General features: G+C 42.7%; 1 protein-coding gene across 1 annotated transcript; it reads right to left on the bottom strand.

Moving 5' to 3' along the window:
- Positions 1-249: 249 nt before the first annotated feature.
- Positions 250-40,129, bottom strand: RASGEF1C (RasGEF domain family member 1C). Its single transcript, XM_056860938.1, has 13 exons — positions 39,938-40,129; positions 36,677-36,799; positions 33,847-33,984; positions 30,595-30,807; positions 29,441-29,515; positions 23,164-23,259; positions 21,246-21,348; positions 21,076-21,155; positions 18,069-18,164; positions 9,679-9,774; positions 4,703-4,826; positions 2,134-2,206; positions 250-441 (listed from the first exon to the last, which is right to left on the bottom strand). The coding sequence occupies exons 1-13, from the start codon at positions 40,115-40,117 to the stop codon at positions 417-419; spliced, it is 1,422 nt and encodes a 473-aa protein (XP_056716916.1). The 5' UTR covers positions 40,118-40,129; the 3' UTR covers positions 250-416.
- Between the last annotated feature and the right edge of the window lie 20,819 nt (positions 40,130-60,948).

Below are 60,948 nucleotides of genomic sequence, written 5' to 3'. Positions count from 1 at the left end.
AGAACGAACTCTTGACAGCTATCGGAGTGCTACTGTCCAATACACCCTGTTTCTGAGACACACACCCTGTACCTTTCCAATGGAGATTGTTTTTGTGTTTGCAGTATCACAGCTCCCGTCCTTTGCCCTTTCTTCAGAGACAAAGTTCTGCAGTGATTAGGACTTGGTTCTGGTCCAGCGGCCTTCCAGGCTTTTGCTGTTGAGAGTTGCTAGAAAACATTATTGTGCGTGCAGTTAAAAAAAAACACCTCATCTGTTAAGTCTGGTGGATTAATCCTCTTTAACCACATAGTCCAAAAACGCACCCAAAAATAAAGAATAAAATCTCCTAAATCCCAAACAGGCATCTTTGGAATCAGTAGTGCAAAGTAGTTTTGCTGATTTATTTTATCCTACTGAGTCGTATATCTTTATCTTCAAGTCTTTCCTAAGATAGTAGACCTGCAAAGAAGAAACATGGTAATAGTAAACAAGAGAGAGAAAGAGAGAGAAAACAAGTGTGGCATAGGGTTATTCGGAGTTAACCCTGGCAGCATTTCTCTGTTTTGCACTGAAGCTGACTATGCCTAATGCTCCAGGGCAGTAACAACAGCAAAGAAGAAACTCAGACAAAAGTTTTGAAAAGATGTAGCCTCACTTTTAGAAGTAAGCGAAGGGAAGATGACATGCTGGGAAAACTAGGCAACACAGGGGTTAGGATAAAAACATGCTCAATTGACTAAGTTTTCTATGAAATCAGGCACTTCTGTTATTTCTTCCCAACATACATTTGTTTGAATGATTCACACATCTTAGTGTCCTTCTGAAGCTGTAGAGACATGCAGCTTCCAGCTGTTGCCATGCATGCCTCTTAAAAACATGCATAGACAAAGTGGACATCATTAAAATTGGTTTTCACGTGCCATTATTACCTATATTTATACTTCCAGCATAGCTACTACTGTTTAAAAAGGGTAATTATCCATCCTTTATCATTACTTTAATTCTAGTATAAGTTCATTACCATTACAAGATGTTGGAATATGCAAGGCTGTCATATTAGCTGTGACAGGCAGACTTAGATGAAAGGGATCTAACTGTCAACCATAGGCTGATGCAATGGCCTGGAAAGCCCCTAGGAGGCCTGATTATACTGGCCAGATCCAGTTGAGGCCAGAGGCTGAGGTGTGGTGTTGCACCTGGAAAGTGACTATGCATGTACTGCTAATTGATGCCTGGAAATGGCATTGTATATAAGTGTAAGACTCTGTGAGTCTGGGTTGGGAGTTAAGGTGGAGAGTGTGTGTATATAGCACTGTAAATAAACAACTGCATTTCTATAAGCTCTAGTGATTCTGGTGGTCATTCCTGGACGTTGGCACAATCCGCCAGCTCTCGTGTCACTTTATACCAAAACATCCCACATGTGCCTTGAACAAAGTTCCTTACAAAAACCTAGATCCATATGGAGGGGGGGATGAACAAGTACCAACCCACCCTGCACTGCCTTGTACCTAGTCAACTAACAGTGCAATCCTAAAGTGAATTACTCCAGTCTAAGCCCATTGAAGTCAATGGGCTTAGACTGGAGTAACTCTCCATAGGATTGCACTGAGTCCCCTACTTTAGGTTTCCATGGGTTCTTTCATATGCTTGTGTAATGGTTCCCAAGCAACTCCAGTGACCCAACCAAGATACCAGTATACTCACTAGAATTAGTATGGTAATACAGTTAACTCAAGATTCCCTAATGTGTTAGAGAACTGATTCAAAGGGTCTCAACTGGCCCAACTGTGTACAGAATCATTAGTTTGCTTACAAGCAAACATACAACATACCCTATGTTACCACTACCTTGCATGTAATACATAGCTTGGTAAACACATCAAACTGTAGTAAGCCCTTCACTTTGCTACTTCTCCAACCCAATCATCTACTCCTGAAGAGATTTTTCTGGTTTAAAAATAGCTACTAAGTAACATTTGCATGGAATATACAATCTGGTCCTAAATCTTTCATATAACATTTAGTTAATTTTATGGGTGCTATTGGAGACAAATGATACTTTTTCAAAATGGTGCCCTTTCATCTATACCCAATCGTAGCAAACTTTCCATGTTGGAAACCTCTGACTCAACATAAACGAACTCATACCTCAACGTTTTCCACCTTTCTTTTTCAGTTTGGTTTTCTGGACTTTCGCTTTCATAGGAAGCCAGATACAAACCTAAAAAGGGAGAGGGGACAAGATTGGTTATGACACCCAGAGGGCACACTAAACAAACAACTAAAAAGAATAATGCTACAACTGAGTGCAAATTTACTTGGTAACAAGCCCTCCTGAACCCATAGAATGAGTTCTGAGTAAACATGCAAACATGCACAACTACTGTTTAAACTTGTTTCAAGATAGCATTTTATCAAGTGATGTTTTTGTGAAGTGAAGACTGAACTGGCAAATCTGCTTTCTTGGAATTAAGAATCCAATATTAGATTCTGTGGCGCTGGCACAAAGGAAGCAGCAAGCACTGATACTCTTATGTTTATGCTAAGGACAAACCGATCCTGTAACACTATATGTGCAGTGTGCAGATCAGCAGCATAGTGGAAGGGATATTTTGAGGGAAGACCGCAGAGGCAGATTGGGCTTGATGGCCTGTGACCCCTGGTGCTTTAGCCTAAGAGCTGAAGAGGCAATCCTGTTCCTGTTGTAATGGCAAAATTATTTCAGCAACAGGAAAGGAAGAGGTTTAACAGGGCAAGGGAGGAAGAGCTGGAAAGTCCACCAGCTTCGCCTCATGTAGGATATTTCTACAATTCAACCAGAAGCTTGCACCACAACAGCTGAGAAAGCCACTCCTACGCCATATTTCAGACCACATTTTCCCCCTTAAGAACTCACTATTTATTATTAGGCATAACAAGGTAGCCAAAACAAATGTTCTTAATCTGCCTCTTTTTTTTGGAGATTTCATATTGAATCAAAAAGCACATGAAGAAACAAGGGTATATATGCAGGAAGCAGGTTTCCAATTGCAAAGCTAATGTGGATACAGATGCCCACTGGAATATGTGCCTACATCCATATTTTAATGTTCTTTCAAGCTTCACTAAATTGGGTGGATGAACCTTTTTTTTTTTTAATGAAGATGTGTAGACCCCTTTGGGGCCATTAGTTGATTTGTGGGGTCTAGTGCCTGACTGAGACCCACTTGTGTATTGTCACAGGTGAAGAATGTTCATCGTGATGATCTACATGTGGTATACATGGCTTTTCCTAAGAAAGTAGTGAACTCATATATGAAAAAATCCCAAGCTGAAAAAAAAGATTTGGGATCACCTGGAGAGTAGGGAGAGATGGCTTCAATTACCTACTCATAGCTGGAAGACTTGCTGCCCAATCCTGAAGGGGGTGGCAGAATCATGGTGGCTGGGAGGCTTCCTGACCACCACAGAGGCGAAAAAAGGCTGTTTTACAAATAACAATGGAGAACGAGGGGGAAATCCCCCATTACCTCCAATTGGGCTGCACCCCCAAAAGAGGTGGTGTAGCCCCACTGCTGCGCAAGGGGGTGTTCCCGAGGTGAAAAGGCTGTGGAAACTGCCTAAAAACAGCTCCACCCCCGGGAATGCCCCACCCATGCTGGCCTGGCTGCAGGGGCTGGTGGTGCCTGGACGCCGGCATGTTTGTCCCTGTGCCGGCGTAGGTGCCACCTTATTCCATGATAGGGTGGCACCTATGACAGCGTGGGGTCACACTGGCTCCTAACGAGCTTCGCCCCCTCTTCAGGAATGGGCTCTAGCGCCCCTTTTCACATGGGCTTTTTAACCCACTGGCCTATTCCAGAAGACTGAGCAGTGCTAGAGTTACTCTGTCCGCATCCCCTTCTTGTAAGGCTCACTGTAATTGCTTTAATTTTTTTTTTTACTTTTTGACAGTTGTTCCTTATGGGGATCGAGAGTAATTTTCTTTGCTACAGCATCACTTCATGTGTGGCAAATGAAGACCCAGCTGTCTAATATGATTAATGAAGAAGTGGTTTAAAGGCTGATCTTTAAAAGCAAAAAGTTCAGAAACAAATCAAAAGTCAGCCAAGCTTATGGACACATGCAGGCGAAGCCAACAAATTCACCCCTTATCATTGACATGATGATAATGGGATGTGATTGAATTAACCCATTATGAAATGGCAGGGAGTTGAATGTTAGTTTGGATGGGAAGGAAGAGAGGCAGACAGAAATTAATCTGCAAACAGGAATGAAAAATTGCTCGATGAAAGGACTACTCAGAAAGCTTTCCACCTCCCTCCAAGCACATTTTAAAAGGTAAACATCCCTCTGTTGGGAGCTGGGCTCTGCTTTCTTTGCCTGCAGCCATCAAAAACTGCACTTGGGGAAAGACTGCCTTGTTCACTTTTAGGGAATAGAAGCTCAGCTCAGAACGCTTTCAGCTAGAGCATGACTGGCATTCATGACAGCATCTCATGGTATAGCTACAAAGCCTAATCCTTTGTGGGTACCAGAGAGATGATTTGCTACAAGCAAGATGACTGGTTGAAAAGTTATGGGAAAAGATAAAGGCCCAGAGAATCATTCTTACTGCTGTCTGCAGACAATAGATCTGTAGGAAGACAGATTCTGAAAATTACATTTTATCAAGTGTGATGTTATAATATTTACGTGTATCACTGTAGTCTGCTAAAAATAAACTGGAATTCCTTACCATCCTCAGTAAAGATGGGTGCTGTATGTAAATAGTGGATGATATTATCATCTTGTTCAAATGGACATTCTACTTGTTTCCATGTTATAAATTCTCCTACTTGTTTAGCCAGTTCCAGGAATTTCTGTAAAGAAATAATAATTGAAAAAAATATGGGTACAGAGACACTGTTTGTGTTTTGTTCCCCCCCCCCCCCCCGCCCGTCAAGTCACATCTGGCTTATGGAGAGCCTGTAGGGTTTTCAAGGCAAGAGCCGTTCAGAGGTGGTTTGCCATTGCCTGCCTCCATGTCACGACCCTGGTACTCCTTGGAAGTCTCCCATCCAAATACTAGCCTGGGCCAACCCTGCTTAGCTTCTGAGATCTGACAAGATCAGTATAGCCTGGAGCTATATCATTAAAATTATTACCAAGGCTCATATAACTGCTAAACAGTGAATGCATTTCATACCAATGAAAGTATAAGCTTACAACTGAGGGCACCTGGATTCAGATGCCTATTCTGCCATTAAGCTAACTGGGTAATAATAACAATGATAGTAATAAATGTTATTTATATCCCACCCTTCCCAGCAAGACAGGCTCAGAGCAGCTAACATCACAATATTAATACATCTCATAATATAAACAATATTACAACAATTTAAAACATTCTAAAATAACACTGAATAATAAATTCTCTATCTTGGACCAGCTGCTCACTCTCAGCCTAACCTACATTAAAACGAGGAGAAAGGACCATGCATGCTGCCCTAGGATTCTTCTTTATTTACTTCATTTATAGTCCACCTTTCTCACTGAGACTCAAGACACAGTACAAATCAATGCAACCCGTAGGATGAAACGTCTAATAACCAATGTAATAGGACTAGGATTATAGAAAACTGAAACAAAGCCTGAATTATTAGACATGATATGTTATTAGATGGAGAGGGAAAGTAGCATGGTATAGCCTGATCTTGTCAGATCTCGGAAGCTAAGCAAGGTTGGTAATTGGAAGGAAGACCACCAAGGAAGAGGAAGGCAATAGCAAACCACCTCTGTGTTTCACTTGCCTTGAAAGCCCCTGCTGGGGTCACCATAAGTCGGCTGTGACTTGACAGCACTTTACACACACACACATTATTAGATGTGATATGTTAAACCAGTGGTCCTCAATGTGGTGCCTGTGCAGTCCATGGTAACTGGCAGCTCCTTTCCTGGTGCCCAACAAATGTTTTTAGAAAGTGGGTGTGACTAAGTGGGGCTATTTAAGTTTTTGAAGTTTGGGGTATAATGCAAATAGTGGCTTTTTGAGGAGAAGGAGGAGGAGGAGGAGGAGGAAGGAGGAGGAGGAGGAGGAAGAAGAAGGAGAGTTGGTTTTTATATCCTGCTTTTCTAGGAGTCTCAAAGCGGTTTACAATCACCTTCCCTTCCCCTCCCCACAACAGACACCTTGTGAGGTAGGTGGGACTGAGAGAGTTCTGAGAGAACTGTGACTAACCCAAGTTCACTTAGCAGGCTTCATGTGGAGGAGTGGGGAATCAAAGCCGGTTCACCAGATGAGACTCCGCCACTCTTAACCACTAGGTCATGCTGGCTCCTTTGCCTGTGCAGACAGCAGAGTGTTATTCTAAAAACACAGTGGGATTTAATTCTGACTAAACATGATTGGGCTGTACAGCTAAAATACTGAATGTACCAAACTGGAACCTATATTGAAGCTGCCAGATATTCCCAATTTTAATGTATGTTTATAATTCAAGTGAAAGTTGATAATATTACAACATCACATTTTGTTCACTTTTCAAAAATCGTTTATGTTCCCATCTAAATCTGCCCAGAATCTCTCTCTTACTGTACACATGTACAAGAAGCTCTTACCAGCCCTTCAGCACCAACATTGTTACAAGTAATAGCACATGTGAAAATAGGCTGGGCTCATGAGAAAAGGACATTCAATAGAAGCCTTTTTTATTTTTGCATAAATATGTAAAATGAAGACAAATACTGCCAGATTAGGGTTTTTTTTAGCTTGCTTAGGATACATACTTTTGCATATATGCAAGAAAATATTTTAAAACAATATGTTAATTTTAAAAAGGCATCCTGTTAAAAGTGCTTCTGCCTGAAACGTTGAAGAGTTACTATCCCTGATATTTTGTGGTTGTCTCCAGCTCCCATGGCAGCCATTTGTGGCTGCGCCCTCCACTCTCTGTCAGAATCCCAAAGGTGCCTGCAGGCTGAAAAAGGTTGGGGGCCTCTGTGTTAAACAATACTGAAAAAGGGTATTACACAAGTATTAAAAATGCAGTGAGAGCAGGACAATATATACATCAAATAGATAAAACACACTATGCACATTGGTATAGTTCACAGTCCTATTCCTTTTATAAAACACCTTTTTGAACCATTTCATTATAATATAGACCTATCACCTTTATATAAAATGCCCTCCTGAAAGAAAAAACGGGATAAAAATCCAATAAACAAACATTTAATAGGAAGGGATATTTGTTCAGTACTGTTTTCCTCAAGCTTCTGTGACATGCGAAAAGAAAATGAAGACAGAATGGGTTTTGTCGAAGGCTTTCATGGTCAGAGTTCATTGGTTCTTGTAGGTTATCCGGGCTGTGTGACCATGGTCTTGGTATTTTCTTTCCTGACGTTTCGCCCGCAGCTGTGGCAGGCATCTTCAGAGGAGTAACAATGAAGGACAGTGTCTCACAGTGAGCAGTGAGACACTGTCCTTCATTGTTACTCCTCTGAAGATGCCTGCCACAGCTGCGGGCGAAACGTCAGGAAAGAAAATACCAAGACCACGGTCACACAGCCCGGATAACCTACAAGAACCAAAGAATGGGCTTTATTAGTTATAAAAAAAATCTGACTTGGATCCAAAAGTGTTTTTCTGCTAAAGTAATTTTCCCTTCCTCTCACAGAAGGAGGTCTTCCTTTCTGCAAAACAGCATCTCTGGATCAAGCCTAATGGCTTAGATTCAACCCCTGGACCTCAGACATCTGTGGTATACAGACTTTAATTTCATATGGGTGCTATTAAGCTTAGTAAGGTGTCTAACATATAAATACAGATGGGCTTTCAGATGGGCAGATGGGGGGGACCCCATATCTTGAGACCCCCTGATCCAATCTTTACAAAACTTGGGGGTTCTTGCAAGAAGGGTCCCCTCAAGCTACCCTGAAAGTTTGGGACCTCTATCTCAAAAAATGCCCCCCCCCCGGAGCCACGGAATGCCGCCAATGTACTTTAAGTGGCTTTATTCCTGTGGGCGATTTTTTTTTGGGGGGGGACCCCTTCCAGGCCCCATATCTCGGTACCCTCTGACCCAATCTTTACAAAACCTGGGGGTTCTGGCAAGAAGGGTCTCGGCAGTTGGGCCGAACCATTACCCTGGCCCGGGGGTCTGGCTGCCTCAGCAGTTGGGAGAAGGCCGTTGTGGTTGCCTCGGCAGTTGGGCTGTACCATTACCCTGGCCCGAGGGTCTGACTGAAAGGCAAGCCGACAAAAAAAATATGCACACACACCCCCCCACGGGGATCTCTCACACACGCAGACACTCTTTCTCTCCTCGGGCCGCACAGCGGCCGGGCTCACACCCGGGACCCTTTGACCCAATCTTTACAAAACTTGGGGGTTCTTGCAAGAAGGGTCCCCTCAAGCTACCATGAAAGTTTGGGACCTCTATCCCCCAAAATGCCCCCCCGGAGCCACGGAGAGCTCCGAATGTGCTTTAAATGGCTTTATTCGGCCCAATTTATTCCCAAACTCCGAATCTCATGCCGAATTGCACAGATCCGAATTGGGGGAGTTTGGACTTTGGCATTTCCTGAATTAAAATGGGCCGAATTTTGCTAAATCCGAATTTACCGAATTTTTTTTAACAGCCCTAGTCACCACTGCTCACCTAGTCATACTTACTCACCAGTGCCTGACTTGGAGCAGCAGTGAGAGGGAACAAGGGAGCCTCTGAGAATCCCCCTGGCTGCCACTTCCTTGTCCTTCCTCTCTGCTGCTAAAAGAAGCCAGATTCTGCCAAGGAAGATAAACAACGGTGATGGTGGTGCCAGCACTGTAGCTGTAACAGGGCTCTAGACATTTTAAAAGTTTAAAAATAGAATTAAAGAAAATGGCCCCATTGAAAACAGCGAGGCTGCGCCACCAAAAAAGGTGGTGCAACAACACTGTAGCACAAGGAGGTGCTCCTGAGGCAAAAGGGGTTAGGAAGCTGCCTAAAGGTAGCTCTGCCCACATGAACGCCCCAGGAAACCCCCACACACACACACACAAACACCAGTGCGGGCTTTCCCTTCCAGGAATTCCCTGCCGGTGTGGCTGCATTGGTGGTGGGGGCCGTGCCGGCTCCCTGGTGCATTCGCCCCCAGGATGGCGTAAGTGCTCGTTATCGTGGGATAAATGGGCATTTACGCCAGCACAGGGTCATGCTGGCTCCTAAAGAGCTTTGCTCTCCCCATCAGGCTTGCAACCTTAATCTCTGTAAAATTAATGTTATACCATCAAACTGTACCTTTAATTATTTCTGACACTGCCTTTTCTAGCTAACCAATGGGACAGATGGGACCATATTCAAATTAGAAACTCTGGCTGGGATCCAAAAGAACCCCATGCATGAATGGCACTTGCGCAAAAGAGGCTAGCCATTTTCTCCCCTGGCTGCATTCCTTTGTGCTTTGTTAAATCCTGCCTGCTCCAGCGAGTCCATGATCTTCAGGCACGGGCTTCAGAGGCAGGACGAGTGACCATAAATTTGCAGGTATTGTTCCACACAGGGTCTTGGGAGACTATAAAGTCTTTTCAACTGATATATTTTATGAAAAGGTAAGTTGGTATTTTTCTTTTGAGGCAATAGTGGCTCTTTTGGGGGGCTGCAGGCCTTGTTACCCCAACTGAAATGTATACACCAGAGCTCAACGGGAGCAATACTCTGTGAACTTGATGCTGATATTCACTTTGCTTACTTCAAAGTTGACATGTCCGTTTGGGAGGCGGTTAGCGCATCCTTCATTCAAAAAATAAATGTCTTTGATCAGTAGGCTGAAGAACGGGATCACAATCTGTGAAGGGAATGACATAACTATTATCTTTGCAGCTCTGTTCTTTCTGCATGAAAGAATAACCCATTCACAAGAAGAAAAGAGAGATTAACTTTCAGCACAATACTCTAATGAAGCAATACTAATTCTGGCAAGGCCTAGAAGAGACAGGATACAAATGATAACGTTAAAAACCCATAGAATAACTGCAGCACACTGAACAGATTTTTTCTGGCAAAATAATGAAGTAGATTCTGAAGTTTCTGTTGATTACCTATTAATATTTTAGTAGCATTCATTTTTAAGCAAAAATAAGATATTTTTGCATCAGAGGCATTTTATAAGTGAACTGATAAGCTTTCTACATACCACAGAAAGATATGAGAGAGCCAAAGAATACAATGATGTTGTGGGATGCTACAGACATGGCTAAGTGAACATTAACAATTAAACTCAAACAAGCAACATATGGCACAATCAGCTGTTGTGGCTTAACACGGCAAAGGCTTCAGCAAAGAGCAGAAATTCCAGTGAAGTGAATGAAAGAGGATGATTTACATTGCAGAGCCGGTATCTAGGCACAGGATGTTTTATCCAAAGCATGGTGTACACTCCACAGACATCCAGTGAATCAATACAAATTAACACTGAGGCTGCATCACGATAAATCATGGCTTTATTAAACTCTAATTTGCTAAAGAGTATTAGTTAGCTGTGACATCTTCATGCAGACTGCCTGACAAACTAGGGCTTATTAGTTGGCACCAAATTGGGATTTCAAACTAGGGTTTGTTCATCATGGTTCATACTAACTGCAGTTTGTGGTCATGTCTCACCATAATTCACAAACCACAGCATGTTAAGTAGTAGTGTTCTTGTTCTCATGGCTGGCAGACTAGAGCTGACAGTACAGGAAGGATGCCTTCTGAGAGGAAGAGAGGAGGTGAGAAACAGATGGACAGAATAGAATTTATTATTTGCATTTGGTAGAATAACTATTGCTTGTTGCATTTATCACTGTACTGATTAATCTACTTTTAGTGGCTCCCTGACCACATGGTAAATGTGGTCTGAGCTGAGAACTGGATATGTGATTAAACAATTACATAGCCACCAAGGTAAAAAGGTAAAGATTAATTTAGGAGAACTATAACATTCAATTCAGTAACCAATATGTATACATGTGGCTGTCTGTAATATTTTAAAATTTTTGTTCATGTAACTCTGGGTGTTGTGGGTTATACATTTTGTATCGTTTTAATCTGAACATTGTTAAGGTCTGTGACTAAAACATTAATAAAATTGCTTGCTTGAGTAATTGCCTCTGCACCTAACCTTCCATGCAGCTTCTGGAAAGAAAGCATGCTATTACTTCAACTGCGAGGAGAGAAAGATTGGGTATTTGGGTGGCATTTAAGAGTCAGCACCGAAAGGTACGAAGGATGTATGAATCTGGTGTCTCTGCATCTGGTAGGGTGGCAGCATTTTAAAATACGCACAGCAGGAGGTTCTGGAGATTGTACATGTCTGTCATTCCCTCCCTACTGTGCTGATTCAATACATTCTAGTGAGTTACTGTGTGGGGCTTGACTGCAGGCTCTAAGCATTACCTTCCTGTCAGGCTGCTCCTTTTCTTTTTCTTTCTTTATCCACAGCTGAGAAGGAAGTTTGTTTTTTTCTAGATAGGAGGGGAACTGGATTGTAAGATGCAAGGGAGTTGAGAGGCCACAGTACCAGCATATGGACACAACTTCCCTCCTTCTGAAAAGGAGCATACAAGACCAAACTGCCTTTGGGGAAGACTCCAGAAACAGCTACTACAAATGCTGGGCTGAGTGAAAGAAATGTTTTAAAAAGACCAAGGCACATATTCCACATGCTTTGCTTTTCCAGGAAGAAATCCACCACTTGCTTGCTCTGATTCATGCTGAACTTTTCTCAAACAACCTTCAAGCCATGCCTTTCCAGATGATTCTGTTTCTCTCACCACTTCTGTATGGTATCCCGCTTCCTTATTCAGTTATTCATCTCTCCCTGTATGGCTCCATGTTAGGTTCCTGTTTCAGCTTCTGGTTGAGCTGTAGTTCAAACAGATTTCTATGCTGGCTGCTATTACATAAAAGTCCCAAGAGTAGAACAGCTCTGGATTGCAGTCTGAATTTTGATGTGATGTACGAAGGGTCTGTTTCAGAATTAGTTGGCCTTGTAAAATATATTTATTGGTTTGGTAAAATACATTTATGGGTTTTAAATCACTGTGAAAAGATTGTAGTTCATGGAAGGAATATTCGCCAATTCCCCTTTCCCACTGCAGCCCCACCAGTCTCCAAAAATTGCTCCTAGAGGTCAGGCCAGAAAGGGCAATTTCTGCCAGTTCCCATTCCCCCCCCCCCCACACACAATGCAGCCTATGCCATCTCAGGGGTTATTGTGCCCTTTAGCAATAGCTTTTGAGGAGGACAGGGATTGCAATGAGAAGGAGGGATTGGCCAAGATTCCTTCTGCTAGGGTTGCCAGGTCCTCCCTGGCCACTGGCAGAGGGGTGGGTGTGGGTAGAGTTGCCAGCTCCAGATTGGGAAACTCCTGGAGATTTGGGAGGTGGAGCCTGGAGAGGGACAGAGGCCTCAGTGTGGTACAATGCCATCTAGGGTCCACCCTCCAAAACATCCATTTTCTCCAGGGGAATTGACCTCTGTAGTCTGGACATGACTGTATTTCAGGGAGATACCGAGGTCCCACCTAGTAACTGGCATCCCTACCTTCTGCAAAGCTTAATTAGTCAATGAGTAATTAAATTGTGGAATTCACTACCAGAGGATGTAATAACGGTGACAAGCATAGATGGCTTTAAAGGGGAATTAGACAGATTCATGGAGGACAGGTCTATCAGTGGCTACTACCCATAGTGACTAAAGGAAATGTCCACATTCAAAGGCAGTAAGCTAGGATGCCACATCAGGGGAAAGCCTTGACCTCTATGCCCTGTATGGTAGCCCTACAATTTCCATTGTGTGAATCTAGATGGACTTTTGGTATGACCCAGCATGGCTTTTCTAATTTTCTAGTCACTGTAGAATGTTAGAAGCCTTCTGGACATATACCGTATATACTCGCGTATAAGCCGTGTTTTTCAGCCCAAAAAAAGGGCTGAAAAAGCCGGCCTCGGCTTATACGCGGGTCAATACTGTGGGGTAGGGGAGGGGGGAGGAGGGAGCAGGGAGGGGGCAACTTACCGCCGCCGCCATCGCCGCCGCCACCGCTGCCGGGCCCATGCGGCTTCCCCTGGCCAGGAGCGCCCTGTGAGGGCCTCCTGCAGCCGCTGCAAGGCCGCGTGGCCGCCGCCGCGCAAGCCTGGCACCTCCCGCCCTGGAAGGGCCGGGGGAAGCCTGCTGCGGCAGCTGCAAGGCCGCGCGGCCGCCGCCGAGTGCGCCTGGCTCCCCCCTCCCTGGAAGGGCCGGGGGAAGCCTGCTGCTGGGCGCGCCTGGCTCCCCCCGCCCTGGAAGGGCCGGGGAAAGCCTGCTCCAGCCGCTGCAAGGCCGTGCGGCCGCCGCCGCGCGCGCCTGGCACCTCCCGCCCTGGAAGGGCCGGGGGAAGCCTGCTGCCGGGCGCGCCCGGCTCCCCCCGCCCTGGAAGCCTCCTGCGGGGGGCCCGCCGCCGCCACCACCGCCTTCGCCGGGAGCCCTGTCAGGTAAGCCTGCAGGGGGGGGAGGGGTTATAAGCCGACCCTCGGCTTATACGCGGGTGCCTAATTTCCCATTTTTGGGGAGAAATTAGGCACCTCGGCTTATACGCGGGTCGGCTTATACCTGGGTATATATGGTAATCCTATTGCCTGGAACATGCATTTTCAGGCCAAAAACCAAATACCTCAGAATTCTGCAAATGGCTTTGAATCACTTTCTCCATACTTTGGAATGCCTGTCTTTCCTCCAGACTGCACTAAGAAGACCGGATTTACTGATCTCGCAATGAAGCGTCTAGAGCTATTGCAGAATTTAACACTTCCAGCTTCTTTCTGCTACTCTGCCTAAATTTGTTAATTGCTGATTTGTAACCACTAATTTTGGCACTTACTATCTTCTTTAACCAAAATACCTTCAGTTGGACTAGACTAAATAAATACCTTTCTGAATAAATCACTAGAATCGGATTTGCTTTCCTTTCAAATAAATCATATTCATCAGAAGAAACCGATTGCTGTGACACTCCCCTCCTTCTAGGCTTTCTTTCTGGATCCCACTTTTAAAACTATTTAGAGTTTAGGACAGAGCAAAGACAGGGAAGCTTTGATCATTTAGGGTAGCCCAAAAATGCAACCCTCAAAGCAACTGAGGTCTATTCATCCCAATGTAACTTCACCTGCACTGTAGCTCACATGACCCATCAGTGGAAAGCCCCTGTTCACTATAAAAATCCTCCATCGAGCTGCCTTATGCAGATTCACCTGGATGGGGAGTTCTAGTCACTCCTACCAGACCTATCTTTTCTCTTAAGGCGATAATGAATATGTCACATGGGCATAACTTTCAAATATATCCTCTGGCCTCTCTATATGAACTGAATTGTGCCTTGTTAATTACACGCCAGAGTACAATAGCTTCGAGGAAAGGTAAGGCTCTGGGAAAGGGTGATAATAAAGTAATCATTTGGTTTAGCAACACATATTATCAAGTTATTTATGACAGCTGACCGCTAAGTAACCGGCTGAGAGTCCAACCACACGCACAAAACCAGGAAGGGATTTTGCTTTCCTGAAAATACACAACAGTGAAGAGGTATATGATAAAAGGATGATGTGGCTGCTCTTTCCTTGTCACCATCCCCCACCCCCCTCCATAAACTAAACATTAACATTAGAGAATATCCGGTATTTAAACTTTTACTATAGTTATTTCTAGTATGAACCTCAGCATCTTATCACCCTGCTGACCAGCAAATCTTACTGAGTAGATTACTATGGGTGCAGGTTCAGGATGTGTCAGGGTAGTTCTAGGTTTTGACAGGCAAAGCTACTATAAGCCACAATGGAATATTATTGCTTGCCTTTGTAGGGGAAACAAATGTCAGGTTACCAGATGGTGCCGTTTTGTCATCAGTACTGTTTGATATATACCTAAAGATACTGAGCAACATCATTCAAAGTTTTGGACTGCGGTATTGTTGAAATGCCAATTATTTTTCACGTACATCAAATCCAGGTTCAGGGCTTCAAACCCTGAATTGGTGCCTGGGGATTAAAAAGGACACTAACAGTGAAGACACAGATTATGACAGCTGGGAGCAAGTAGCAGGAGAGGAGCTTCCCTGCAATTTATGGAGCACACTCCATGAAATAGTAAGTTTACATGCTGGAGAAACTTGATACAGTCCTGGCCCTAGATACTGCTGCCATCAATTCCTAGGAGTATTTTCTATACCCAGATATACCCTTCTGGGCAATGACCTTATGATTATAACACATTGCTCATTAAATTTAAGGATTGGCCAATACCATGTGATAGATGTGAGGATGCCTTTCAACAGTCTTTAAAACATGGAGCCAGTGCAAATGTTGTTGCTTTCCTCCTCACAAGAGCAAACTATTGGAAGCATATGATATGCTCAGTTAACTGTACTGCCTGCCTGTTAGTCGGCAGGCACAATCTAAAATGACACAGAGCCTCTGCCCAGCACACTGTGGGGAATAACCACTCTCACATGAACATATAGGACTCTCCCCTCTCTCACTGTCTCTCCATGAGGGTCCCCTATCCAAGTCACATCCAAGTCACATCAGCACTGGCACTATAGCTAGGTATCTTCCTTCAAAAAGGAAGTACTTCAAATCATTTAGAAGGCATGCAAAAATAGGCAAGTATTTCATTCATGACTTTATTTCATTAGCCTTTGTGTTGTTTTTCTTATTGTTATAGATTGATTTGGGCTTCCTCTTGGGGGGGGGGGAGAATAGAAGGGAAGGCAAAGCAAGGCATAAATCCTAAAGAAAAAAACAATTAAAATAAATCTAGACATGGTGGATTTTTTTCTACCAGCCTCCAAAGAACATGGATTGCCCATATGCACTTACAGGCTGCCATTTCAGCTTTTCTGTATGGTCTGTGTTCTGCATTGCCCTAAATTAAATTCTCCACAGTTATTTTTTGATAACAGTCCATTGGAATGCATGACACATTAAACGTGTAGTCTACTGTGAGCAGTCACTGTGGCTGCTGGAATGTGCTGAAAATTTGCAAGTCAAATCAGATAGTCAATTAAGTCTTAAGATATTCATCTCCTTCACTTGCCTGGAAAAAAATCCACACCATGATGTAATATGCACTTACATTCAAATAGCTGGCAGTGGGGGAAATTGGGGTATATATGTCTTTCAGAATTTCACACCTAAATGCTGAGTTTTAGTTTAAAAATTATGTTTAAATCACTGTCCAATATAGAATGTGGATGAATAAACCCCATTCTTCTTTATTTAAGGCATTATTATAAATATATTTCAAAAGAACTTTGCTACATGACCCCAGTAGATAATATTTCCCTTTATACAGGCAATGGTTGCAATTAATTGAATTTTATCTGGTGTGAGTAAAATAAATTATCATATTGTTTATTTTTAGGAAGTGGTGAAATTCCTGGTGATGGGAATTACTCGTCGTAGTGGCAGTGAGATCTGAAAGCACCTGGCAATGATTAGACTCTAGGCTTGATGAATAAACACTTTCTCAAACAACAATTACGTTAAACAATTACATTCATAGAAAGTAGAAAGCAGTCTTCATCCCTTGTAAAATACATTTCCATCTAACTATTAGCCTTCAGTTGCCCTTGGTCATAAGGAGGTATTTCTCTATGTCTTTTATCCAGCAATGAATGAATTCCACAAGAAATGAGTTCAACCACAAAGCAGCAGACTTACATGTCTATACCTAAGGGACAAACTGCACAAGCATCTTAAAAGTATCTGCTTCTCATTCAGGCACAAAGGAGCTTCATATATCAATTTCTTTGCTCTTCTTTATTATATTATTCATCACCTCATCATATACCAGGAGCTCAGTGTTCAGGGGGAAATGATCGGTGAGGGTTTAATTTTTTTTCTTTACAGCTGAGGCAGCCAATGAACCAGATTTATATTCTGCCTCAGTGCAAAATCTTAATTTTGGAAGAACTGCACCACTTTTCCATGGACACAAGGTCTACATTTGTTCTGCTTCTTTCAATTGGCTTGAATCCAATGGAGGATTCCCGTGGACAGAGGGGGTTATTTTTGCTGATCTCCCCTTCCCAATGTAGATTTCCCTCATGCTTTCCTGAGGCAACTCCTATTCTGAAGGAGTACCATTCCAGCAGGTATTTTGGGATGCAGAAGTAGGGAGAAGGCATAGAAGTCATGTCACATCCCAATTCATCTTCCATTCTTGTCTTTAATAGGTAACTGAGAATCTTCTGTGCATATTAAAGGAAGGCTTTCACCAGAGTGGACTAGTGGGCCTAAAGAGCTGTTTTTTGGAGGTATCCCTTTTGTTTTCTGCCTAAGGATGCTGAGAGGTCCTAAAAGAATAGAACCAGCTAAAAATACTAATTAGCAGCTGGACATGGAAAGAGTTCCTTAAGCAGGCCTCAGTTGCTAATCTTCCAGCATTCTGGCCTATACAATATTGGCAACTCAGGTTTTCCTGCTTCCTGTAGAGGTTGTTCAATGGGTTTTCTCCTCCCCTTTCAAAAGCACAGTGAATCTCTGGGAAACACAGTATTCCAGAACTACCAAGTCACATAAACACATGAAGCTTTCTCGTTCTGGTTCAGATCACAGGTCTATCAAGATCAGTATTGGCTACTTTGACTGGCAGTGGCTCTCCAGGATCTCAGACAGAAGTCTTTCCATCACATATTACATACCATGGAATGAACCTGGGAGGTTTTGAGTGCAAAGCTGAAGCTTTTTCTCTCAGTCACTATCCTTCCCCCTAAAGTCCAATCCATTAACTCATTTTCATTCACATGAAATACTCACATGTGTGAAAATCAGGTCCAGCAGAACAGAGTTACAATTCCTGCCAATAACTAACAGGGTCTAATCTTCTCTTCTAAACTGCCCACCGTGGTGTCATAATTCCTTTCAGTAAACAGTAGTTCACACTCCATCCTGGATTCAGTCATTCATCCAGGGCAAGTAGCTTTTCTGTATACTGCTTTCTCATCCACAGAGTAGTAAATTAGAGTTATAATTGCCTCCCACAAAAGAGTAACATCTATGGTGCAATCAGAAAACTTCTGAAAAACACATACACTCATGATATTGCCACTACCATTCTACCCACCTTTTCTCTGTTGCTATGCGCTGTCAAGGACCGATGGGCAGCTCCACGCAAGGCAGTTCTGTAGTTATAGAAGTTACCAGTTGGGTCCATCTGATGCTAGAGGAATAGGAGCATGTGCAAGTTAATGGATCAGAAAGTTTCTGGATTTTCTTTGCAACATGTAGAATCTGCTCAAAAGGTAGCCTGACAAAAGGACACAAATAAATGGAGAGAACACAATTCTGCATCTCTTTTTGGGGTTTGCTGCTCTTTCATCCCTTCACCATCTCTCCTGTGGTTGATCATTCCATGATTCTTATTGGGGATAAAATCCTTTCGTACTTAAAATTTGCTTCTGAAGATACTGTCAGAATCATTTTTTATGGATCATCACCACATATTTTGTTGTTGTTGAGCATTGATTGATTCACATATGGCACGTGATATTTACCCAACAAATAGTGATTGACATGCCTTGTTTAATCTGATTTATTTCTACAATGCTCAGTGCAAGATAAATAGCATTACTTTACCCTGAATACCAAACATTTCTGTTCAAGTCGTTGCACTCTGAAGTGCAATAATAAACCAAAGTACCTCTGCTTAGGATTGCTCTGTTGTCTCATAACCTGACTTGCCTATGCATTTTCTCCTACCCCCACACTTATATGGTTGACTCACTACCTAATAGAAGCACAGTAGAGGTCAAAGAGCCCCCATAGAATCATCCAGACTTTTAAAATAATAGAATCATAGAGTTGGAAGGGACCACCAGTGTCATCTAGTCCAATCCCCTGCACAATGCAGGAAATTCACAACTACCTCCCCCCCCCCACACCCAGTGCCCCAAATCCATGCCCAGAAGATGGCAAAAAAAACCCCTCTAGGATCCCTTGGCAATCTGGCCTGAAGGAAAATTGCTTCCTGACTCCAAAGTGGCAATCGGCATTACCTTGGGCATGTAATAAAGGGCCACAAAAGCCAAACACTGACACAACTCTTCCTGCTTTCCCTCTCATGATCTGCCTAAGTTCACAGAATCAGTAATTGCAAAAAGAACACCTCTGTATTGGTACCAATGGTTAGGAAATTAGTACAGGAAAATGCTGACACTGACATAGCATAACAAAGTTGTAATGATGTGCTGCACACAACAAGTGAAAATATATACAAAAAATGACTGTGAAACTAAGTATGTACAATATAGTTTCTAATGTCCATATAAGGTATCAAGATATCATAACATCAAAAGTTGGCTTCTTGAAACTGAAGAGTAAGATGGGATACGATCATTTCGGAGTCTTCCTCAGTCCCACTTATATCATCAACAGTGTACACACTTGTTCAAATTCAGCTTATTAAGTTTTTCACAAGAAAGTTCCCCAAGGGGATAATGGCTGCAACCGCTACAATATTCCAATTGTTCAGTAATCTCAAATCAGGATGTCCATCCTTTACTGCAAGCGGTTGTTCAGCAATTTTCTCACAACATCAAATAACAAGTTGCCATGTTCCCAAACAGGATACAAACTGTAGTCAGTTGTTGTCCTTTAGGCTTAGCATACTGCACAAGAATAGAAGTCTAAAAACAAAACTATGTACACAAACTATGTTGGTGAGGACAATATATCCTTGTCTGGTCATTTTCCTTCAAACCTGTCTCAGCTACGATGAGCTTGGCCTGCTTACAGCCTTACCAAACCTCTTTACCACTAAACTTCCTGTTAAGTGAAACAGTACTGAGATCTGAAGCACCCACAGTGGTGTTACAGAGTAATTTGTTTATTTAGTTACTTCATTTATAGTCCACCTTTCCTGCTGAGACTCTGGTGGCTTAAAATGTGTTTTAAAGACAAATATAATTACATAAAAAATTCCAGTATGTGTGAGAGTGAAAACCTAACTGCATGACATACTTTTTAAAGGCATTTCTCCAAGTCACGTCAAAGGATGTGGAATGGGAGCTCTTTGTCCCCAGGCATATGCTGATGAGATTTTGATCAGGCCTATGGCAAGTAGGGGAAATGGGCTTAAGCCATGGGGAGTCCCTATTTTGCCCACTGCATGGGCTGTACATTAAACTTCCATCCTAATGGGGGGAAAAGACTCCTTGGTTTTGTTTTAAGTCAGGAAAATGGTGCTGAGGGGGCAGGGAGGCTTAAGCTTCCTAAACTCACATGCCATGGTCCCAATGTCAGTCTGGCTCTTGTACCCCTGGGAAGCATGGAACTCCCAAACCATATCTGCTGTCACAACCCAAAGATGTGCATCTAGGAAAAGCATTATGTTGTAGTTAGGTCATTTTGGTACCCATTATTTATAGCGCTAATCTCCTATAAAGGAAGATAAATGTATCATGCCCAGAATATACATGCACAGAGCAGCGGAGTGACAGCACACATATTTTCAGGAGTTAGCCCACTTGTTCAAGAGAAGCAAAGGTGTGTCCTGGCAACAGAAAAAAACAAGCAATGACAGTATTAGAACTGAGGCCCTGAGCATTGTTGCAAATTTAGTTCCTGAAAATGTCCTCAAAGACCCCTAAGAGGAAATGGATTGCCTGACAGGAATTATAACAGACAGCATCAACAATGAACCTTGCAGTTTTATTCCAAGCAAACACACACATTTTCCACCTTGTGGATGGATTACCACTGGATAGTTTGATCTGCTGTTTTCCTTAATGGCAGAACTTAGTCTTCCTGATTACCAAGCGCTGGCTTTTGGATGGCCACTGATCTTGATGAATGAATTGCTATTTCAGTCAAAACAGTGACAGAATCCAGCTCTTATTGCACTCTTAGCTCTGTTCTCCATGGCTTGGGCTAAATACACAGATGTTGAACTGTGTTAGGAATCAGTGTGCACTCCTTTGTGGGTCAGGTATTTTCTGTTTCTTGTGTATTTCCTCTCCCAGCATTTGGTAGGATATGCATGGTCCTTGTATTATTCAGCATCTTTATAGGAAAATGCAGTCTAACTAAATAAACAGAAATATGAGCAGCAAAAAATTCTCCATGTAATATACCTCAAGAATAAAAAACTTGGCTGTTTTGACTTTTGACCAGGTCTTCTTTAATCTGGAAACTGGACTCATGTTCATACCAGCTGGAGAGAAAGAAGAAGAAAGAGGGTAATCATTAAGGAATCAGCGAGACCCTTTCCACATCTGTGATTCCCTACAGAAATGGCACTTACATATGATGGCCATCAATGAATTAAAATTCCCTATATTAAAGCACTCTCGAGCAACGTCAATGAAGAACTCGATAACTTGTGCTCGTTGCTTCTTTTTTGCCGGCTGCAAACAGACAACAAACAAAAACAGAGATGAAAGACAAGTGTAAAAAAACATGTGCAATATGTCAAGGCCTCTCCAGTGGAGAGGCCCTATTCTACAGCTCAATCAGCTGATTTTAGAGAGCTACAAAATTCCATTGAAGCTGTTTGATTAATGATGCTCATGACCAGCAGCTTGCTAAAGCAATGCTCCCATTATAGAGAGTGACCAGAATCCATTATACCTTTAGAAATGTATTCAAGAACTGACCCAACACTGACGCATAAACCTGTACTCTTGAGACTATTTAGTCCATGGATACACTGTCCAACTAGCTGTCAATAAAATGCCAATCACTGTTACTTTTTCTGGGCTTCATGCCAATCACATCATCTTTTTCAGGGCTTGATCTTAAAAGAAAGAAAGTAAAAGCAGGCTGTAAATTGTTAGTGGATGTTCTTTTTTGCACTTGCTGTGTTTCTCATAATTCAGCTTTTATTTATGGTAACAAGTGCCTACTTGGACAGTTGTGAAATCTAATTTTAAATCACAGTGCTTGCATCGAGAAAGAGATTCAGTTAAAAAAAAGGGATACAGTTAAATTCTGAAACTGAGCTGTTATTCTTGTTTGAAACAACCTATCAGATCACATCACCTTCCCATCTACTCAGCAAACCATTTTAAACATTGGCCAGTTCCAGATGTTCTAAAAGAAGTCTTTAATAGCAGAAAACTTTGGCAAGAGCCAGGCTATGCTCCACTATCTCATCTAGGTCAGTTCAAACCAAGGACTGAAGTTTGGCAATACTGCTGTGGTTGCCTAGCAACCCCCACAATTACCACTTATTTTGGGGTGTTTTAACCTCCCAACATTTTTTTTTTTAGATTTCAGATTTTTCTGCAAACCTGGGGCTTTTCTTAGGTTTGTAGAAAGATGTGTCTTGTCTGTTTACGGCTCCAATCTCTGGATTCAAATATCCATAGATGGAGCAAGGCTGAGAATTAGATATATTGGTGACAAAATATATTGATCACCCAGACTTGTGGGGAATCACACTTCCCCCCTTTCACTTGCTAATCCGTCTACCTTTGGGCTCCTGTCCCTCGGCAGGGACCCACTAAATTCACAGGGGAAGGGGAATCTCTCCTGACTTCTCCTACCTGCTCTGCCTACCTGGCCACCTACTTCCCCACTGCTCTGTCCACATGCCCACCTGCCCCCGTTGTTCTGTCAGGAGAAGTGGGGAGGAGGATAGCAGTTATTAATTTCCCTCCTTCCCATGCCCACCTGCCACCTCTGCCAATCTGGTTCCCACTGTGGCAACAGCTCCTTGCCCTCCTCCTATGGCGGGCTACACAAGCACAGACATAACACCTCTATTTGGGGAGATTTAATCCCCCCTTCCATTTGAAAAATTGCAGAAAAGTCTAATGTGTGTCCCTGGACCTGTTCTCTGGGTCTATTGATCCACATGGGGCCAGGTTCACTATTAGATATATGACGTGTGTATTAAGTGTAGTGGTTAAGGTGTAGGACTGAGACCTGGGAAACCCAGGTTCAAATCCCCACTCTGCCATGGAAACTTGCTGGGTGACCTTGGGCCAGTCACACACTCTCACTCTTGACCCTGGCAAGTATTTGGATGGGAGACCTCCAAGGAATACCAGGGTCGTAAGAAGGCAATGGCGAACCACCTCTGAACCTCTCTTGCCTTGAAAACCCCACCAGGGGTCGCCATAAGTCAGCTGAGAGTTGACAGCAAAAAACACACAAACACCAGTGAATGCATCAACAGGGCACAAAAGGTCTCTCATGCCTGCACATCTTTCACTTACCATGCAAATTTCTGTTGCTACAAGATAGCACAGTCTATTGAACCACTTTACATAGGCCTCGAGGTTACTCGTCTTCTTCTGTTCACTGAAACAAGGCTGGAAAACAAAAATCTGAAGTGATACATAACTAAATCTGGCTCAGCTCTTAACACAAATTTATCAGAGCAACGGTCAACATTCTTTTGTCACCAATAGTATATAGTTGTTTGAACACACACACACACACCTGATGAGGCAGTACATGTCAGTGGTCAGAAGCTGCAGATGTGTTGGGTTTAACAGAGTGTGACACTTCCTACAAATCAAATCGGTGCATGATGAACAGGCCCATTTTGCCTCCTACAATTGCTCAGGAGGCAATTTATTCCAGTCCCCACTCACTAGGATATGGAGAGCCAGGATATTACAGTATGCAAAAATAACATCTGACAAGCACGCCTTCCCGTATAATATGCATTTAGTTTTCATGTTTGGTCTCCAGAAGTTCCCCACATTTCAGCAAATGCAATTGCACGTGGTGTTGCCTTGCATTAAAACAAAATCTCTGATCTGGTTAAGGCGAAAGAGGATCGCAGTAAGAGTAACTGAACAATGTTTGTCTAAAAACATTATTTCCTTCACATCCTCTTGTTTTGGGAAGAGTAAAAACTGCAGATCTCTTTATCTCTGACCTATTTCTGTATCATTGGTTGCTGTGAAACAAGTCAGGCAGATGGCAAATTCATCAGAAAAATGTCACTCTTGTGACATATGCTCCTTAGATGGTGGTTACTAGATTTCATGTGAGTGAGAACTCCCCCCCACACACACACCCAAGAATTAAGTTTAGTCTGCTGCCTACATTCTGAAGATTTTTTTTTTAAATCCCATCATCCAAATAGCTTTGAATTCTTAAATCCATTAGCATCCACAAGAGGGTATCAGGAGTTACTTTCTTTCATTAATGTCATAATTTCAAGTTAAGGGCTTGAGGATATCCTAAGGATAGGATGGATAAAAAGGGAAACTTGAAGAAGAGGTTTTTATATTGGGGAAAAAGGATAGGTCTGTCAGTGCTTAGTAGGCATGGTGACTACAGGGAACCTCCACATTCAGAAACAGTAATCCTCTGAATACCAGTGGCAGCATCTCTAATCCCTGCTGTGGGCCCTCCACAGTAAATGGCTAGTCACTGTGTGAGACAAGATGCTGGACTAGAGGGACCACTGGTCTGACCTAGCAGGGCTCTTGTGTTCTTATGACATATTGAACTATGGCAGTGACAACAAGGACAGGCAATAAAATTATTGCTACAGGGCAGGACAGGGATTTGGCTAGTTGCGTCAACAATAAGGAAACATTTCCTCCCTTACTCCCATAAAGCCTTTTATCCGGGAATCTGATTGTAAATTGGAAAATGTGAGTGTTCTTTTAGCAGGGGTGGATTTTAATATTACATTTTTATGTCATCAATCAAGGCAGTTTTATCTCATCAATCAAGATAAAAATACTAATTCTCTTATTGTTTATCTAGTGTATCTGTTTAATTACATTAATTTGTTTAATTAATATCTGTTTAATCAAATTTAATTCATTAAATTGAGAAGGAACCCACCCCCTCTCTATATAGATAGATATAGATATATATATGTAGTTCTTTTTTCATTTTGATCTTAGTGTGACATTGTTGTATGTAGTATGACCAAATTGGCCATATGAACAATATCATTAAAGTAAAGGTCCCTCCCAAAGCCTATTGAAAACATATATGTAAACATCTCTAGTCAAATATACAATTTAAGGGTGTTTGTGTATTAATATCCATAATCTAGTAACCTGTGCTGACCTTTCTATCCAATATTTCAGACTAGTGTGGTCTATCTATCTGTTTCATTTTTATCCCATCATTCTTCTAAGCAGTTCAAGGCACATTGTTCTATATAGGATTCAAAAAGTTTGAAAAAGCCAAAGCTACCAATCAGCAGCTTAATATGCACTTAGAAGTTCCTATATGGAGGTGGCATCTCTGTTCTCAGTGAGAATAAGAATGTTCTGTGACTACAATGCCAGGATTCCAAGGTGTGCATAGAAGGCTATGGATTTCACTCTAAAAGGCACAGAAATTATGATTTATTCAGAAGGAGAAGCTTTCAATGCCTCCCTGGTTGATTGAAATTCATTCTACTACCTTGCTTATTTAACAGGTATGTCAAACAGCAGCACCCTAATATCTAATATATGTAACTACTCATGAAATATTACTTCTGTGGAAAAAAAATTAATATTTTTCAGTTGGATTCTGCTCAGGCAACTTTTTACTCTCTGGTATTCACACACTGTGGTCTGTCAACTCCACCTCATATTTCCTTGCATTATCCTTAATTACTCCTTGTACTTTATTCTCCCTTTGCAGAGGCTTTCCTTTTTAAATCAAAGTAAATTTAATGCTGTATGGCACGCAAAGCCGTTGGGCATAGCACTCAACATGTCTTCTTTGTTCACCTTTGTTGGTTTATCCAGCTCAGCTGCACACAAGGCATTTTTTTTCCTCCTTAAATGGACTGCCATGACTTTTTTCATCATCTCATTCACCATTGTTTCAATTTCATTTAGTAGCTGATTCCAGTCCCCTCAAAGCACTGGCTTCAGAGCACATGCACAGTCAAGAGTAAGTGTCTGAATATGAAGCTAGTTTTGCATGTGCAGCAAGACAGGAACACAAGAACACTTTCAAGTGATCTCCCACATCCATTTCTGAGGAAAGATTCCCATTATGCCCTGTCTATAACTACAACAAACATTTGCGCAAATTTGGGATAATCAGCTGCATGAAAAAGTACTGCAGAATGCCCATAATCCCCAACATCTAAAATCTCATCATCAAAAGTGCCCAGTGTACCCACTGCCAACATCTCAACCCTTACCCTGTATTCCTAAAGCAGTCCTGTGTATGTGAGCTTCTCTCAGTAGCCAAACATTTCAGCTGTTTTTCAGGACATAAATGAGGTGTGGGATTACTTCCAAGCTTATGGTCTATTTTGATAGAAAGGGTAGTGGTGGTGGGGGGAACTGTATTGCAAATACAATATTTCAAGGTGGGTTTTTTTGTGAAAAACAAAAGAACAAGCCTGACAATTAAAACATCCTGAGCTACACGCAGCATGCCACCATGGACTGCAATGTGCCAGGCACTCAACAACTCCCATATTTTTGTGGGTGCCAGTTGTTATGGTAGAGAAGAAGAGGCTTGAAATGTGTAAATAAAGACAGAAGCCATGCATGAAGAAGCTCTTTAGTTCTTTAAACTATCTAGGCATTTTATGGAAAACAGTATCTTGTCCTGTTTCACTAGTTTATTTTATTTTATTTTAGTTTAGTTGTTTGGTTCACAAGGATTTCTGATATATTCAGTGTATGGCCTGTGTTCCAATTGTTGGATAAGCTGTCACAAACTATCAAAGATGTTGTACGGTATATATGGTCTCATCTGCCTGCCAAAGATTGCTTTGTTCTTTTCTGACCCAGTCAAGGGGGGGGGAGTTATCTGACAAACTACTTACAACCTCACCCAATTCTCTTCTCTGCACTTCAGTCTGCCTGACAAAGTAATGCAGCAAATCAAGAGAAAGGCTGTTAGCCTATTAGTGACCCAAAAAGGAAACCAAGCTGACGTTGAAATTGTGTTTGTGCTTGGGTTGCAGTATACACTTAATTATAAAGATGCAATCGTAGTCTGCTTTCATTTTAATTTAATGGTTTTTAAAAGATGTAGAGCTAGAGAGGCTTCTTTGCACTAGAATACCATTATACTTACAACAATACCTGTAACCTGTAACCTCTGAATTCCCAGCTTTCATTTAAAAAAAGTAAGTCTCTAGCCCAGTACATTGTGGAGATACACCTGTCCCCTTATATCTCTGCAAGGGAAGGAGCTAGAGACTTCTTTTAAAATGAAAGCTGGGAATTCACAAAACCTGTTAAAATGTTACATCGATATAACGATATTGTAGTGCCATTTTTTTTTAAAGAAAGCCCCTGCTCTACAGGGAAAGAAATGGTCACCATGAGGACAGGGACAGGAAAAATGGCTGCTATGTGGGAGGGACAAGAGCATTTGCCTTAAATCTGAATTTTCCCACTCATATAGCAGCCATCTAGGCTTTAGTGTTATCTTTCCCCCAAACTTCAGAGCAAAGCAAGTTTGAGAAAGATCACAGAGAAGCCAGGAAAAGCATGGGAGATGCGCAAACGCACCACAATGTTGTTGGGAAACAGGGGGGGGGGGAGGAAAGCTGCTTCCCAACAGCATTGAACCCCAGGCAGATAACCTGTGCACAAATGGCCCAGGTAATGTTTCACAAACAAGCGGACGAGGCAGGAAAGTACTCAGAGATTTAAAGCCATAGCACCAATATCCAGGTTGCAAAAGGGCAGACTACCAGTCTACAATTACAACAGGCCCATAGGGGAAAAAAAGTCCTAGCAGAGGCTTAATGTGTCAAAATAGGCAGCTGAAATTTCACGTGGCATGGAAGTAAATAACATTAAGCCTCTATTAAAGGGACAGGGCATTTTTTTCCCTTTAGGCAGTTGGCAACTGTAATCTACAAAGATAAACACAACAACTGCTTGGGGAGGGGGGAAAGTAGTTATCTTCCACAGCTCAAACAAATGAGGCAGCAACCAAGCGCCCAAATTCCACTCCAGCTATAGACTGAACCAGTATACCCCTTGTTTCTATTTTACATCTCACTAGAGACTGGTTAGCGAGTTTTGACAACGATGTTTAGCAGCTGGTTTTTTAGCTCTTGCTGAAGTAGAAAAGTTCAAGGAATTTTTACAAAAAGAAACACCAGTTTGGTCATACTGTGTCCCGGGTATTCAGAATAAGTAAATACAGTTTCCCAGCCACTTGAAACTATGGCATCAATTTGCATTAACAAGTCTCTTATCAAGCATTTCAAATCCAGTGCGCCAGCTTCACAGGTGCAACAGTTTAAGCAATATCTGTTTACTTTGAAAAATACTTTGTTTTGCTTGCACACTTTGATTGCTTTTACAAGCCAAGAGGTTTTTCAACACCAAAAACTTCTTTTGAAGAGTTATCTGTGCGCAGCCACTACATGAAGCAATAGTCTCTACCATACCCCCCTTTACAATCCCACAGATGCTAATGGGCACATCGTCCTTGATGTTATAACAAGACTGCAACATAGTCCAGCAGCTGCCTGAACTTCTCCAAGAAGGAGCCCAATATTCCTCCCACTGGAACAACAGCATGGAATATTAAAATATGCACTCTCTAGCTACCAGTCTAAGCTACATTTCTCTGTTCATTCCCATTCCTTGCAGATATATTATTTTGCACTAAAAAGCATACGGGGGCATCTGAAATCCAAAAAAAGAAAAGAAAAGAGGGGAAAGAGGTTATTATGGTGATATTACAGGTTGAGTATCTCTTATCCGAAATGCTTGGGACCAGAAGCATTTTGGATTTCAGATTTTTGAATATAAAAAAATACAGTGAGTAGTCATTACGCTGCACTCTCTTCCCCATCTCCTCCCTGGCTGGTGTTTCCTTCCTCTCCCCCCCCCTTTTCCTCCTTAAGGCCTCCCTGTTTCCCCAGGTGCTTCCAATGTTCCCGATTGTTTCCCTATTCGTCTATAACCCTTTAGCTGCACCTTTCCCGCACTCTTCCTTTCCCTGGCCAGCTGGGCATGCCTGTCAGGCAGCCAGCAACACTCTCTCTCCTCTCTTCCTGGCTGCCGCCTGCTCCAGCTGAGCTCTTCTCAGCCTCTGTAGGGGTCCCGTTGACTTGAGGGCCCACCTCCTCCAGCAGTCGGGAGAGCTCCTGGCCATGTCTCAGTACCAGGGCCTGGGCCTGCTCCCTGGAATTCCAATGGGCTGCTAGCTGCAGGCCCAGGGTTTAGCTGACCTCTGAGCCAGGCTATGCCAAGGTGGTGGAGGTGGTTCCCCATCCTTCTGCGGTAAGTCTTCTTGGGCCTGGGAGAGCTCTCTGTCGAGGTGGGGCCAGGGGCAGCCCAGCTCAAAAAGGGTTCAGATTTTGGATTATTCCGGTTTTTGGATAAAGGATACTCAACCTGTACCACCATCTCCTTGACATTCAACAAGTATACTGTAGCTTTATGTGGCTCTAAAACAGTTGCTTTGGTAAGCCTAAAACCAAATGCCATCAGTGGAACAATGTCTATTGTGTGGCACTGGCTTCCATACAGCCTGCCCTTAGAATGCTCTTCTAGAATATGTAACATAACAAGATAATAATTCAAGTCATACCTTTGTGCTTTCCAAAGGATCCTTATGGACAAATGCCTGAACAAATTCTTCAGGGCCAATGTGACTCAGTCTTTCCTTTAACAAGAGAAAAGTGAGGGAAAAAATGTATAACAAATCATCCTGATAATACAATTGTTCCAACATCATAAATCAGATTCAAAAACAGACCTTAAATGGTCTATGAAACCACTGGCAGATTGATTAGCTCCAACCAATGTTATCTCCATCACAGTTAATATTACAGAAACAGGGAAGACATTATTGAATCAGATTAGGACATCTAGTTACCAGGGTAAAAATAACCTATGATAGCCTGCAACTTCATGGAAACTTATTGAGAAGGGAGAATGGGCCACTGATAACAATATGGAATTATAAAAGTTGCCACACTAACTGTGATTAGAAAACAGCAATGAACCGTGTAACCGATTATTGCAAAACTGAAATGCTTCAGACCATGTTCAATTGATGAAATATTTACTTCACAGCAATGCCTATTAAGTAAAATAGGATCTCTGGTGGAATAACTAAGCTTTATGAAGACTGCTACTTACGTTTATATGTCCCAAAACAGAGACATGTCGGATGCATTATCATCAATTGACAGTCCAACTGATTAGTTTACTCATTAGTTCACTGTTTTTTGTAGTTAGCTTAAGCCCCTCCCTTTGTTACAGTTCTACTTTAAATTATTTTACATTGACAAAGTAAAATAACCCTAAATTTGTTACATTTAGAATTTATTACCCTAAGTTTTTTAGAAGATGAAATAGAAAAAGCAAAATGATTGGTTATGATGGGTAGAAGAAATGAACCCTTCAAAATTTCCTTGTACCGTTTTGTTATCTTTATTCTCTGGGCATTACACTTGTCAACTACCTGTAGAAAAAAAAAAGTCCTGTCCCTTTAACAAAGACTTAATCTGATGTTATTAACCAAGTGGTGTTACTTAGTCTGCATGTCATGGAAAGCTTCAGCTGCCCACTTCCAAACATTATGCCTCTGTTAAAGGGACAGGACATTTTAATCCAGGCCTGTTGGTTATATTTTGTTCACTGATGTTTGCAACATTTTAAAAAATGCTCAGTGGCAATTTCTGAGAAAAGGTGTTTTACATCATTACAACTGAATGCAAAGTCTTGTTTTCCACTTACCAGTTCCACGTGTGTCAGCTGCTGGGCCAAGGTGTACGGATCACTGCAGACACTTAACATTTCTCTTTGAATGGACGGAGGTTTACTTTTAAAAGCAACCACCTTGTCCGAGACAGCTGCATTGATCTTGACTATCCCTTCCTGACCGTGGTTTAAAGATGCGAGCTTCTGGTTCAGCGTTTGTAGAAGCTGATTCATTTTTTTCCAGTATGCCTAAAAAGAGGGAAAGGGAAAGACGGGGAGAAAATAACAACCAAAACATAAATCAGAAGCTGGGAAAAAATAGGTTTTGAATGTGTATCCAAATGCCAGTAGTAGTTTAGAATAACATTTTTCAACCAAACCATTCCGGAATGTCTGGTCAGCTTAATTAAAACTCCATTTTATGGCTCTCTATCACAATTCTGGCTTCCATCCAAACATTAGAAAAACTCTGCCAAGTGCCAGCTCAGCCCAATGACCACAATGTAAGCGCCATATGTGCCAACACAGAGGTGGCATGAAACCTATCTATACCTATCTACTGCTGCATGATGCATCCTTCCTTTTTAGTTGCAGGGAGGAAAAGCATCTTGTAGAAGGAGCCTTTGTTAAATACCACTGTACACATATCACCACAGACAAGTGGACGCATATCACCACAGACATTATCAAGCTATGCATCAGTGATGTTCTGGAGTAACTGAAAAGACTGGCATTGGAGAACAGGAAGAGGCAACAGAGACGACAGATGTCAGGATGAGAAGCTTGACCCTGGGTTCACATCAGGGGAGGAGGACTATCATGTAGAGCAATTTCCACACAAAGCACTTCTATGGAAGACAAAAGATACATTTCCCTATAATATCTCTCCAGAGAAGCAAAGACAGGAGAGCAATCCTGAAGGTGCGCAAGGATTCAGCTTACATAATGAAAGCTTATAGATGGCACATAGTCCGGAACTGTAGCTGCACAAAATCATCTTCAAGTCTTACAGATGCAAAAAATTCTTGCTCAACTAGTAACATGCAAATGATTATACGATTTGGCTTCCCAATAACATTTCCACCGATACATATTCCTCTGAAAGTAATAATTGAGTCCGATGTCTTTTTAAATACCTAGTTAGGGAACCAAAGAGTACGTTATTAAATATTAAAATATTTAAACAAACCTTTTAATTCAGGAATGCAGGTAAGAAGATGGCAAGCCACAGCAGGTGGCTTAGGAATTCTAATTTTAATTAAGCCTTCTCTTTCATAATGCAAAATTGGAATGCTCGGCAAAAATACACTTCTCAGTATGCAGACCTTTCTGAGCACCACAAGGGTTCTCGTGAAACTGGGCAGGATGAAGAACACTGCCTTAAGCAACCGTTCCACAGAGGGATAATGGTTTTGATGACCCTAGGATGCCTTCATATGCTTCCTTTTGATTGTATGATTTTGTCAGACATGCTTAAACTCCCCAACATGGCTCAATGGCTGTTTCATGCTTCCCTTCCAAAGGACAGCAAGTTTCTCCTGCAATCAATTACTGATCTTTGTCAGGGAGAAAGGATTACAATCATAACTCCTACCGATATTTGAAAAAAGAACAGCAGAACTCTTGCAGAGGGCATCCTTTGCTCCAGTTTAAAGCAATGGGAACAGAGTTGGATGATAACAAGTTCTTAGGATCAAACTGCTTGCACAGTGAAAATAAGCACATGCGTTTACATGTTAATCCTGCTTCATTTTCTAATAAGGTACTCTAATTACATGGTTGGAAATATGTACTCATCTTTTTATCTGGGCTTCTTTCCTTCGAAACAATTCCCAGCTGATTTTTTTTGGCAGCTCAGATACTTTGCTTCCTTTGAACTCATAATTGTACCTGCATCCTTTTTCTGTTCCATATAGCCAGATACTAAGGTAAACCTGTTTAAAGAGTTTGGTACCATCTGGACACACAAAGAAAACATCCATGGAGATGGCTATTAGCCTAAGAAGTCCAGCTGCAAAAATACAAATAGTGCATACTCCAGGGGTGTGAGACATCTGGTGATAATCAACCAAATGGCCAACAGAATGTTTGCTGAAGCAATTAAGTAACTCATGTGGCCACATACAGATGTGCTATGAAAAAAAATGCACCCTGCAACGGATCTTTGCTACCACCATTATTATCAACACCCTGCCATTCCTACACTGAGTAAGGTAGAAAACAGAAGATCATCACGCTGGTTCTGGTTTAGCTGCTTGGAGGTGTAAACATGGGAAGGAGCTGCCTCTCTGTCACCCTTTGCAAAAAGTGACGACAACAGAGTCAGTGAGAGCCAATGTACAGCAGTGGTGAGACAGTTAAATGTGTGCTGGATTCAAGTTCCACCCTGCTATAGATTCAGCTGTATGGCTTCAGGCAAGCCAATCTCTTTCAGCCTTTGTTTCCCATCTGTAAAATGCAAACAAAATATACTTACATTGCAGAAATGCTTCCCTACAGGTGCTGGTATTGGCTGGTGTAATCCAATGCTACCATACATACAGAAAGGATAACATGTTTTTCATCCCTTTGTACTACCTCTGAACTCCAGATGTTATTTCACAGCACTAAAACAAGCACTCCAAGCCTGTGTGGCCATGGAATATTTCTCTATTAATATTTCCAAATGCTGAGTTTCTTTTGTAAATCTGGAAATACTTTATTTAGTCTGCCTTTGTCACTGAGACTCAAGGCTGATTACATGGTGCAAAACAATGAAATCAAATAGCATTAAGGATATATTAAGCAACACAATAGGACTAGGATTAGAACAATTACAGACGAAAAGGATAAATCTTCATTCTTATTTGTATCTGACAAAGTGAGTTTTGACTCATAAAAATTAGACATAATCTCCAGACCACAGGGGTCAGTTCCCCTGGAAAAAATGGCTGCTTAATCACAAATCCCTGCCCAGGATGTGGTGATGGCTGCCAGCTTGGAAGGCTTTAAGAGGGGAGTGGACATGTTCATGGAGGAGAGGGCTATTCATGGCTACTAGTCAAAATGGATACTAGTCATGATGCATACCTATTCTCTCCAGGATCAGAGGAGCATACCTATTATATTAGGTGCTGAGGAACACAGGCAAGACAATGCTGCTGCAGTAGTCTTGTTAGTGGGCTTCCTAGAGGCACCTGGTTGGCCACTGTGTGAACAAACTGCTGGACTTGATGGACCTTGGTCTGATCCAGCATGGCCTCTCTAATGTTCTTATGTTAACTTCAGTGTAAGTGCTGCTACCCTTACCTCATCACATGGAGCTATCCGGTGGATAATGTCTTTCAAACAGCTAATCATTCTCTCTTCTTGAAAGTCATAAGGAAATGTTTCTGTCCATTCTGTCAATAACTGTAGAATTTTGGGTCCAAATTTTCTGATCCGGGCCTGCGATCAGAAAACAAAATTGATAGATGAAAACAATGAGTTTCCGTGCTTTATCCTGTGGTAAACACACCTTCTAATCAAGCAAAGTTACATCACATATACAGAAGTTCCATCCTTTTTCAACAAAATGCTTATTTTAGCCTTTTTCAATAGCTGGTTTCAGCACACTGTTTTCATGCTGTCAGTGACCATTATAAGATAGTAATTGAAAACCTGTAAAATGTCTTGTGTGGTACACATGGGAGAGAGGCAGCAGGGGGACGCTCCACTCCCTCTCCTGTTACTTTTTCTGTCCCTGCACCATTATAGATACATAACCCAATGACAGGTTTTTGGGGAAGAGAAGAATTGGAAATGCATCACATATGCTTTCACTTCCCTTCTACCAAAGTTAGGTCATGTATAATGAAGGCTGCCTGCCTTCTGTTTCTTTATCACACTCTGAACAAGACAGCTTTGACGGGAGAGCATATTGGAATCAGGCATTATGTACTAGAAATGTGCAGGTACCTATGATGGGGGGTGGAAGTATATGGATCAAGGGACATAAAAAATAAAAAGCAAAACCATCACACTAATACCCATATAAAACCTTCAGCAGATAGGGGGTGCCCTGGAAATAGCAGGCTCCCATTAAAGACTTCCATGGAGGGTATAAAAAAGCTCTGAAAAATTAAACCATCTTCATCTGGCACCTGAAAGCTTGCTAATTTGGCTCCAGGTGAAAGTACAGAGGAAGTTTCAAAGTCTAGGTATCCAACAGAAAAGGTCATGTGTCTTGGGTTTATCTACCTTGCTTCTGCCAGTGGGAGTAGACAGTGTAGGGCATCTAAGGACTCTCTTAACTAATAGCGGGGGTTTATATGGGTCCTTCAGGAGCCCTGTCCTCAAAACCATGAACATAGTGCACATATTTACGTTGCAGCAGCTTACTAATGAAAAAATGTTCTTCTGAAAACAGCAAAATATCTGTCAGTATCTTCCTTAGCTGAGTAAACAGCAGCTGAGTTAAAAACTAATTAATCTGCTCATGGTCATAGCAATCTGAATATTTTTATGTGAGTTTAGTACCTTGCTGAGCCTAAACCTAGGCTATTTTTCACAAAATGTGAAAGCTGAACCCACCCAGCAAATTATCGCTCTTAATTCTAGTCTTAATTTTCAGTGGTGGAATTGCAGAATGTGACACAGAATCTTCTTTCTTCCTCTACGGTCATTTGTACATCGAGGTATGAAGAGGTATTATCAATGCACTGCTGATATTTTAACAAAAGCTGTGGCAGAGGTGAATGGGCTGGTATCTGTTTCAACCGATTTTTCAAAATACGTTTGTGGCTGCATTGTCAAAAAACAAAAACAAAAAAAAACCTCTGTTGATACCCACAAAATAAAGATGTGAAGAGAGGTATTTGATGAAGAATGTGCTAGGTCCTACATAACACCACTGGGGGTGGGGGGCGTTGATAATGCTGAAAGCCACAGTAGTGTCTCTTACAATGTTAAGAGACATTGTGATGAGCAAAGGCAGCAGTAGCAATGTGATCTTGCTGGAACTTGTTATGCTTTCCTGAGCCTAAAGGATGAAAGTCCTTTGGAGGCCAGGAAGGGGCTGTGCCAGCATTCGGCCTCCTGCACCAGTGCCCGTGCCACTTACGCCACCCAGAGTGGCATGGACGCCGGCAGGGCACCCTGGACGCCATCGTCCTGGTGCTGCAGCACAGCAGCACCACTCGAGAATGCTGGCACAGCTCTGCACCCGTGTCTGGATGGCACACTTCTGTGCTCCATCCTCCCGGGGGCATTCCCGGGGTGTTCCTGGGACATTCCGGTGCAGGGCCAGGGGAGGGGCCACCTTTAAGCAGCCTCCAAAGCCCTTTCAGCCCGGGAACGCCCCCTGTCCCTTTTCCCGAGATATGTCCTCTTTTTAGGTGGTGTCTCCCCATGCAACCCTATGGAGCAGTTGCACGGGTTTTTGCAGGAAGGGGAAGGTTTTGGCCTCAGCGGGGGGAACCTCCTTTGGAGGCAGCGCGGCTGCTCTGCCTCCAGTCTCCGGTGCAGCCCTTCCCCTCAGGCTATAAGCATAACACCAACACACTGGCCTCATGTGCTAGACGGATAGTGGTGCTATATATCTAGATAAATATTTGCCTAAAGTGCTGGGCTTGATATATTGTGGTGCAAACATTATTGAGTATACAGGCATAGAAGACTAATGGGCAACTTCATTCTGCTACTGGGACACCTAAAGCAGTTTGAAGCGGTACCCAAGACAAAAGAGAAAGGCATTAAATGAAACCAAGAGACTTGCTGCTGCACTGACATCTGCTATTGACAGTGCAGAGTTTAAATCTTGGCACCCCGTAGGCTTCTGCAAGGCCTTAAAAGAAATGACAAGGAAATCACGGGGGAAGATGGAGACAGGCTAGAATAGGAAAGAAGAAGGAACTGAAGTGACTGCTACATCCTATGCCCGGAGCTTTGCTCTAGGGCACTGAATGTTCTACTAGACTGCAACTGTGCCAAATGCTTAGTGTCAAGTAAAACCCCCTGAGGGTGTGGATGCACACAGACGGCAAGGAATCACAAGGGAAGATACGCGGAGAGTCAAATCAGAAGCCTTCTGCAATCCTCTCTAGCGCTGTGAGTCCCTTGCAAATGTGACAAAATTCTTCACGCTGTCAACAATACCAACCTTATCCAGCACTGGGTCATCCAGCTGCTGCTGCTCAATGCACTTGTGGCAAACGCGCAAGAGAAGTTCGTGAGGTTCAATGAAGAGTCGTGAGCTGAGCAGGAATGTAAAGATATAGGCCTTCTGGGAAAGAGAGAGGAGCACGCTTAGTTGATGACAAGAACAGAAAACAGGCCACAACATTTCTGAAAGGCACTCTCTAGCTAAGTTATGCAAAGCGCAGGGTTTTCCAACTGCTGACAGAGAAAGGACAGATATCAGTAATATAGGCATTGCTTTCCATGGGGCTGCAATGAATCTCAAGGGCCATGCAGCCTACTGATTCATAATGATATTTCCTACAATGGGCTGACCTTCCTGACCCGCTAAACCCTTTCCTTCATGGAATGAGCTTTTCAGATATTCAGAGCATCCTCCTTGGCATTTAACTCACAGCCATGTGCTTAATGGAGAATTTGTCTCTGTCATTGGAAGAGGGTTAATCCTTCTCTTCCTGTCAGCACCATCCTAGGGAAAAACCCCACTGCATGACTGGCTCTGGCCCCCTTTCAGCACGAAGTAGCATCCCATTCTCAAGCAACGGGAGGACCCTTCGGAAAGTCTAGAAAGCTGCCCGTGCAGGGAGCTCAGACGTGCATTTCCTGGACTTGCTGAGCCATGAGGGGGGGGGGGGGGCTTCTGCTGTTTGAACGTGTGGCCTCAGGTAGGGAGCATGAACCGTGCAGTTTAGACCCCAGGGATGGATTGCGAATGAGGGACAGACTTAGTTTAGTTGCACTGAGGCATTTCTCTGGTTATCTTTGAAACTGTTTTGTCCAGTGTTTTACTTTTGGCCCAAACGCCATTGTTTTCCTGTTTCTGAGCGCAAGCGCATAGTTGCTGCTCTCTCACTGTCCCAGTGCAAGCTATCCTGCCAATCTGTGCCTCTGAGCATCTGCATAGAGCTTCCCGTTGCCTTGTGCCGCCCTGTGGGCAAATCCTAATCACCCTGATTATGCAGGTGAACTTTCAAGTGCTTTTGAACTTGCTTGTTATGCAAGTCGTTGGTAACATTTTTGAACCTTTTGTTTTCTTCTGTCTTGAATGCCTCGTAATAAAAGTCTCAGAACTCTGCTTGATGTCTCAGACGTGCCTACCAGACCAGGTAGTGCTCTTCTCACGATAAAGGAAGTGCAGCTAAGGAAAAGGAGGATAGGGAAGAAGGTCTCCAGCTTCATTCAGGGTAATTATTCCCCAAACAGCCAGAGGTGGTGGCAATGGGTTATCTCACCCAATCCATCCAGGGATAATTAACCTGTACAGAAGGGAGGACAGGGGGTGAGTAAGTGTATGCCAGTCTGTTGACCCGGGGAAGGGCCCTCAGCCAGAACCCCTTGTTCCAACAATCTCCCACTATAGAGGAACATGACATCTGTCCATCAGTATATACACGAACAGTAAAATGAGTAACTCATGCAGAATTATGCTCATGAGGATAAGTCCAGCATCATTGCAGCCAGTGGAACTGCTAAAGAGCAAATGATTAAGGCACTGTTAACATAGGCAGCTATAATCATCTTCAACATCTTAGACCTGTAAAGAAAAAAGACTATAAGGGGAGGGGCTGTGGCTCAGTGGCAGAGCCACTGCTTGGCATACAGAAGGTCCTGGGTTCAATCCCCGGCATCTCCAGTTAAAGGAACCAGGCAAGTAGGTGATGGGAAGGACCACAGCCTGAGACCCTGGAGAGCTGCTGCCAGTCTGAGTAGACAATACTGACTTTGATGGACCAAGGGTTCAGTATAAGGCAGCTTCACATGTTCATATAAAATGAAGAATACTCTTTCGTTTCATAGCCATCAGATAGATGAACAGCTTAGAACATTTTGACATATCTGTGGAATTACTAATTTATTTATTTTTTGCGTACTTCATTCATAGGGAAAAGAATCTACAATACATAGGTGGCAGAAGAAGAAGTTGTGTTTGTTGACCTTTGCATTTACTAGCTCTGTAGCATTAGCTTGAAGAGTGCATTGACCTCACTGAATCTGTTGATTTTTTAAAAATAACTATTGTTTCCATGAATCAAGGCTGAAATCTCTCTCACTTTAAAAAATGTTATTTGGAAATCAGTGACATTTCCAGGCAAAAGTGTTTAGAACTGAGGGTTACAGCAACTCACTTATGACTAATTTTATGCCTAACAGATATGACAAAAAGAACCAAGCTAAGACAGGCTATCATCGAACCTTCTGTTATACATGGCTTAAGTGGAACATAAGTAAATGTAACTTAAGAACCCTTAACTGTGAATTCAACTTCAGCCAGTGTTGGGAAGTATTAGCAATATTAAGAACATGCCCTCTAATTTTTGCCAGTTATTCAAGGTTTGTACAACCTTCCTTTGGCTTTGTCTCAGCCATTGTGATAAAGCCTGGCAAAGAATAGTTACCATCTACACCTACCGTTGACAAAAGCTTATGTTAAAATAAACCAGTCCTCACCTCCCTTGGCATGGGGACAACCAACAGCCCCTACTGCGATGAGCACAGTGCTCTTGAAGCCTTGTACCAGGGTGTCTGTCAAACAAGTATGTGGGTCCTAGGCCACCGATGGCCTGAAATGTCAAAACCAGCCCCTTGAATTGAACTCCACAACAATGTTTCAAGATCTCAGTAATATGGCTGAAAGCACCAGCTTCTGTCAACAGCGGAGCGGCTGCATTCTGCACTAACTGAACTCTTCAAATTGTCTTCAAGAGCAGCCTATGCAGAGAAGCATTTGGCCGTTTGTATGGTCTCACTGTGAGATTGCTGTGTTTGCTATATTCCAAAGAATTACGCCCTGCCACAGATTGGGATTCTCTTTTCTGTAAAAGAATGTTTCCCACTCAGAAGAATGTCAACAGCTGTTGAAGATCAACTACTTTATTGCTTGTTCCATCTTGACAGTGTTTCCCTTCTGTCTACCTTTAGGCCTGCTGGGAACATGGCCTTATTTTTAAAACAGCCCACCCAAAACAAAATCACCAGGAACCAGAACTTTGTATTCTGTAATCATCTTCAAAAGCAACAGAATCATTCTCTCAGATGCAGGACACTCTTTCAAGTGCAGAACAGTAGCACTTAGTACAATACACAAACATTATACATTCCTTTAGTTGCATTTTATTTTAAAACAAAATTTCTTAGTATAAGATAGAAAACACACACAGTTCTCATAAAGCAACGAGCCAGTTCATCAAAATTAAGCAGTAGTTTACAGTAACAAAGTTCTTACCTCAGGGTAGTACTCAGCTGTAGGTATAAGATGCTGGATCAAAGCATCGAGAGATGCTGAGGTAAGGTTTCCATCTTGAAAGATCAACCCTCCTTCATCATCTTCTTTGGATGGATGGAGATTATGAGGGCTGAAGCCACAGGGGGTAAACATGCTGGAAGAGCTCAGCGTTTGGGGCATGCCTTCCTGCAACAGACAGAAGAAGAAGATATTAATGTGAGGAGACAAGTTAAATCAGAGCTATAGCCATAAACTGAAATGTTGCCCAACAGTTAATGAGGCAAAGGAAGATTTGTATTTATAAGCCTGAGAAGATAAGTTTGGCAGGGGATTTAGTCCCTTGTCTTCTGTAGGAATTTGCTTTCCAAGTTTAGAAAATGCCTATAGTAAAATCCCCTCCCTCAACAGGAATTTCAACAGAAATATTTTCAAAATTTTTAGAGCTCTTGTTATTTGACATATTTTTATTTTTATTTATTAAAGCATTTATATCCTGCCTTTCCCCCATGGCTCAAGGTGGTTTATAATATATACCGGTAATTACAGTATCATATAACGATAAAACCTCCAAATACCTTGCCAACCTAATAAAACATAATAAGATGCAATAAAATGCTCGGGTGAAAACAGCTGCCTTGCAGAACCTCCTGAACCTTTCCAAGGACAGCATTCTCCTCTAGGGTTACCAATTCCAGATTGGGAAATTCCTGAATATTTGGGGGTGGAGCCTGGGGAAGGTGTAGTTTGAGGAGGGGAAGGAGCTCAGCGGGGATGTGATTCCATAGAATCTCCCATCCAAAGCAGCCATTTTCTTCGGGAAACTGATCTCTGTGGTCTGGAAATCAGTTGAAATTCCCAGAGATCTCAAGGATCCACCTGGAGAATGGCAACCCTACTCCCCTCATCTCCTTGGGGAGCCCATGCCATAAAGTGGAGCAACCACAGAAAAAGTACAGACTCTCATTGATACCAGGGGCCACCATTAATGAGGGAGTGACCAGAAAGTGGCAAACTGAAGACTGTAGGTGACTCATAAAGACGTATGGGAAGACAGTCCTTTACGTATGTGGTAGATGGTAGGAAGGTGCTGGGAATTCTGATTGTTGTGGATTCCATGATGGCCAGAAAAAAATTAGGACTGAAATGACTACGTGTTTGTGTCTTTTGAAACTAAGGAGCAAACGTTTCATCTGTTACTTGTGGGTAAAGTAATTGACACAATGTGGGCTGGTAATTTGCTTGGAAGCCTGCCTTCAAATTTTAAGTTTGGGTGTGAATCAGCTGAGAAACTTAGCTAAACTGGGCTCTTTCTCACCCTCCACTCTCTTGCTGTTAAAGTACACAAATCGTGTCTTACTCTGCAAATTGTAGATTTAATAATAATAAAAAGTTAGTAGAAATATATTCGATAGGAACTATTTAAGGATTTCAGAAATAAGGAACCACTTGAAATTGTGGTAGTAGGATCCAAGTGAGAAAATGTTTGTTTTTTTAAGCTGTCACCAGACCAGTTCCTTGGATGTTGTTATGAAGTGGGGAGGGCATTCCCATAATAGGGCTTAGGTTGAAGGGCGACAGCGCAGTTGGAGCACTGACCAGCCTTTTAACTGCCAGGGGAGCATTCTTTGGCAAAAGGTACATAAACCTATCATTGGATCTGCTTTTACTTCTAGAAAAGGGATGAAACTGGAAGTAGGTTGTCACCGGTGCCAGCACCAGCGGCCAACAGCAGAAGCCAACATCTTATCATTGCTGCTCCTCACTCATGGCAAATTCTTCTACTGTCTCTAACCCTCTGAAGTTCAGTCTGTGGTTGCCAGGAGGCCACACTTTGTCTGGGTCCATCTATAGGGCCCTTAGGTCTGGTTCCGACAGCAGTGAAGAGAAGAAGAGGAAGAGTTGGTTCTTATATGCCGACTTTCTCTACCACTTAAGGAAGAATCAAACTGGCTTACGATCACCTTCCCTTTCCCTCCCCACAACAGACACCCTGTGAGGTAGGTGGGGCCGAGAGTGTGACTAGCCCAAGGTCACGCAGCTGGCTTCATGTGTAGAAGTGGGGAAACAAATCCAGTTCACCAGATTAGCATCCACCACTCATGTGGAAGAGTGGGGAATCAAATCTGGTTCTCCAGATCAGACTCCACCGCTCCAAACCACTGCTCTTAACCACTACACCATGCTGGCAGGGATACAATAAGAATGGCAAAACCTAGAAAATGGCTTGACAGTGACCCAATAGTCGGGTTTCTAAAAGGCTGACAGTAGTAGAAAGAAAAAAATCCATATTTTCTTTCACACTTTCCTTTTATGCAGCTCCCATAATTTCACTGGCACAAAGGTTATAAGGGATATACAGTTCCAATCATCGTAATATTGACACATCTGTTTCAATGCAGAGGGGAAGCAAGATTATAAAGTGGAACGGCTGTTCTGAGGCCCAATGATGACATTTAGTAAATGACAATGGCACTCTCATGCACTGAGATTTTGATCACTGACCAACATTTGTCACACCCCAGGTTTGACCAAAGAGAGAGAGAGGGGGGATCTTTTTTGAGGGAGTCAATACACTGGACCCAAACTTTGCCAGAATTCAGGCGTTATCCACAAAATTCTCATTATGCCATCATTTAACAAGGAGGCCACTAATAAAAATATATGCTGCTTGGTACTAGGACATTTTTATATCTGTTTCTAAAGAAGCTGTAAAGATATTGCCAATACTGGATGCCACATGTATTGCCAGCTCCAGAAAAGCCTTCTCCTGATTAAAAACCAAAATAGACTTTATGAAGGCTTGTTCTTAATTTCAAGGACAAAATATTTGTTAAGAGTAATTGAACTCATGTTGCTCTAGCAAGGACAGAAGTCACAGTAGGATCTTTTTGTAAAAAAGGAGCGCAATATGCTTGCTAATAAGGATCCCTCCAGTCTCAAATAATTACTGCTGCTGGTACAGTGTATTTCATACAGAAAACATAGTGTATTAAATCTAAAGATGGCCAAATCCCATTTGTTATTTTCAGCATTTTAATGTTTTGTTTCCATGGCAGTAATCTCAGTAGTGTACATGTTTGGATAAACTGAAAAATAAATCTCACAGATGTGGAACTATCATAGTCAAATGTTTTTTTAACTATCACAAGTGAATATATATGACAGAATTCTGTTTCAGATTATGCAGTGCAATTCTTTGCTGACATCCCCATTTGTATTAGCTAATGGCAACATACTTTCACAGAAGGTTCTTAGAGATTGGCAAATATATATATTACGCACCTTTAAATATCTTTTGAAAGTTAAACTGAAATGACCCATTTCTAAAGTCACTCCTGATTTTTTAATCTAAATTGCAAAGCATGCTGAGCAAACGTGTGGATTTTGCCTAGAGTTGTCATAATAGAACTCTACCAAAAGGAAACACCACTATTTGTTCCAAGGCAGCCGTTTCCAACTGGTGGGTCAGATGATCCACCAACAGAGAGGTCACAGTGAAAAAGTGGGGTATAAATAAAATGAATAAATCGGAGAAAGCTTTCTGGCATCTGAATATCATTTACCAGTCCCATACGGCTGGGTGATATGGAGGCTGGAAGGGAGTCAAACTACGGAAACAGTGGGCAGCAAATTCACCCATGAAAATGTAATAAGAAGAGATTGTTCTAATTATGAAGGGGGGAAAGGACTGTGGCCAAACAGAAAGACAGCATGAGACTCCTATTCAGACCAACTGTGCAAAGCTTTTATCTCTTTAGAAGGCTATGCTTAAGACCCACAGGAAAACCAGCAGTGACAGACTATAAGATAAAGTGTGGACTCCCGTCCTTTCTCACATGAATATCATTAGCTGACTGCAGAAGAAAAGGTCAGTCTAGACACACTGTTAAAAACTGCGTGTGTGGCGATGATTTGTAGGTTGTCACTTTCGGTCTTCATTGGGTGCAGCTTCACATGGCAATAAATTAAAAGGCTTATTTTTTCCTACTTTGTGCATTAGGGACATGTGACAATAACTGTATTCCTATTTTACAGACACGTGCACAGCTAATATCCTCTTCCACAAGCCCTGCTATCTGTAAGGAGGGTGGCAACCAAAGTCACAGCTCATACAGTGGTGCTACCTCTCCCCTTGGAATGCTCCCTTGAGGCTTGTCTGGCGCTTACCTTTTCTCCAGGCTTTTAACTGAAGGAGTCCTTGTATCTATTTCTTAAGATGTTTCATAAATATCATTTGAGGCTCCTGAAGTCTGTTTTATTCTGTTTTTAATGTGTCTGGTTTGGTTTTTTTATGGTTTGTGTTAATATTTATCATTCTTATGAATATTTATTTATATTTTCAGATTTATATCCCGCCCCTCCCCCACTACATCAGGGCTCATGGTGGGTAACAAGTCAAATATGCATTTTAAAGCAGAAACAATTGAAATAGATTAAAATCCATTAAATACAAAAAATAAGATGATGCCCTAAGCTCCCAGCAGAGCTGACTCCCAAGAGTAGCAGACTCTCCGCAAAGTAAGTGGGGAGGGGGACCAAGGGGGAGCATATAGAAGAGGGGAGGGGCTTTGCCCAGTGACTGGTGGATGTAGTAGCCGAAAGTGATTTTTAAAAGTGATTTAATTGTGTTTTTTACTTTGCAAGGTACCTCAAGCAAGACATACACATTTTCTAAATGAACAAAACAAGGTACATTTATGAGAAGAACATGACTATTGTGTAGAAGAACTTCTTGACAAGAGACACAAATTTTGCTTTGGGTTGATAAACTAATGTTTGAGGTAGGCTGCCTCATCCATTTATCTGCAAGAGAATGGATCACTGGGCAATATTCAGTCCAAAGCCATTTCCCATTTTGAAGTCAGTAGACAAATTGACAGTGCAGACAGTGTCAAGAACATCTTCACTTATCGTAACATATTACTGATGGATATATCAACAGCAGAGACCAAACTGCACTGATACGAATGTCTCTCATTATCCTCTCATTACTCAAGATCATCTGGGAGGTGGAATTAACTTTTGGTTAGGAGAGGTCATAAATGTTTAAAATGTCGTCTTCCTTTAAATCTTTTTCCTGCCATCTCCCGCAGTGTTAGACCAGGTACACAGTGCTGTTAATATGATTTTGGCATTATATTTTCCCCAAAGTGAAAAAGGGCGTCCTGATTCAACAGGTCGCCCCGTTGTGGGCTTACCGGGCGGCGCAGAGGAAGGGGGGGAGGTCTCTTGTTGCCAGATGGCGCGTGGGGCCTTCTCGCGAGGCCACGCTGGCCTCACGGTTTCTCCCATCTCCTCATGGGGTTGGATAGGGTGCGGGGGGGGGAGGTGACGTCAGGCACCCTGCCCCCGCACCTATTTAATGGGTCCCAGCCCGGCAGCAGTCCTCTTTGCCGGGGGAAGGCGAGGATCCCGCCCACCCACCCTATGTTATGTTGTTGTGTTGTTAGTTCTTTTGTCACAGTTTTTGGGCGGTTTTTGCATGGGGTCTGATCCAAGAAGGGAAGATGGGCGTTTCCTTCCCGTTTGTGGGGACCCCCATAAGGGGTCTTGGGATGGAGCTCAACAGCGTTGCCCGGCTCGGGGACCTGTTTGGGAGCTACAATCCCAGGTGGTGCTGGCTCCACATACAGATGTGCGTCCGGTGGGGCCACCTAAGCGCTACTCCGGTGTGGTACCCCCCATGGGTGTTGGGGGGGTGTTTATCGAGTGGTTTGATACTATCGGGTTACAGGGTGGTGACCCGATATCTTGGATCCGCCCCCATGATTTTCCGTCAACGCTCCATTCTGGTTTGATCAATAAAACTGTGGCCATTTATTTCCCAAAGAATACAGTGTATGTGTGTTTATTTGATTTTCTTACTCCCCTACTTCCTTGGAGCCACTTGCCCGTGGGTCCACAAAAGATCTAGTTTCATTCCTGATATTTCCTAACTCTTGACTAGACTCATCCTTGCAAAGCTATGTATTTTACACCTATCATTTATTTTCTTCATCAATTCCTTCAGTAAATTGTGACTGTTTCTTGCCAAGACCATTTTTTGGCTTTTTATTCCAACTCTCAATAAAATGCTGTTCTATAACATGAAACTCATGGAGAATTATTGCCAAGAGCAAAACAGCTGCTTCTGTTTACTCATGTAGTTATGAGGTTATCAGTATCTCACACATCAATTTGTAGATCACTTTGAAACAGAACAAATATCCTACTTCTTTTTTTTAACAATTTGCTTATTTAAGATGTCTGATACAGAAAATCATTAGTTGCTGTCAAATTATCTGCAGTACAAGTACCCTGATGAAAACCCAGCTGTGAATGATATAAAGCCTTATATGCATAGTGAACTTAGAAACATCCATGTCCTCTACCAGAAAAATTACTAATTACTCTGGAATGAAATGTGGCTCAACAAAACAATAGTGTTGCTGTGAACCCTCCCCCCATCTATATTAATGAAGAATAAGAGTCATAAATAGATAGGTGGTCATATTACATCTATTTATGGATCTCTATCAGTGTAACCGTGTAACTGTTGCGCTGAGCTCCAATCCTTAGATAATGACAAGTAGTGTTCCATCATTTAGGTGGGAAAACTAATCAAGTATTTGCATTAAATGTAATGAGAATATGTCAGTAACACTGGCAATATGAAGGCAAAATTACTCAAAAAGTAGGATTCATGATTGGATCTTCCAATTACTTTAACTGAACTTAAAGGCAAGGTATTTAACTCCCCCCCCCTTTCTCTAATGTAACCCTCCTCCCCGCAATGTGCTACTTGCTGGAGAAGACATACAAGTACTTATTTGTTTTCTTTAATGCAGCAAGTGCAAACTGGGGGAGGGCAATTTAGATTGGGAAAATGACATGAAAAAACTCCACTCCCATGTCCCATGTCCCTGCTCTAATTTCAGGGCTCCTAAAGCTGATTTTAAATAAAATTAAAGGTGGTAGGAAAAGTAGATTTCCTATGATCCATCGAGTTGCAGTGGCAGTGCTCATGGTGGCAATCCTCGTATGATGGACAAGCAGACACATGCTCCCAGTTCCTCTTCCTTGTTGATAACCACGGGTGTAGTATCAATATACAGTGAGGGAAAAAAGTATTCGATCCCCTGCTGAATTTACCCGTTTGCCCTCTGACGAAGAAATGACCAGTCCATAATTTTAATGGTAGGTCTATTGTAGCTGTGAGAGACAGAATAACAACAGGAAAACCCCCAGAAACCCAGAAGACAAAAGTCAGAGATTGATGTGCATTATAATGAGTGAAATAAGTATTTGATCCCTTTGCAAAAGAAGACTTAGTACTTGGTGGAAAAACCCTTGTTGGCAATTACAGAGGTCAGATGTTTCTTGTAAGTGGCCACCAGGTTTGCACACATCTCAGGAGGTATTTTGTCCCACTCCTCTTTGCAGATCCTCTCCAAGTCAGTAAGATTTCGAGGCTGATGTGTAGCTACTCGAACCTTCAGCTCCCTCCACAGATTTTCGATGGGATTAACATCTGGAGACTGGCTAGGCCACTCCAGGACCTTAATGTGCTTCTTCTTGAGCCACTCCTTTGTTGCCTTGGCCGTGTGTTTTGGGTCATTGTCATGCTGGAATACCCATCCTCGACCCATTTTCAATGCCCTGGCTGAGGGAAGGAGGTGCTCACCCAAGATTTGACGATACATGGTCCCGTCCATCGTCCCTTCAAAGCGGTGAAGGTGTCCTGTCCCCTTAGCAGAAAAACACCCCCAAAGCATAATATGTCCCCCTCCATGTTTGACGGTGGGGATGGTGTTCTTGGGGTCATAAGCAGCATTCCTCCTCCTCCAAACACGGCGAGTTGAGTTGATGCCAAAGAGCTCGATTTTGGTCTCCTCTGATCACAACACTTTCACCCAGTTCTCCTCTGGGTCATTCAGATGTGCATTGGCAAACTGCAGATGGGCCTGTACATGTGCTGTCTTGAGCAAGGGTACCTTGCGGGCTCTGCAAGATCTAAGTCCTTCATGGCGTAGTGTGTTACCAACTGTTTTCATGGTGACTATGGTCCCAGCTGCCCTGAGATCATGTTCCCCCCGTGTAGTTCTGGGCTGCTTCATCACCATTCTCATGATCATTGGAACTCCACGAGATGAGATCTTGCATGGAGCCCCAGACCGAGGGAGGTTGACAGTTAGGGTTAGGGTTAGGGTTGTCACCTTCTCACCAAGCTGCTTGGCAATAGTCTTGTAGCCCAGTCCAGCCTTGTGCAGGTCTACAATCTTGTCCCTGACGTCCTTGGACAGCTCTTTGGTCTTGGTCATGGTGGCTAGTTTGGAATCTGATGGATTGATTGCTTCTGTTGACCGCAGAACCCTAACCCTAATCTGGCTGGTTGATAGGGGATCAAATACTTATTTCACTCATTATAATGCACATCAATCTCTGACTTTTGTCTTCTGGGTTTCTGGAGGTTTTCCTGTTGTTATTCTGTCTCTCACAGCTACAATAAACCTACCATTAAAATTATGGACTGGTCATTTCTTCGTTAGAGGGCAAATGGGCAAATTTAGCAAGGGATCAAATACTTTTTTCCCTCACTGTACATGTGGTCCTCCAGTTTGCACAATCCTCCTTTTTACCACATGGATCACCCACATCTTTATGGTGAATGGAAGTCAGGATGTGACAGCTCCCCTGCTGCAAAAACTGTCGTCACCATTTCAGACATCATAACCAGACCTAAAAGTAACAGCATAGCAGATTAGGGAGAGGTTTTTTTAATGGATTAAAGTATGCCAGCATCTGGTATTCCAACAGGCTTTAGACAAGGGGCGTCGAAATCAATTGTTATGAGGGCTGGAAAGGACATGTCACTTGGTCGGGCTGAGCCATGCTTCCCCAGCCCAGATCAAGAGTGGGTGGGTGCGGCTGCCTTGGCTGGTTTACGGGCTGGATAACAGCCCTCAAGGGGCCAGATCCGACCCACACGCCTTATGTTTGACACCCCTGCTTTTTAGACACTATGCACCTTATTTTACATCATATTGAACACTCAATGGACTAAAACTCAGCTGGGACTCACAGTGCTTAAACTCCAGATCTTTATTTGGAGATGAACTAGCTTCCAAACAGTGCTTACAATTAAACCATCACTGAAACTGCCATAACTTCCATTTAATTGTTTCTATCTAGAATATCCAACCCACATGTAGAAATAGCTGTATTGGATATGCAAAAAGCAGCTGTGAAGGGGAACTCCAGCTTCAACAGCCCAGGACTTTATGTGGAACTGCATGCATGTTTCTATTGGGAAGTCTATGCGAACCCATCTGAGGTATACAGTATCTGAGATAACAGCAGGATGCACGCAGTTTTATGCCACATCCTGGGCTTCATAGGGCATATATGTTTAATACTGGAGAGTATCATATCACGTATATATTTCTTTGAACAAGACACCAGAGGCAGCAATCTCCATGCTCGTCAGCGACTGGAGGCTGGGATCAAGCAAGTGGAGGGTGGTGGCGGAGGCCAGCATTTATCGAAAAAACCATCACTGACCTCTACCATGAGCCTGGCAGAATAGCTTCATCTTGCAAGCCCTGCAGAATTCTTTAAAGATCCTGCAGGGCCCTGATCTCACTAGAAACGCTATTCCACCAGGCAGGGGCCAGGGCAAAAAAGCCCTGGCCATGGTTGAGGCCAGCTGGATATTCTTTGGGCTGGGGACCACTGGAAGATTGGTATTAGATGAATGAAGATTTCTCTGGGGAACATACCAGGAGAGGCGTTCCCGTAGATAAGAAGCCCAGACCATGTAAGGCTATATACAGATGTACAGAGTGCTTTTCCTATGGATTCTCATCCCTTAATGCTGAGGCCTGCCCCTTATAACCACCCCACTCTTGAATGCCACCCCTTTTACCAAAGATTGCTGACTCTTTACTTAAGAACTCCACCTCTTCAGTACTGGGTCCTGCACCTTGTGCTTCCTTGACTGCATTAGACTCTGTTGTTTGATTCCTACCCCTGGGGGAAATGCTCAGATGGCAGGAATATGTTGGGAACCCTAGCAAGCATACAGCTTAAAGTCTGACTTACATATGCTGTACTGAACAATGCCACTGACAGATTGCTATTGAACAATGGCAACCTAAGATCCAGTCACTCTGGAATTTTCATTGATTCCAGTGGGAATGGTCTAACTTACACTGCTCATTTTCTTCAAGTTATGCTCTCATCAGGGGTGAAATTGCCTTTGAAGGATTCTGACAATGCTCCTACCAACACAACACCCCCAATTCTGCCTTCTTTTGCCCCTTGGGCTAGTGGTGCCATTCCTTTGGTGCAATCAGCAGACTCATGAAGTCAGTGTATCTTTGGGCTCTGCCTGAGAAAGGGAATTTAATAGCAATCCTATCATAATTTAGCATGTGTAATTTGAGAATGAGATTATGTCGCACACTAATTAAACTATACAATTCGTCAGTCACTCTGCTTGTCAGAACTGTTTGTATAAATGGCCCTCCAACCTATGAGGAAGTGTTTAGAAAATTGTTATGCATTTGATGCTAAAGCTGGTGGCAGATGTTGCTTCCTCTTCAGCCAGCCATAAAACATTCCATTTGCAACCTGTGAAGTTGTTAAACTGCACAAAAGTCATCCTGTCAATCACAATCAGAACCTGAAGATGCTTGAATGACAAGCATAATCAAAGTACACAATATATTAAAGCATGAGAATCACTAAACAGAGTCTGGGAAGGTGAGTGAGAAAGGGACAAAATATGAAGAAACAGTGATATGAAGAAATGGTTTCAAATATTACAGTTGCAGAGTGTAATATTCGACCCTTATTCCTTGCGCTATTTTTTAAATCCGTTAACAAGTAAGACCAGTGAAACTGGGTTAGTCAGTGTTAGAAATGCCACATTAAAAGGGCTTTCGCTGCTGCACCATTGAGTATCCTACCTTCTGAAAAGCTATGTGTATTGTAATATTTGGTATCTAAATTGCTAGTCAAACTCTAGAAACTCTGAAATATAAACTTATTTTTATCAGAATTTTAGTTTTGCAAACCAGAAGGACCTGTCCCTTAAATAGAGACTAGGGTGTATGAAGACTAAAATGAAGATTTCAACTATGTCTTGAAGATGGTATGAGGAAAACAGTGAAGTAATTTGACAGCTTGAAATGAAGACCGGATATGAAAAGCTATTGGGTCTATTTACTGTTAAAGACCCAAATTTTGTAGAACATAAAAGTGGTCAAAACATATGGCTAAGTGGTGTGGTGGAAAGTGCCGTCAAGTCACAGCTGACTTAAGATGACCCTGTAGGGTTTTCAAGGCAAGAGACTTTCTGAGGTGGTTTGCCACTGTCTGCCTCCACATGGGCTGAGAGAGTTCTATGAGAACTGTGACTGGCCCAAGGTCATCCAGCAGGCTTCATGTGGAGGAATGGGGAATCGAACTTCATTCTCCATACTAGAGTCTGCCGCTCTTAACCTCTACACCACACTGGCTTTCACCAATTAATATGTTTTTGTTAAATTACAGATATTGTTGACTGATGCTGCTTCCTGAACTGAACAAAACATGTGCTGAGTTTAACATGAATTTTTTTGCCAGTAAGATAATTAACCTGGATGTATTCGTGAAGGGTTGCCAAACCTCACCAGAATTGGGTACCTATTTATAAACTTGACCGCACAGTCTGAGACTGTATGTAGTTTCTATGCCTTATGCTTAAATTGTTTAATCTTCTTCTTCCACTTTCAATTAGAACTTAAGTTTTGGCCCACACAAATGGGATGGAGGGCAAGTGAAGGAGTTAGTTGAGCACTGGATGAAGAGGTGGAGGTTCTTTTAAAGACACAGGCTTCCACTCCCTGTGGTAAATGTTATTTTCTAGAAAATTAAGGAAAGCGGATTTAATAGAAGGCTTTCAGGCTTATGCAGCTTTAATAACTGTGAAAGAGGGAGTGTTAGCAGGAGCAGGCTTTCTTATCCCTGTAACACTAGGACACAGAAAACAGAACCTGCCAGATTTCTTCTCTGCTAAAGTTACAGAAGCTATATTGCATTTAAATTGCCCTATAGACCTCTTAGACTGAGAACACACTGGAATTGTATTATATGCTCACTGCAGAACCAAATAAAGGTCAATGATTGAGATAAATGGGCAAGTCTGGGTTGACTTCCTGAGTTTTCAATCAAAGGTTTTTAGCACTATATATAGTAGAAATTCAAGAAGCACACACATATCTTAAAGAGGAAGTTGGCCACTGTGGGAACAGACTGCTGGAGTTGATGAGCCTTGGCCTGATCCAGTATGGCTTTTCTTATATTCTTATGTTTTGGAAATATTTGACAAATAAAGCAACTGTCAGGTTCTCTCCAATTCTAAATATTTAGTACCGTATATACCCGTGTATAAGCCGACCCGCGTAGCCGAGGTGCCTAATTTCTCCCCAAAAATGGGGAAAAATTAGGCACCCGCGTATAAGCCAAGGGTCGGCTTATAACCCCTCCCCCCTCGCAGGCTTACCTGAGCTCCTGGCAGCAAGCGGCTGGGCCTGGCGGCGGTGGCGCAACCCGGCAAGGGCCCGGGCAGGCTCCCTGCAGCCGCAGGGGGCCGCCCCTGCCGGCGAGAAGCGGCGGCGCGGCCCGGCGAGGGCCGGGGCAGCCTCCCTGCAGCCGCAGGGGGCTGCCCAGGCCGGTGAGAAGCGGCGGCGCGGCCTGGCGAGGGCCGGGGCAGCCTCCCTGCAGTCGCAGGGGGCCGCCCCAGGCCGCTCTCGGCCGCGAGAAGCGGCGGCGCGGCCCGGCGAGGGCCGGGGCAGCCTCCCTGCAGCCGCAGGAGGCCGCCCCGGCCAGCGAGAAGCGGCGGCGCGGCGCGGTGAGAGCCGGGGCAGCCTCCCTGCAGTCGCAGGGGGCCGCCCCAGGCCGCTCTCGGCCGCGAGAAGCGGCGGCGCGGCCTGGCGAGGGCCGGGGCAGCCTCCCTGCAGCCGCAGGGGGCCGCCCCAGGCCGCTCTCGGCCGGCAAGAAGCGGCGCGGGCCCAGGGGCGGTGATGGCGGTAAGTTCCCTCCTCCCTCCTCCCCCCTCCCCTATCCTATCGTATTGACCCGCGTATAAGCTGAGTTCGGCTTTTTCAGCCCTTTTTGGGGGCTGAAAAACTCGGCTTATACGCGAGTATATACGGTAATCTTTCTGCCACTGAAATACACCCAGTGCAAAAACACCATTAATATGTTATCAATTATCAATATACCACTGGTGAGAGCAAAGTCACCTTCCTGGCAGAATGCTTCTGTGCATGTCTATATTTTTTTTTTATAGGAAATAAAATAAAATAATGGAATTAAATTTGGGAGACACTCAAAAACAGTATAAATCAGAAATAGGAAGTATGGTAGCCAATTAAATAAAAACCAACCAAAATCCCATCCAGGAAAAGTTCTTCTAAGCCTTTAATCTATTCTCCCCACATTTTAAGCATTATTTTCATTTTATGTTGACATCAGCAATAATTAAAAGGTATTTCAATAGGAAACAGAGTAGATTACTTATTTAATCTTAAAACATTATCAGTGATTTAATTTACAGTGATGACCTGGATGCATGAAAGGCAATCACTACAAAACATAATACTGAAAATAGTTATCACTACCTATGATTTGTGAGACCAATTTAGTTGCTCCTGTTCAGGCCATAATACTTTCCAAGCAGGCCTTGTTAGGAAGAGGCCTTAGGGCCAAACTGTATCTTATGCACAGCTCTGTGATTCTGTGGTTTTAACTTTAAAAGAAACAGAGCAATGAATGGTTTAGGATGAGGAGGACCATGAAGGGAATGGCTTGTTCTCCCATTTCTCTGCCAGCTGTTTTTCTGCTCAAAATCTCCACCTTATCACTTACAAGTGGGAAAACAGACATAGGCTCTCATGCTTTCTTATTTTAATAAGTAACAAACACTCTTCCTCCCTATGTTGGCCATCAAAACTCCCTTAACAACCATCAGAAAAAAAAATAACAGAACTATGCCGCACATTTAATTGGGCCTTTATGAACCACTCAATCCTCAATTGGTAATTAAAGATGTTTCTGGTTCAGATTTTTTACTCTACCTTCCCTAGGGTTGTCAGCCTCAAGATGGGACCTGAAGTTCTCCTAGAATTACAATTGACCTCTGATGTGTGGAGATCAATTCCTATGAAGGAAACGGGAGCTTTGGAGGGAGGACTCTAAGTGTACCACATCCCCCTAAGCTCCCTCTCCCCACAACCCAGGCCTTCCCAGATGCTGCCTCCTGATCTCCAGGAATTTCCCAAATGGGAGTTGGCAATGCTAACCTTCCCATCACTGGAAAATCTGAAGAAGTGACTATACGTACGTCCTAATTAATTTCAAAAAAGCTAATTTCATGACCATCTTTACAAAACTATTCAACTGCCAATTAAGCTAAATTGGCTAAATAGAAGCAAAATACTTTACCCAGGCTGTTTTGATGCAAGCCAATTAAAGTCTAACTGACTAGGTTAGCATTTGCAAACAGACCTTATGCAACCATAGATTATTTGACAGCATACAGATTTGCAAAATATCAGCATTATTATGATGCACATTCAATATTCAGCTTCAAAAACATGGTATGAAAAGTCTTAACAGATTTTGCTTTTAGTATTCATTTAGAGGTCCAATTCCAATGAATGCAGATATTTCCATGGGTTTTGCTTCATGCTCAGGATGCAATTGATAATCATACTTAAGTCTGGAGATAAATGTTCAATCAGGTCACATTGTCCACAAACTTTGGAACGTTGTTAGCCTTCTTTAGCAATGTCATTAAATTTCATTTTTTTTAACCTTGCAAGGGAAATTAGAGGAACTTTGTTTTGGCCTCATGCCAACAAAGGGGTTGGTGAAGGAATGGAGAAGGAGAGACAGCTCTCTCTCTCTCAAGGCCTTGGCATATTTCAAGAGTCTGCACACATACTGGGTTAAAATCCACCAACACTGAAAATCAAAGCAGTTTGACATTTCTGTTCTCGTGTGAGTTCATCCATAGTTAATCAAGGACAGTGAAGAAAAAAAGGTGGCAAAATTGTTACTTTTTAAGGAACACGTGTTGCTTGAAATCATGGCATTGAAGGTGCGTGATTTCCAGCATTTACTAAAAGTAAAACAGGATAGAACCCCTTGCTCTAGCATAATGCTGGAAGGGAAATAAGCAAGGATAACTCTTCCTCTAAGGTTAAAGCTAAAAATAACCCCAAGAATGACAGGAGGTGACAGAGACTTTCTGATAGCCAGGTCACAACTTTGTTTACTTAGATGTCATTGGAACAGATGCCCAAATTATGATCGCTGCTTATAAGCATTTAGTATACCGGTAAGCATTAATCAGAATCAAGTTTGCTGAAAGAGGCATTCACGACCATTGTTACTGTGGATTGATTTGCCACAGTCCAGATTCAACTAAAGCTCGAGGACAGATTGGCTGGGGCAGGGAACAGCCAGCCAATATGGGGAGCAGCAGGCAGAGGTTATTTATTTGCTGCATCACTTGCATATTTCGCCTTTTTCCGCATGCTGCCGACCCACCCTAGGATATAATGGGATTTGCTGGTCACCATTTGAGGCCAAGCAAGATTTTTTTGGGCTTTTGCCTAATTGGCAAAGGGGGCAGAACCGTTTTTCACCTGTTTCATGATGTTAAGGTTGGTGGTAATTATAATGGTAAGGTATGAGTAATGATGATAACAATTGGAAGAAGAAGAAGAGTTGGTTTTTATATGCCGACTTTCTCTACAAAAATCCCAGTAGCATCAAAACTTCACCGGGAGATGAGACTCATTTCTTTGCCAGCTTTAATCTTCACACGATACTGTTCATCTCACTGAAGACCAGCTCCATCATATTTTCCTCTAAGAAATAACTGCTCAGGACCTCTGGGTCATAGGAGCAAAGAAGGAAAAGGAAAAAAGGGAAAGAATTGCAAGGGCATAAACTAAAAGGGCAACCTCAAGATTTCACATTCGCATCATCTTTGATAAGACAGGCCTTCCAAGAATAATAATAATAGTTAGAACATCTTTTTGGCATGCATCATTGATTTGGACTTGGAAGAAAAGAAGATCTGTACAGCAAACAATTAGCGTTTGGAGCCTTCACTCCAAAGTTGCATGCCATAATGCAAGCTCTTCCATTTATTAGCACCTCCTGTTACCTGTCTCCATGGAAAAGAAAAATCAAACTATTTTCTGGAATGTGTCAAAGACACTTAAGCAGCAATCAATTACTGCATCGATCCAGAGTTCATTTCCACGCACACAACTCCACTGAGAAATCTGAGCGTATGTGCATGGGCACACACAAAGGTACAGGAGACTGTAGATTTTTGTCAAGGGTTTCCCAGTTAGTAAAGGTGAAAAGGCACTGCTTATAATACATGAATATTTATGGCCAATCAACAGCAGCACAGGCACTGCCAGAGGCAGTGAGACAACTTGCCAGTGTTGCTAATGGAACTGCATTGCAATTAATAATATTAACAACCACCTGATCAATGCACAGATTTTAGCATTTATGATTGTGATGTGGAAATCCTATTAACTTGATTTATTTTTCGAGTTGATGTCTCGAATCTTGTAAACAAAGAAACACATTTCTGAGATGGGAAGATCATCTTAATAATTTGTGTCACAGGAAGCTGATTCATCCATTACCCTCTTTGAAAGAATGGGTGGGATCAAGCCAAATGGCACCCAAGTAGGTTGCCAGAAGGGAGAAGAGTTCCTCCTCCAAGCAGCAGAGGCTTTATCCTACTTATTCCCTGTTAAAAGGGTAAAACGTTAATCTGGTCTATTATAAAAGATGTGTGCAGGACAGGAATACACAGTTCCAGATGTGGGATGGCCCTAGGGTTGCCAGACTCCAGCTGGCTCCTGGAGATGTCCTGCTATTACAATTGATATCCCAATGACCAAGATCGGTTCCCCGGGAGAAAATGGTTGCTTTGGAAGGTAGAGTCTATGGCATTATACCCTGCCGAGGTCCTTACCTCTTCCGATACACCCCTCAAAGAGAATTATGCTCATCAAATAACAACCTACTGGAGATCCCCAGTCCGAAATATATCCCTCTGTCTTCAACCAGGACCAGGGCTTTTTTGGTTCTGGCTCCTGCCTGCTGGAACTCTCTTTCAGCTTAGACCTGGGCCTTGCAGGACTTAGCTCATTTCCGAAGGCCCGTAAGACAGAGATGTTCCGCCAGGCTCACAGCTGAGGACAGCAGCGGTTTCACCATGCCTGGCCTCTCTGCACCCACCGCGCCACCTGCCTATCTTCTGCATTCTTTGCATCAGTCTCCGCCTTTCCCCCAGCTAAGACACTGCCTATACCAATTTTAAAGGCGACATTGGTTTCTTCAGTTTAGTTGTTTAATTATTTAGATGTATATTGATTTTAATGATATTTATTTATGATGAGACGCTGTACTTCAGCTGATCTAAGCCGCCCTGAGCCCGACATTGGTTGGTTAAAAATCTAATAAATAAATAAAATAAACTCTGCTCTCCCCAGGCTCCATCCCCTAAATCTCCAGGTATTTCCCACGCCAGAGCTGGCAACCCTAGATGGCCCCTCCTACTTTATTTTCCCTTCTGCCTCCTTTGGAAAATTGTTTTCCTGTCACAAAAGCAGGCCCTTGGGCCTTTTTTGGATTTTATATTCTTAAATGAAAGCTCCTGAAATTAACTGTCAGAACTCAATTATGAGGCAGAAAGGATTTATAAGGGCCAAACTAAACGTGATGGCTGTTTGCTTAAACCCTTGCATTCCTAAACATGTAAAAAGTAGAGTGAGCCAGCAATGCTGTTCCACCATTGCTCATTCTCTTCCTTTGCCAATGTAGGAAAATAAGATTTCCCTTAGTTACTGCAAGAAGATATAGGGGAGAAGATCACTTGAGAAATTGGAGGGTGGCGGTCGAGCGTCTGCAGCCTTGTTTGGCATCCCTGGGCATTTAAAGGCGTTGCTACTGTTTGCTACTTATCCAAGTAACCATCACAGAAACAAAATAATCTTAATGAAAATCCAGCTATATGAAATTATTGCACCAGAGAATTCCCAATAGAATTTGATAGCATAACTAATGATTTGAGTGCTCTCTCTTTGCCATCTAAGGGCATTGGGATTATGTACAATTACCTTCTTTCTAGGTTTTTCCATTCCCCACCTACTTAATACAATGCTTTGTTTCAGGAGAACCAAAGTTACCTGGATCTGCTTGGCAAGGCCTATGTGGCTCTCATTTAGGGGAGTGCCCAAATAAGAGTAAAGGAAGCTGGTTGTGTGTATGATTGCAGTTTCACTATGTTTCTCATGCTCTCCAAATACACACAAAACAAATGGCAGACTTGCTATCTAATTGCTTCTATTTTCTTTGTTTTAGATATGAATTCTGATAGCCTTGTACATAACAGGAAATAACTTAATAAGCAGGAGAAGGTACAGCATTAATCTTTTTTTAAGGATAGCCTGTGCAATGCTTGTGCAATGGGTGACCTTTTCGCAAGCTCCCAAGGAATGTTATAAGAAATATATTTTGGGATATACCGGTACTTCTTGAATAAGTATGAGGAAAATAATGTGTTTAGAAAGATCATTGGAAACTTCATGAATATAAAGTGTCTGTGTCAGCCTAGGGACAGATTATGGCTTCACTGTCAGTAATCTTTTTTACACTACTGTCTGTGGTAACGTGAGATTGGGTTGAAAGTTAGAAAAGGAAGGTTTGTTCTCTTTTATTTAAAAAGTCAAAGCTCCTAACAAAATTATTTGCACATTAATAAATCCAACAAACTGTATGAGAAAAAACAGTAAGACAAAGGCCATGTCTTTGCATGTACAGAACATCCCAGTTTCAATTGCTAGCATCTCACGTGTAAGAATCTTGAGAGCCAGCATGGTGTAGTGGTTAAGAGCGGTGGTTTGGAGCGATGGACTCTGATCTGGAGAACCGGGTTTGATTCCCCACTCCTCCACATGAGCGACGGAGGCTAATCTGGTGAACTGGATTTGTTTCCCCACTCCTACACATGAAGCCAGCAGGATGACCTTGGGCTAGTCACACTCTCTCAGCGCCACCTACCTCACAGGATGTCTGTTGTGGGGAGGAGAAGGGAAGGTGATTGTAAGCCGGTTTGATTCTTTCTTGTGGTAGAGAAAGTCAGCATATAAAAACCAACTCTTCTTCTTCTAACAGGAAGGACTTTTCTCTGCCCAGGAACCTGGAGACCTGCTGCCAGTGAAAGCAGACAATACTGAGCTAGACCGACGAATGATTTGATGCAGATCAGGCAGCTTCAAATGCTCACATTAGAGCAGCCTGCAAGAACAGAGCCTTCTGTAAAGTTTATAGCTCTAACCCATGGACTTACCCATTCTACCGAAACTCAGTTCCCCAATCAAACTCCCATTCCCCAGGGAGTCTGCACCACAGATTTTAAAGGACTCACAAACCTCTGGTTTATAGTCAGATCAAAGTAGATAACATAAAAAGAAAAACACTGGCAACTTCTTACAAACCTGACTTAAATACAGCATGGCTTTAAATTTAAAATTTTAAGAAGTGCGTCAGGAAATGTGAATGGCAAGCCTACAGCGATACTCATTTCAAGTCACTGAAGCTGAAACTTTAAAAGAACAGATGTGAATTTTAAGCAGCTTTGTTGCCTTATCGCTTGCAAGTTGATGCTCACCGGAGAGTCTGCCAAGTCCTGGTGTGAGTTGTTCGTTTCGTATTTTACTGTTTGTTGTAGAATTACAGGGTTAGAGTTTGAAGAGATCAAAAGGCCATCTATGCCAGGGGTGTCAAACATAAGGCCTGCGGGTTGGATCCGATCCCTTGAGAGCTCTTATCCAGCCTGTGAGCCAGCCAAGGCAGCCACCCCTCCACTCTCGATCTGGGGTGGCAAGGCATGGCACGGCTCGACCAAGTGACATTTACCGTATGTCATATCTGGCCCTCGTAACAATTTAGTTCGACACCCCTCAGAATTGGAACCTGGGAAGAGGGAAGATTTTAGTACCCCCTGTATTTGATACAGTCTGCCTCAGCTGTGGGTTCTTAGTGTCTATATTCCAGGTATGGAAACTTTCGGTGGTACATAATTGTCATAAGCACAACAAATTGTGTCCTTGGCAAAGTATGGTAGCTCTGCTCTTAAAATGTCCTTTATAAAGCTGTTAAATCTTTTCTGAGTTTGCTGGAGCAGAACTACTATATCACAGATTAAGAAGAATGAAAGCTACTTGGCTTGCCAAGAAATACTTCTAAAGGAGGATTAAGTAGCTGCAAAGGATTCCAAAGAACAATAAAGCTGCATTTTGGAGGCTAAGAGTAGAATGCATCTTCTTCTTCCATCCACAGTTTGCAACACTGCAGCCTTAGCACATCCTGTTATATTCCTACAATGTTGCTCTTGTCTGCTCTCCTTCCCATCTGTTTTGTAGAAAAACCAGTGTTTCCTCGGACACAATAGGGAAGGGGAGGATGATGAATGACAGCACTAGCAGACTATAGCAGCAGGGCCAGTGTCTTCTTTCTTATCCGAAACCACATGAAGCTGTAGATAGTCAGCAGAGGTAGGACTTTGCTTATGAGAATAAACCACTAGACACCACGCTACCCATTTTGGCTTCTATTGACTCTAGTGCAGTGGTTCCCAAACCTTTAGGGCCACTGCCCCCTTGGTCCCACAAACTCAACCCCAGCGCACCCTACCCTATCCAGCAACAAAGCTGCAGGGGCCCACCTCTATTGCCCCCCTGCTGCCCCCTTGCCTCTTAGTGCCTCCCTAGGTAATCCCACCACCCCCCAGGGGGTGGTACTGCCCACTTTGGGAATCACTGATCTAGTGCATCACCTAAAATTAATCTCTACCTTTATTAATGTAAAGAGTACTATACTCTTTTCTTCTTCTCTCTGCCTTACAAGAGACTCATGTGTTCTGCGGGAGAGCCAATTAACTT

This window comes from Euleptes europaea, chromosome 1 (assembly GCF_029931775.1).
Source record: "Euleptes europaea isolate rEulEur1 chromosome 1, rEulEur1.hap1, whole genome shotgun sequence".
NCBI classification, from domain to species: Eukaryota; Metazoa; Chordata; class Lepidosauria; order Squamata; family Sphaerodactylidae; genus Euleptes; species Euleptes europaea.
Note: the sequence above shows the minus strand (reverse complement) of the source record. Positions and strands in the feature narration are given on the sequence as shown.

Excerpts from the sequence above, each read along its gene's own strand:
- RASGEF1C (XM_056860938.1), bottom strand. The coding sequence starts at position 40,117 with ATGCCCCAAACGCTGAGCTCTTCCAGCATGTTTACCCCCTGTGGCTTC. Across the intron at positions 29,516-30,594 it reads AGCTGACACACGTGGAACTG|GAAAGACTGAGTCACATTGG; the intron begins GTAAGTGGAAAA and ends CTCTTGTTAAAG. Across the intron at positions 23,260-29,440 it reads ATCCTTTGGAAAGCACAAAG|CCTTGTTTCAGTGAACAGAA; the intron begins GTATGACTTGAA and ends TTTGTTTTCCAG.